General features: G+C 32.8%; 2 protein-coding genes across 2 annotated transcripts in view; both read left to right on the top strand.

Moving 5' to 3' along the window:
• Nucleotides 1-21,119: 21,119 nt before the first annotated feature.
• On the top strand, nucleotides 21,120-37,300 carry LOC143052934 (uncharacterized). The gene is made up of 4 exons (XM_076226100.1): nucleotides 21,120-21,366; nucleotides 22,258-22,487; nucleotides 31,064-31,358; nucleotides 33,874-37,300. The coding sequence occupies exons 1-4, from the start codon at nucleotides 21,153-21,155 to the stop codon at nucleotides 36,279-36,281; spliced, it is 3,147 nt and encodes a 1,048-aa protein (XP_076082215.1). The 5' UTR covers nucleotides 21,120-21,152; the 3' UTR covers nucleotides 36,282-37,300.
• Nucleotides 37,301-60,660: 23,360 nt separating this feature from the next.
• The window catches only part of LOC143052931 (uncharacterized), an 11,890-nt gene continuing 461 nt past the window's right edge, over nucleotides 60,661-72,089 (top strand). The window contains exons 1-7 of the mRNA XM_076226098.1: nucleotides 60,661-60,739; nucleotides 63,043-63,112; nucleotides 63,770-64,078; nucleotides 65,331-65,391; nucleotides 67,182-67,279; nucleotides 69,017-69,094; nucleotides 71,058-72,089. The exon at nucleotides 71,058-72,089 is cut by the window's right edge and continues 461 nt beyond it. Coding sequence (XP_076082213.1) covers nucleotides 63,061-63,112; nucleotides 63,770-64,078; nucleotides 65,331-65,391; nucleotides 67,182-67,279; nucleotides 69,017-69,094; nucleotides 71,058-71,827 — 1,368 coding nt within the window. The 5' untranslated portion in view covers nucleotides 60,661-60,739; nucleotides 63,043-63,060 and the 3' untranslated portion in view covers nucleotides 71,828-72,089. The remainder of the gene's footprint in view (nucleotides 60,740-63,042; nucleotides 63,113-63,769; nucleotides 64,079-65,330; nucleotides 65,392-67,181; nucleotides 67,280-69,016; nucleotides 69,095-71,057) is intronic.

Genomic DNA, 72,089 nt, shown 5'->3' with positions numbered 1-72,089 from the left:
TTTAAGATAATAATTAGGGTGGGGACAAGTTAGTATGTGATCACGTGAACTCTTTTGTTTCATTATCATGCATTCAACCTTGGCAATCTTTAGTATATATTTAAATGTTGCATCAACGTTTCGATAATAACACCACTATATTACAGAAAGAAAACAAATACTATACAACATATACTAATAATCAATATCTGTGTCAAGTTAATCAGACGTGGATCAACATCTCAATTATCTGGTATGTAAATTTGTTATTTCCATTACTATTTGATAAACGCAGACGTTGTTTTGTTCCAGCTTTGCTTTAATTTGATGAACTAAGCCATGTTCAACTTATTGTAATTATCTGTTCTAGTGGACATTTATCAACGCCAACATCTTGTTGTAGTTAACGTTTTTTTTTTTGTTTTTAGTTGATTCATGTTTAATGTCGAATACTTTTATGGGTTTTCTCACTGTTGAAAAAACAATATATAATGATCGGCATAAATAATTCTTAGTTGATCAAGACGGAAACTCAAATTCAATACCATTTCTTTTGAATCATGTAATTATTTAATTCCATGATCGGCGTATTTAATTCTTACTGACCAACATATCATATCATATCCAACTTCAAGTGATGTACATACCTTTTAATAACAATTTTGTATTGATGTGTTATGATTCATACTGATTTATTGCCGCACATGACGGCACTGATGTCACACACATAATTATTTAAAACAGCGAATTTAGAATGCATAAGGGTATTATTCTTGCTGATTTCAAAAGAAAAACGAAAACGCAAATCACCAAACTCACTATTTTAAATGTCATAGGTACATCTAGGATATTACAACACAACACGACAATCTATCTGTTTGCCATTATGCTCCTCATGATTAAGTACAGAAATGAGTGTAGCCAAACTTGACCTCAATGCTGTCCGACGTTTCTAAGTTGTGGATTTAATTTGAAATTGTTTTGCTACTGAAACAATTCATTTAAATTCTAAACTTTCTTTAACGTTTCAAATTTCGTTTTGCTCATACGTTCAAGCATAGGAGACATTAACATATGTTAACATTGCTTACTTTTTAAAAATTTAAACATTTATTTTGCAAAACATATTATCCGTGATGTATTGCACGCTTTTGCATACTCCTGGTTCCTTTGATCAAATTATCAGTTTTGACGTACATAGGTCTCAATTTCAATTTCTACTTCATTTTGAAAAAAAAATGCTTTTCAAATTACAAAAGATTCATTTAAGATTAACAAAATTCAGCACAATATTGATGACTAATTAAGAATATGTTAAAGTACAAACATGAAGGTACTTTAACGTTTTAATGGTATTGTAAGATATATGTAAAGAAAATGAAAACGGAGGATTTTATCAAAAATAAGTGCGTCAATAATTTCCTGTAATGCAAACACATCATGATCATGTTACATGTATACGATTTTGAAGTAATGTCAAGGCACGATAAGTCATATCAGCATGGTGATATTTATGTTTATATAAAAAATTTACAAGCGAAAGATCGATGGCAGAGATGAAATTAAATGTCACATCTGAATTTTATCTTTGTCTGATGAACATTGTTTTGTTAAAAGTTCCCTATTTCGTATTTATCATAAGTGCAAGCATATGAGGCTGGATATGTGAAATGACATATGTATGTATTGCTTACTTTCTATAGATTAACAAACTTATTTGACTAAGCGTATTTTCCTCCACCGGCGCATAAGAAATGCAAATTTGGATTTCGTGCTTTTCCTTTTGTATTGCAACATTAAGTGTTAGTAGAAAAAGTGCCTATACAACCGTTTTTGTAAGCGACAAATCATAGATACAATTCAATGTCAAATTTTAATTTTATTTCTGTCTGATGGACACTGTTTGTAATAAGTAAAGATAAATATCAACCCTAAGTTATGCCTAAGACATACCACCATTATCTGTTTTTTTATTGTTATCAACGAGATGATCAAATTTATATTGAACTTTGGGTCACTCTTTTGATACTTTTTGAAATCACACGGTGCAAAATGGTGCCAAAACGTCTGAAACACATCGAAGAATATAATCCATCAATTGTTTCTTTATTAGTAAAGAATCTATATATGTTGGTATGCTTCCCCTTTAATTTTATAATGTACAATGACGCACAATGACCGTAAAAGATCAAATACAGATACAATTCGGAATTGATTTGAGGTATTATTGTTTTAAATCAATAACGTCTCAAATTAAATAACCAGTGTTGTCGTACACCAATTCGTCTGTAAACCTCTTATTCTAAAGACACCTTTTAGTCATTTTATTTTTTTAGAAATTATAAAAAGATAATATAAGAGAATAATGCCATACATTTACAATCATTTGAAAGTACACAAATGAAATTACTTTATATCTTTAATATATCTACGCAGTATAGGTACAGTTATCAAGTTGTAAACTATAATAGTTTTGAAGGGTTGTAGTCAATAATTTTTAAGGATACAAAAGCTAAGTCCCATATTTATAAACTACATACTTTATTGATACTTTCTAGAAAAGGGGTTAAATATTTGTCCAGTTTTGCTTTTTTGTATGTGTCTTAATGTCGTTAATATAACTTGAGAGTGGCAATGCTAATAACTCGAAATTAATCGAGACCCGCAAATAATTTATAAATCTATTTTCAAATTTAAATGTCGTTTGGGATAATAATTATGGTGTAATCATGTGTGCTCTTTTGTATATTAGCCAGACCATGCTAAAAGGTACAACAAATCCTTTTGATAAAAACTTTACAGGACACATTATCAAAGTTTGTTATTGTATTTTTGAAAAACCATTTCATCCACAAAAAATACATTAGTGTAAAAATATATAATATTGTCAATTCTATCCCGAATTTGTCAACTAAAACAGAAAAAAAGACGTAGAAATATCGGAATTTTTGGTATTTGAGTAAGTGTAAAATCATTTGTTTCTCGGACTTATGCTATACCGACCAGAAATTTACGACACTACAGAGACAAAAGCCAATAATTTCCGTCAGTTCAACAGGTTTAAAGAAAGTAAGACAACATTAAAACGTGAGGGAAAATACAAAAACTATGACATCTTGTGTTTTAAAAATTGAAATCTAAGTTAAGTTAAGTCATTAAATATTAAGTTATTAAATATTATATAAATCAACCTTAGTTGCACGGGTTCGAATCGTTGCCCGGTTAGATTGCATTGATATCAGCATTGTAAGCGAGAGCCTTATCCCCACTGCTACAGGGGTTAAAATAATCAATAGGCAAATCAAGCCATTCAACTGTACTTTGAAAATGATTAAAATATATAAAATAATACATTATAAATCTTGATACAACTAAGGAGGGGAGGGTCTCAACACTTGCAGGTGCGTGTAGCTCACAGCTTAATGATATGAGGAAAAGTAAATGTTTTGTATAAATCACAAGTCTACTACCAATGATTATGCACACTTTTTAGAATTTCGTATTTTTTTGGTACCTTTTCGCATGGACTGGCTCATATAATATAATATATTTTTTAATGTTGCGTCCACGTTTCGATAATTACATCATTATCACAGAAAACAATAGTATACTACATATACTGATAATCGATAATCAACATCTTTGTCAAGTTAAGTAGACATGGATCAACTCTTATTAACGTCACGATCGTGTTTTGCTTGTCCCATGTAGTTCACTTAATGTCGTTGGACCATCTATATTTAGCCATTGCGTTGTCAGTTTATTTCGATTAATAAGTTTGACTGTCCCTTTGGTATTTTTCGTCCGTCTTCTTTGTCATATTGAGTGTTCGTTAAAGTTACGTTTTAAGTTGGGCGGTAGTTTTCTGTTTTGAAATGTTTCACATTTCATGTCAAAGACTTTAAATTTATAGCTGTTTATCATTGTTGGAGCCAATATATTATGATCGGCAAAATTAGTTCTTAGCTAATCAAGATGAACGGTAAATTTCAAGACCAAATATTTTGGATCATTTTATGTATTTTTATGCATACCCAATTTGAAGTGTTTTATATATCTTTATTTTTATTGACGCATTGAGATCACACACATATGATTTGACAATTGTCGTTATGTTCTGATTCAAAAAAAAAAAAACGAAAATATTACCACCAAACCCACTTTTATGAAATGTTCTAAGTACATTTAGAATATAACAACACAACAGGAAAAACTACATGTGCTATTCGGTTAGGTTGCCCAGTATGCTCCTGCGTACTATATAGCAAAAGACATTTTACAGCTTTAATACGAAAATAATTGAAGTCTAATCTGACCTCAATGATGTCCAACGTTTCTATGCAATGTGTGTGTTACATGTAAAGAACGGTCGCTGTAAGTCATGGATATAGTTTGAAATTGCTTTACTACTAAAATAATTCATTAACAGATTCTTAAATTTTGACGTTGCTTACACGTTCCAAAAGTTGTACTCGTGAATGCAAGTATAAAGGATATATGTAGGAAACCATATAAGTTAACATTGCTTACTATTTTATAAACTAACACAGATGCACTCATAGTATAAAAGTACTATAATGATATGGCACATCATGTCGGTCTAATACAACAAATGATTTATATTCATATCAGACATACAGTCCATGTTCTCGTACAACTGACTGATAACAAAATTCATACCAAGCGTCTGACATCTTTTTTATAAAAGTTAAAACAAACAAAGAAAATAATTGCCAAAACATATAACAGATGACTTTACTGAACGGATTATTTGTAATTGTTTCTTTTAGACTAAGAATGGAAAGCATCGGATTATGTTAAAAGTCATTATTTTGTAAAAGAATCCTACAACATGCTATGATGATATAAGATAAGATACAAAATTAATTACGGATTTGAAATACCGCACTGATATTTACGATAAATGCTATCTAAACTCAAATTACCAGTTTTGACGTACACAGGTCACAATTTAAACCTCTAATTTATTTTGACACATACTATGGTTTTCAAATTACTGTAGATACAGGTAAGATTATCAAAATTCAGTACAATACCACTGACTAGTTAAGAATATGTTAACGTACAAACATGAAGGTACTTTATAGCTTTAATGGTATTTTAAGATGTAAGAAAAGAGCATGAAATCGAACTATTTTATTAATAACAAGATTTAATCAAAGTGCGTCAACAGAGTAATAATCTCCTGTTATGCACACAATTTATGATCATGTTACATGTATACGATTGTGGAGTAATTTCAAGGCACGAGAAATCATATACACATGGTCTATATAGAATTGTTGCGATAAAAAATCGATGACATAGATGAAATTCAGTGTCACATCAAACTTTAATCTCTGACTGATGAACAATATCATTTTTTTTTTTATATTTAAAAAAGATCCCAATTTTGTATTTATCTTAAATGCCATGATCATGATGATGTGGGGCTTTTTATGTAAAACAACATACTTTTACATGTTTTACTTTCTATAGATTTACGCACACGAATTTATTTAACTCAACGTATTAGCCGTCATTTACAAAATCATGCATAAAACGCCCTTCCAAAAAATATTTTCTCGACCGACGCATAATAACTGCAAATTTGTATTTCGTGGTTCCCTGTTTGTGATGCAACATTCAGTGTTAATATAAACAATGTGATATGAATGTCGATACAGCGATTTTGTTAGCGACAAATCAATGACAAAGATGTCACATTTTAATTTTATCTGTGTCTGATGGACACAGTTTGTAAAAGGTAGAGGTATATATATGTATTTTAAGTTGTACCTCAGAGCGAGAAAGACATCATACAGAAGCATTATGAGAAGATTGTTAAATAGTATGATCTACGATAACTGCTGTTTGAAGCCTCAGAAAATAAACATGTGGTCAGGAACATACCTACATTTAATGTTGCGTGTATTCATTATTAGCAACGATTCAATTAAATTCATTGATAAAGATTGATACCACACGGAGCAAAATGGTGCCAAAGCGACTGATACACATCGAAGAATATAATACCATCAATTGTGTCTTTATAAGTAAAGACTATATCGACGCTGGTATGTTTAATTTTATAATAAACAATAACAAACAATGACCGTAACACGTCAAGTACGAATACAATTAGGTATACTAGTTTTCAATCAAATACGTCTCCTATTAATTAACCAGTGTTGTCGTTTTGTCGTTTTGTTTCCGATTGTATAACCAGCAGAGTAGACATCAAATGTATTCATTATTTGTCAATTGACCGTTAGAGAAAACATAACTATATCTGTTCAGATAGTTGGTTAAGAATTGGCTAAAGCTGTCTCTAGAAAGATTAGTACCATGTCTACTGATGGTTATGGACGGGATCTATCATTTATTCTTACATACTTTTGATTTTTTAACCCTGTATGCATACATTGCCTATGTAAATTTTAAAATTGTTTGTATGCACATTGAACGACAAATTTATGTGACGTATATAAATTTTCTGACGTCAGACACTCAAATCAATCCATGTGTTCGTAGATAGTAGATGCTTTTGTGTCCTGTTAAATTGTTCCTTTTAAAAGTTTTGGATTCTCATAAATTTTATGGATAACTTTTGGACTAGTTCGAATCTCGGTCTATTTCTGTAAATTATTCTTACACACTTTTGATTTTTTAACCCTGTATGCGTACATTGCCTATGTAAATTTTAAAATTGTTTGTATGCACATTGAACGACAAATTTATGTGACGTATATATTTTTTCTGACGTCAGACACTCAAATCAATCCATGTGTTCGTAGAAAGTAGATGTTTTTGTGTCCTGTTAAATTGTTCCTTTTAAAAGTTTTGGATTCTCATAAATTTTATGGATAACTTTTGGACTAGTTTGAATCTCGGTCTATTGCTGTAAATTATTCTTACATACTTTTGATTTTTTAAGCCTGAATGCGTACATTGCCTATGTAAATTTTTAAATTGTTTATATGCATATTGAACGACAAATTTATGTGACGTATATAATTTTTCTGACGTCAGACCCTCAAATCAATCCATGTGTTCGTAGATAGTAGATGTTTTTGTGTCCTGTTAAATTGTTCCTTTTAAAATTGTTATACGATGATGACTGATGTACCCATATTTTGACTATTTTATTAATTGTGACTGTTTATTTAACGCATCATGTAAATGTAGCGGAATTTGATGAGACTGTTATTAAAGTGAGAGGGTTAGCGCTAAAGAACCAGGTTTAATCCACCATTTTCTACATTTGAAAATGCCTGTACCAAGTCAGGAATATGACAGTTCTTGCCCATTCGTTTTTGATGGGTTTTGTTTTTTGATTTTGCCATGTGACTATGGACTTTCCAAATTGATTTTCCTCTGAGTTCAGTATTTTTGTGATTTTACTTTTTACTTATTAAGAGATATACATGTCTATATTATGAATATTATGACTATCTGGTATGCTATTATAGACGTGTTTGATAAATGAGAGTGATACATGTATTAAGTAAAATGTAAACTCACAAAAATACTGAACCGAGGAAAATTCATTCGGAAAGTCCCTTAACAAAAGTAATAATAATGTCTTATCGACATTAAAGTATAAGTGCGTTTCAAATGTCGATTTCACTACAATCAATCAAAAATAAAAATAAAAACGCTAAAAAATCTAAATAAATACAACAAAGTGTAAAAGTCTATTATGTATAGTTTGTTGATACTTGCTAGAAAATGGGTTAAATAATTATCTAGCTTTGCTTTTTTCTGTTTCTAAATGTTGCTCTTATAACTCGAGAGTGGCAATGATATTTACTCGAAATTAATCGAGACCCGTGAATAATTAATATTTCATATGTCTTTCAGATATAATAAAATTAACGGTACCAATTTTCGTGCACCAGATGCGCATTTCGACAATACATGTCTCTTCAGTGATGCTCGTGGCCAAAATTTTGAAATCCAAAGTTTATGTAAAAGATGAAGAGCTATAATCCAAAAGGTCCGAAAAGTATAGCCAAATCCGTGAAAGGAATCAGAGCTTTGCATGAGGGAGATACATTCCTTAATTTATAAAAATTTCTAATATTTTGTAACAGCAAATTTTAGTCGTTTAAGACGATAGCGTGGAGACTAACTATTATGTGACCAAGTGTGCTCTGTTTTTTCATTACCATGCATGTAATTTTGACAATCTTTATTATATTATATATTGAGTCGACATTTTCATAAGTACACCATTATCACACGAATCATAAGCACCTGGCTATGTTAAATGCCACATTTTTTACAAAATCAATCATGCATTTAACATAAGACATTTATATTAAAAAATAAATGTTATCTAAAATAAAAAAAAATACCAGTTTTGACGTACACAGGTCATAATTTAAACCTCTTATTCATTTGACCAATAAAATGCTTTTCAAATAACAAAAGTTTCATTTAAGATTAACAAAATTCAGTACAATATTGATGACTAATTCAGAATATGTTAAAATACAAACATAAAGGAACGTTAAAGTGTTAATGGTATTTTAAGATGTATGTAAAGAGAATGAAAACGAATGAGTTTTTAATAACAAGATTTATTCCAAGTGCGTCAACTGAAATGAAAACAACATATGAATATGTCACTTGTATAAGATTGTTAAGGCACGATGCTTGCAAAATTTCTATATAGACAAACATATCACCATCTTGATATAACTTCACATGCCTTAACAATCTTATCTTTTTATAGATGAAAATCAATGTCACATTTACATTTTATTTGTATCTGATGAACATTATTTGTAAAAGATATAAAAGGATTGTAGAATTTTTTTTTAATTGTTTACCTTGCTCAAAAGTTCCTGATTTCGAATTGATCATAAGTTCAAGCATGTGGGGCTTCATGTTCGAAAAACATACGGTTGCATTGCTTACTTTTTTCTAAATTTACACACGAATTGATTTTACTCGGTCATGTACAAAATAATGCATGAAACGCTTTCTCAACAAATAGTTCCTCGACCGGCGCATACTAATTGCAAATGTTCGTGCCGTTTGAGATGCGACATTAAGTGTACGTATAAATCGTGGGATATACATGTCTATACAGCGACAGATGCAATTCAATGTCACATTTAAATTATATCTTTGTCTGATGGACAATGTTTGTAAAATACATAGTTATGTATATACCTCAGAGCGGGAAAGATAACATACAGAAGTATTATAAGAGCGATGGCTGAATAGTATGATGCGCGGAAACATTTACGATTACAGCTGCATGTATCTCCAGAAAACAAATATTTGGTCAAAGACATATGTCTACATTACATTATCTGTTTCGTGTATTCTTTGTTAGCATCTAGATAATTAAATTATGTTGAACTTTGGGTCACTTGTTTATACTAATTAAAATCACACGGAGAAAATAGGGTGCCAAAACAACAGATATACATTCTTTCTTTATTAGTACATATTATATCTACCCTTATATGTTTCAAATTTGATTCTATAATGAACAATAACACACAATGACTGTAAAAGATCAAATGCAGATACAATTCGGAATTGATGTAAGGTGTTATTGTTCTCAATCAATAACATCTCAAATCAAATAACCAGTGTTGTCGTTACAAATCTGTATTTCAAACTTCTATTCATAATACTTTTAAAATGAAACATTGTTCATTTTTTTTCAAAAATAATTATAAAAATAAATAATATCGGAAAATAATTCCGTAAATGTACAATCGATTCAGGAACACATTTGTAGTTACTGTATATCTTTAATATAATTAACATGTCTACAGTTACAGTTTTCTAGTTTTATACGATAATAGTTTTGAAGACGTTATCGAATGAACTACAAGCAGTAGGAGACTATAAACTGTCGTTTCTGATCGCATCACCATCAGAGTAGACATCAATTTTATTAATTATTTATCAATCGACTGTTAGAGAACAGATACTATTTGATCAAAAAGTTGGTTAAGAATTGGCTGAAACAATCTCCCCTAGCTTTTGGTGGGGTTCGTGTTGTTTATTCTTTAGTTTTCTATGTTGTGTCATGTGTACTATTGTTTTTCTGTTTGTCTTTTTCATTTTTAACCATGGCGTTGTCCCTTTGGAATCTTTCGTCCCTCTTTTAATATAAGATACCATGACTAATGATGATAATGAACGTGATCGACCATCTCTGCTGAGTTTACTAATTAAGACAGATACATGTCCGGTATAAACAGTATGCTATTATAGGTTTGTTTAATAAATGAGAGAGATGCATTACTATTAAGTAATGTCTGATTAATATTCAATAATAAGTGCGTTTCCAAATGTCTATTTCCCTACAATTAATTAAAAAGAGATAAAACCACTAGAAATTAAGAGGAAATACAACAAATGGTGAACGTCTATACTGTTCAAGGATACACGAGCTAAGTTCCATATGTTTAAACTTCATGTTTATAGTTTATTGATACTTTTATAGAAAAAGATCGTTTACATGGCTAGATTTCCCTTTTTCTGTTTCTAAATGTCGATCACATAACTTGTGAGTGGCAATGATATAAACTGAAAATTAATCGAGAACCGTAAATAATTGATAAATCATAGGTCTTATGTCTTTCAAATTTAAATGTCGTTAAGATAATAATTAGGGTGGGAACAAAACATCATTTGATCACGTGTCCTCTTTTGTTTTATTTAAATGCAAATAGCCTTGACAAGCTTCAGTATATAATATACCAAATTCTGTATTACAATCCCTTTTTTATATTTTCTTGATGTTTCTGAGGACACCATTATCACAGGACAATACTTACACAACAGATACTAAAATCAACATTTGTATAATTCGGTGAGTACTTTTCCATTCCTTTACAATTTGATGAACACTGATTCATTTTACGATTTGTTACATCTATCACCGACGGATAATAAACAAAATTATACAAAATATGCAGATTTCATTAACACTTGGTCATGATGAGATGTCGGAGTTTATGTTAGAAGTCCTTTATCAATATTTTTTCTTTGCCTACGTCAGAGAATGTAAGACGTATGACGGCCTATTTAAAAGGGGCAGTTACTTCATGCACAAGTGTTTACTGTTTGTATCAAAATAAGCTTTATTCATGTAAACATATTCAAATTGCTTGGTATAATTTTCAATACTCAGCAAATGCTTGGAAAATTACATTTGTTTGTTTTTTGTTTTTCTCATCTCTATTTATAAAGAATCATTACAAGGTATGCATGTCAAACCGACAGTTATAACATGACTTTGATCAAACTTTCTTCACGGATCAGTCATTAACATCAAGTGTGTGAGATAAAACCTGTTTTTTCAAATATATTTTGGTATTTATGTCTATGTAGAAATTTTGCAATCAAAAATCGATGCTGACATAGTTCAAAATCAATGCCACATCTAAAACTTAGCATTGTCTGATGAGCAATATTTGTTTTTTTTTGTATAATAATAAAAGTTTGTAGGAAAGAATTATAATATTTACCTCGCTCAAAAGTTCCAAATATCGAATATATCAACAATGCAATCATATGGGGCTTTATGCGTGAACCAACAAACGTTTACATTGTTGACTTTCTATAAAGATACACACACGAATTTATTTTACTCAACGCATTATCCGTCATATACACAATAATTCATAAAACGCCCTTTCAAAAAATATATTCTCGACCGGCGCATTACATGTATAACTGCAAATCTGGATTTCGTGATTTTCCGTTTGTGATGGGACATTAAGTGTTAGTAAAAAAAGTGTGATATGAATGTCTATACAGCGATATTGTAAGCGAAAAATCAATGACAAAGATGAAGTTCAATGACTCATTTTAATTTGATATTTCTCTGATGGACACTGTTTGTATAAAGTAGAAGTATAAAATATAGAAAACAACACGTTTTGTAATTTTTTGCATCCAACCCGCTTTTCGGGAATTACCTTCATCAGGAACTCTCAAACGCAAACATTTGAAATCCGAAGTTGTATCAGTACCGAATACCCTAAGTTATACCTCAGAGAGGGAAAGATAGCATACAGGAGAAGTTTAAGAAAGATGGCTGAAAAGTATGATGCGAAGAAATATGTACGATTGCTGCTGAATGTAGCTCAAGAAAATACGTATGTGTATAATGAGTATATTTTGAAATAAATTCATCACACACATTTAAACGTTACAAGTTGTTATTGTTGGTATCTGTTTTTGTAGGATCAATAGGGGTTGTTTCTTAATTCTATCAGTATTGAAGACTTGCTTATTTTGATGGGTCGCTTGTCAAAATTTCACACGTTAAGATAGTCCGTAAGATAAATTCGTCTCTCACCCCTTATGGAATTTACTGACCCCATATATACCGTATCAGGCCACTAACTCACTATGGGACATATAATACTGTTCTTGCAAAACTTGGGACGAATTGGTAGGTACGAATCGGAGTTATAACGAATCATCCAGATACCGAGCTAGGGACAAAATACAATAAATATGGGGTCAGTAATTTGCATATATTGTTCTTGAATCGCTACTCGCTCTTATCCCGTATGGAGTTTATTGAACCCATATATTTTGTATCTTCACTAAAGCACAGTGTTACTAATAATATTTAGATTTGTTTTTAAATATGAAACCGACACAACTTATCACTTTACCCTCAGAAGATTATTGTACAGTTTTTATTTAAATCCATGGGTTTACTGTTAACTTTTTTTAAACGTATTTGTGTTTAATTTTAGGAACAGATTCTTATAGATCGACATTTAAATTGTTAATGTTAAATGTTAAAATCTTTCCGCACGATGAAGGTAGACAGATACAATTCCCCACGTTTGTTCAAACACACAATGATCAATAAATATTTGAAAAAACCCAGCTGACGATTTACAATTAAATGTACACATGCGAAAAACAAATCCGATAAAGACAAACCATTTATACATCTTTTATTTAGTAACACGGACACATTTTAAAGTAATAAACAATACACACTTAGGATGCCATTGTCAAGCTTTCCTATTTGTTGCCTGACGATAAACATGTGATGCAGATTCCTTGAGATAAGTAGTTTCTCCTTTCTGTATAAAAGTTAAACTTGGATATATTTGATATATTTCCGCGATTGTTACTAAAAGATCCATATGTGTTACATGTACTTAGAGATCCATATTTGTTACATGAACTATGTTACATTTTTCCTTCACCCCGTTCTAAAAATTTGTTATATCGGATTAATGGTGGTTTACTCTATATACTTGTGGTCCGTGTAACACTTATCAATTCAAAGTTTTAAAAAGTTTTGAAATTTTAGATTTTTGGAATTTTGATCAAAGTTTTAAAATATCAAAATTTCAAATTGTGTTAAAGTTTTGAAATTTTGAAATTTTAACCAAATTGTTAAAATATCAAAATTTTAAATATCGTTTATAAATTTGATAGTTTAGAAATTTGACCAAACTTTTAAAATACTAAACCTAATGTGCAATTTTGATTATTTCACTTTTTGAAAGTTTGATTTTTTAAATGTTTGCTTAAAATATCAAAATTGAAAAGGGGCAATAAGAGGGATACCTGAAAAAGCGAAACGAAATAAAAGCGGAACGAAACGAAACAATATGAATTAAAAACATACTGATACTTAAAGTAATTAGTTTATGTATGAAATGAAACGGACAGTTGAAAGCGGTGAAAAATTGGATGACAAAATTAATATTTCTTAAAAGAAGATAATTCATTTAAAAACCAGACGTACGGCTCTGATATTGACCATTTTACCTGCTGGTTTTTCTAGCACCCATATTTTAGGAGAAACAGGAGTAACAGTAAAAACTGAACAACTCGCAGTAGGTCAAATAGTATGATTATGTTGAGCATGTATATACATTTTCTACTAAACTCTAAGCCATAAAAAGGCCCAAAACACGATGTATTATCTCTTTTGATTTCATTTTTTTTCTGTTTTGCTTTAAGACTTCTTACTTTCTGCAATCATGTTGGCTAAAGAATATATCATTTCATGTACAGAATGAAAGATCATCTTTAACGTTTTTATCTGTTCTTTGTAAGTTGTTTGCCCTAAATAGTCAGCTTTAAGCGTTCCGTAAGGAGGACGACCAAGAAAAGCGCTTCATGATACTGAATGCATGGTTTAAGGTTGTGCTAGTCCACAGTATGGGAGGTTTTTAATACAATCTTTTTTACGCTGAAATTAAGACGGTAATAGGATCCAATATCAGCAAATTGGAGCCAAGATACTGTTACAAGGTATCTACAAAAACTCATCATAGATGGATAGCGGAATATAAATTTTGCCGGTTTTTGCGCCAGACACGCGTTTCGTTTACAAAAGACTTATCATTGACACTCGAACCAAATTAAGTTAAAAAGGCAAATAAAGTCAAATAAAATTGAAAAGGCCAAATAAAGTAAACTTTTAAATCCAACGTATAGCTCTGGTTTTGTAAAAGTTGAAACCGTTCATATCATATAAAAAACGTATACCATAAACATTATTTTCACAAGCATTCATATTTATGTAATAATTACCGCTGTACTACATTAAGCACCCAACTTGCATTCATGTTTATGTAATAGTTGCCGCTGTACTACATTAAGCACCCATCTATCCAGTTGTAGGTGTCGGCATTTTGAAAGTTGAAAATTGTGTTCAAAAGTTTTTATCAGCGATAAATGGTAATCGTCTGGGGAACCAATATTTAGATAGTTCCTGTTTTTTACTTGATACTACCACTAGGGGTTTCGGTAATGGTACATTAAAATATTCTGATCCCTAATTTGATGATATAATATTCTGTGCCAGAAGAGGACAAAAGAAAAATTATCCATGCCTTTGAGTGTTAAATGTTTAACCAGAAAAGTTGATTAATGGCGATGAAAAACTTAATAAAATTGTTAGCGCTTCGACAAAACAACCTCACCCCACTTTTAAAGTTACATGGTTGCTACATTAAAGACAACGTTTGGACTGGTTATCATACACGTAGCTCCATTATAGGTTCTAAATCAACCACTGTTTTATTATAGTAAACAAAAGGAATAGATCTTTTTGTATTAAAGGATATTACTGTCCCGTATTTGCATTTTGTTATTTGGGTATTTATATTTGAAGTTATCGTACGACAATCGACTTTTAGCAAACTAAAAGTTCAATGTACACCCAGTCAGAATGGGGCGACAGTGCAGGCGCGTAGCTACCTATACGCCAACACGCACTTGCGTGCACATCGATTTGGCATGCAAAATAAAATTGCAAAATAAACTTTTATAAATTAAATGTTTAAAGAAAACACATATGTTGTCACTTTTTTAAATGATGAAATGTCATTAAATAACGGCATTTAAATAGAAGTTCTATTGGAGATCATGACAAAATCGGACAGTATTACTTGTATCTCATTACAAGACTTGAATTTGTTATACTCAGTCTAAGACATGTAATTTCGGAGCACATTTTACAGAGTACGGCTTATCTGTTTGGAATGAGATATACCAATCGGCATTAGATTTATCAGAACCCTTCGATATCGTTGAAAATATGATACGGCGATGTGTTGGACAGACTACCAGAGCCAATCACCCTGCAAACACGCCAAAACAGTATTGGAAAGTCTCGTTATAATTTGCGTTTATAGACCATATGGAGTCCCATATGATAATGGAACTGGAGAGTGTAGTCACGTCTGGTATTAATAGAAAATCGGTTCTTTGTGCCGTATCTGCTTCTTCGTGTTGTAGGAAATATAACAAACTAACAAATCTTAACATTGTCTGAGACATACGAAACTGACCTGGTATGTAGCTTTGACGAATTCAATTGGGAGGTCGCTCGATGGCGAATACGTACGTTGCATGGTTTATAACATCTCGCAAGTGCTACCGTGGAGATCTATCAGTGTACTAGTCTGTTGAAATCAAATGTACGATCAACAATGCACAACTTCTGGTTATCATCGCTAGCATTACTATATATTCATCGGCGTTTCAGTGTAAATATTGACAAAGTAATAGAGAAGTTCGTTTCTGTCTAGACCCGAAGAGCACTGAGATTTTTGACAATTTTGAGTAAATTCTGAATCAGAAAAATGTGTAGTTTATGTTTTCAATTAAACATGATTTACTCTATTCAGAAGCTTTATTAATAGTTTTCACTCGCTCCGCTCGGCGGTAGTTGCTTGCATATTGATCCTTTCTGGCTACGCCCCACGCCGCGTGCAAAGAGAAGCCACACTGTCAGCTGCATGATGGATTTTTTCCATTTTTGGCCGTACACCAATGTCACTCTCGAAAAACCAGTACAATATTAAACGCAGAATTTGAAGTAAAGAATTCACATACGGAACGCTGAAACTGAAATTTGAAATTCAAGCAAAATAAGAACGAAACAATTAAAGAGGTGTTTGACCAAAGTGAAGTTAAAACATATTTAAATCCATCTATAAGGGCAACTTTGTCCTCGGAAGTTGAATCTTACGTTTCTTCGTAATTTGCATGTAAACAACCTATTTTAAATTATCGATTTTTTGTTGTTGCCAGTGACAAATATTTCATGAATGTTCTGGAACAAATTAGCAATAAATGCAACAGGGAGAGAGTGTGCATAATGAGGACATATAAAACCTTTCAATTAGTTTAATTGAGGTCTGGATCTGGCGTATGACAGTAACTGCTAGCCTTATGTATAGTAGTCCTTTGTTATTTTATTATCATTGTCATGCATGTTAATTAGTTTCTTAGTTTGTTTCCTATTCTGACATAGGACTTGTATTTCCTATTGAAGTGCGTTTTACTGTTCTTAGTACTGTGTGTTTTTCATTCTTTATTGGATAGAGGTATAGGGGAGGGTTGTGATCTCACGAAACATGTTAAACCCCGCCGCATTTGTGCGCCTGTCCCAATCCAGGAGCCTCTGTCCTTCTAAGTCTTGTATGATTTTGATTTTAGTTCATTGTTATGTTTCGGAGTTTAGTATTACGTCTATAATCGCTGAACCAGTACACTTTTTTGTCTAGGGGCCAGCTGAAATACGCCTAGCACAACTTTTATTGCGACGTTATATTTAAGTATTCCTTCCGTATCATTTCTTGGAACTGAAATACATCATAAAAGGCAATTCATTATCATCATGCAATCGATAAACAAGAAAGAAAAACGTTTTAAGTTGTATGCCAGCCCAGCGAGGCGCTTTTTCTGGATCTACCTTCATCAGGAACGTAAAAAAGGCGAATAATACTATATGGTTTACTGCGAGTTGGTCATTTTTCACTGATACTTCTAAATGTTGGGCACTGGGAACACAAAATAGCTTTGAATTATTTATCTCAAACGCTAACCTTATATAAGAGATTTAAATCAACGTAGTTGATTCCGGTTTAAATAGGTTTAATTATATTTTTTTTGATAGATACACAACCTTAAAATTTCAGGATACTGTTATCCCATGTGATGTCTAATATGTTTCATAGAAAAACCCGACTTCTTCTTTTCATTATTTATTTTGTTATTAAGAATGATTTGATATATTTCATGCTATTTATAACTAGGAATAGTTCTTATCAGAGCCGTGTTTACATCAGTGATTACAGGTACCCCTCTTGTCGCCCCTTTATATTTTTGATATTTTAAGCAAACATTTAAAAAATTAAACTTTCAAAAAGTGAAATAATCAAAATTGCACATTAGGTTTAGTATTTTAAAAGTTTGATCAAGTTTCTAAAATATCAAATTTATAAACGATATTTAGAATTTTGATATTTTAATAATTTGGTTAAAATTTCAAAATTTCAAAACTTTAACACAATTTGAAATTTTGATATTTTAAAACTTTGATCAAAATTCCAAAAATCTAAAATTTCAAAACTTTTTAAAACTTTGAATTGATAAGTGTTACACGGACCACTTGTCCGTTATTTCAGATTTTTAATTGTAACTCGACATATCAATCCTAATATTCGGTTGTCTTTGGATTGCAAGTCATTATCCGGAATACTCATTATTTATTTTCAAAATAGGACCAGATACTCCACCCATATTTCAAAGATATATGAGAAAACATGATGTAAACAACTTTTATGAAAATTTCTTAGGTTTTGCACTGTTGATTATTCATCCCTGCTACATGTATATTGTGAATTGTTAAACATATTGATATTCCTATTACTAATTAGAAGCATCTCATAATGTGGTTGTCGTGTGTTGCTGTATATCATATTTGAATTTAGTCTTAAATTTTATACATAAAGCAGGTTCATATTTATCTCATTTGATTTGCTTTAATTTGTCAAAACATAGACTTGTTTAGTGTAATATGAAGCAAAATGCGAATTCTGCATATTATTGAAGGCTACACGGTGGCACAAAGTTGCTAACATTTACGTTATTTGGTCTTCGGTGGAACGTTGTATTTTTGTTTGTATCACATCAAGTATCGTAGTCGCTTACGAAATTAAATGAGTCCAGAACTTTTCTAAAGGATAACAGTATTTCTATACTTTGCAATGCAATTTTATAAGCATTTTTCATTTAGAAATTTAAAATGTTACGTTACCTTTGAACATGCTCAATAAGAAATATGCTGACAGAACCCAACAACAATATTCTTTAATAGTCTGATGTTGACTTTTATGAATCTAACAAAGAGTTTCAGACGTTGGCATATTATTATTACACCTGCTGTACTATGATAAAGTGTATTTGTAAATTCCCTCAAAAAGTTCAAATCCCAGAGTTGACTTCGGATTCTACAGTGAAAAACATTTCAATATTCAATCTGAAAAGAAACGTGTTTCGCTTGAACTGAGTTTCATACCATTATTACAAAGAATCGGTGACTTTCCAATAAAATGCATCATGACATTAATGTAAGGACCGAGGAAAACTATTCGTCGTGACATTTCATTTTCAACCCATTCTAACGAACAACCGTGTATAAAAGTCACTATTAAAGTCACAATGTTTGACATATTACTAGTCATACTCCGTTAAGTGTGATACGACAACACTCTATTTTTCTGTTATATACAGACATGCTACAACCATAAAATAATACATTTTATTTAATTTGCATTATGTTACTTTTCAAAATCAGTGCTTGACATGACCATGTAACGTTCCATTTGTAGTGGCCAAGTTCTCCTCTACTTGCCTTGCTTATCACCAAGTGTTGTTCATCGACTTATTTTAGAGGTTCAATGTTCGTAGTCTTTAGTTTCTTGTGTACTATTTTTTGTCTGTCTGTTTCTTTTTCTCTTTTAAGCGTGGCGTTGGCAGCTTATTTTTGAACTACGAGTTGGCTGTCCCTCTAGAATCTTTCTTTTTTTGCAGTAAACAATAGTTAATTGGTACAATAATTGGTGCAGAAACTACTTACTAATGTTGTTTCGTAGTGCTCATGTTTTTGTTTTGTATTTATGTTCATAATCCTGCTCGTGTAAATTACAAAAAAAAACTGGTACTTTTTCCTTCAACAGTGCTCCTGCTAGTTAAACTGTCTGTATATGTTTGGCGGTAAAAACAAAGAAAGGGCGTCTTCAGAAGAAAATTCTACATGATGCACTAGGCATGTATATTTGGCGATTCATTATTTCGGTTAGTAACATCGCTTTGGTCATCTTCGTCACTCATGGTGTACGTAAATTTTTAGAACAAGTTTTGTGTGTAAAATCTCGATGAAATAAAAAGGGCGCGTAAAACAGTATGTAATGTCCGAAAACCGAATTACTCAGTATTGCAGAATGGAAAAAGTAAGGAATTTTAAAACGAAAAGAAATACAAGTTAAAATTGAGAATGGAAATTGGGAATGTATCAGAGAGACAACAACCCGACCATAGAAAAAACAACAACAGAAGGTCACCAACAGGTCTTCAATGTACTGTGGATTCAATAATATTCGTTGCATACCAATTTTCATGGGTTTCGTGGGTACTGGTGAACCACGAATTCAAATATCCAACGAATAGCATATTTTGAATATGCTTTGTATACAGTGTTTCATAAAACCACGAAGTCAAACATCCACGAACATGCAAGTTTTCAGCAACCCACGAAAATTGATATCCACGAAAATGAATGAATCCACAGTAACCAGAAACTCCCGCACCCGGAGGCGTCCTTCAGCTGGCCCCTAAACAAACATATACTAGTTCAGTGATAATGAACGCCATACTAATTTCCAAATTGTACACAAAAAACTAAAATTAGAATAATACAAGACTCACAAAGACCAGAGGCTTCTGACTTGAATTGGAACAGGCGCAAAAAATTAATGCGGCGGGTTTAAACATGTTTATGAGATCTTAACCCTCCTCCTTTACCTCTAGCCAATGAAGAAAAGTAACGCATAACAATACGTACATTTAAAATTCAATTCAAGAGAAGTCCGAGTCTGATGTCAGAAGATGTAACCAAAGAAAATAAACAAAATGACAATTAAACATAAAAAAAACCCAGACTACTAGCAGTAAACTGGCATGCCAGCTCCAGACTTCAATTAAACTGACTGAAAGATTATGATGTCATCATATGAATATCAGGCACACTCCTTCCCGTTAGGGGTTTAGTATCATACCACCATAACATATATGAGAAGAACATAACCTGTGTCATGCCAACAGCTGTTATTTGAAAGTTTTTTGGGGCTTTAACTGCGGGACAACACCATATTCGTCATGAAGAAATTTTTAACTTCTTTTCCATTGGTAATAATGAAGCACCTACTTATACCTATGAATAAAAACAGTAAATTCCAACAAACTGTTTTAGTCTATTATCTAAATAAACTCTTCATAGATACCAGCATTACATTTTGTAATCCCGCTTAACGCGCGTTTTTAAACACATTTCCCACTCATCGGTTTCACCAGTCTGTGGTTTCTATTTATGAAACAATGTCAATAAAGCCTTGTTTGACTTTTTAATATACATTCTCCAATTACCCATATGTGTTAAGTATTCTGGTCGTCAAATCATAGACACGGATAAAACAATCTCTAGTTTATGAAAGGTTTTAACTTAAATAATTAAAATCTAGATATATCTTTTTTTTGTAAAGGGACATCTTTATTTTTTCAGGTATACATAGCCCATTCAGTAATAATTGTCATGATGATATAGGTTTCTCTTTGCCATACGACAACTTTCTGAAGCCATGGCACCCCTTTCTGAAGAAGAAGAAAATTATGTCCGCCTAGCATTGTTATTGAAAGGAGTGACACCTAGAGCAGTCCGTACCTTTTTTGACAGAGAATTTCCACCTACGTATCTACCATCAACGCTGAATACAAACTATAACACTCTTTGGGACTTGAAATTAAAAAGAATCATTAATCAGGCTCAATGGAATCTTTTGATTCCAAAAAATGGTACGTCTTTATGTTACGGTAGACATTTAAATTTAGATTTCATAAACATGAGATTCAAAATTTGTCTTGTTCTTTTTAGGGTTAACAAAAATACATTTCTGAATAATCATGTTAAAGATTGACTTCAGCAATTCGTTCATTACAAATTCCTTTTTACAAACGGTATGTGATGATTAATCATGATCACTCCCCTATTGCCTAGATATCAAAGGAAACAGTTTGTTTATATGTTGCAATCATATGAATTGGACATACTACCGTCAGGTGTTTAACTTACAGTAACTTTTCAATTCGTGTGTGTGTCCGTTCTCATGTCTTTCCTTGAAGGACTTTTTAGCGCATGTTCATGATACTTAGGAAAAATTTGAAAATCAGTGCCAATCGAATATTGGTAACACACATTATGCCTATTGGAAATATTGTTTTCATGTCATAGTTTGTACAATCATTTTGTCTATTTTGACAAATTGTTGGTTTATTGGCAAAAAGATTAAAATCAATTTTCTGGTCCTCTTATAATGCCTTTCTTCTGGAACTGTATCAATTTGTATCATGACACGTAAAAAAGGAACACATAGCATTTGTATTTGTATTTTTTACCGGGAAATGACGCATGTAAAAGCCCCAAACCTTTGATTTGACATGCAGATGACATACATTGCACGTTTAAAATAGCCGGGAAAATTGTTTGTCATCATGATTACAGCCCTTACCTTAAATGAATATAGCTTTTAATATACAATTTTATAAGTTAGCTTTTAATACACACTTTTTTGTATCTTTTAAAATAACATATTATCTGTCGATATTTATACTACATATTGTAATATTCATAACAAAATTTACACTGACTTGACGACTATAAGTAATATATTTCTCTTGATGTCACAGGAATTCCGGATTCCAAAACATTCGATGTAACGTTGATGATCTGTTTAATCAGAAACTTGACATCTATCAGTCATCCGATCAATGGATTTGACTGTCTACCACTGCCAGGGGAGATAACTCCAGGATCTGATCTAGCCAGGATTAAATATTATAGGAATAAACTAGCACATCATGATAGTAATACAATAGACTCTGCTTATTTCAATACAGCATGGGGAGATATATCAGATGTAAGTCTAAACGCTATACTTATCAAAACTGACAAGGTAAAATTGATCTTTTTAGAATAAAGAGACGCGAGACAATAAATTTAAGAGTTATTAGCCTTACATGTCCATTTCATGAGAACTCTACGTCTTTGTAGCTTATACTTCAAAACCTAAAAACGTTAAAACAATATTGACTCAAACATAATCAGCAGATCAAGATCTAGTTATGTTTATCACTTATCCAAACTGAAAAAGTAAAAATGATTGTTCTACTTTAAATTTTCAGAGACGTGAGATAATCAATTTTCGAGTTATCAGCTGTTTCAGTTCAATTTCGAGAAAAGAATACTTCTTTGTAATTTATACTTCTAAAACTAAAAACGATAAAACAATAATGACGTACTCAAACACGATCATTATATGAAGTTATATCTATGTTTATAAGTTACTGTACTAACGGTATATTTCACATACAGCATATATTTCGGTATAGTCGAGTTAATTTCCGTTTTGGGTTACTCAGTATTGTGTTAATCAAAATAATTAAACGCAACAGTAGTATATCGCTGTTCAAAATAAAGGCAACAGTAGTACACTGCTGTTCGAAATAAAGGCAAAAGTAGTATACCGCTGTTCAAAATAAAGGCAACAGTAGTATACCGTTGTTCAAAATAAAGGCAACAGTAGTATACCGCTGTTCAAAATAAAGGCAACAGTGGTATACCGCAGTTCAACTGAACAACAGATGCACTTAAGTGCAACAAAACAAACACCATTGATTGGGACGTTGTCAAAGCATTTAGATGTTTGTAGTTATTTTTGATTTACATGTTAGTAACGTACTATTATATTATTTACTTATGCGTTTGTTTATTTTGTAAATCTGTCACGTAGTGTTGACACTTTAGAGACATTTTTTAACATTGCCATATCAACTTAAGCTGTGGCTAGCCATACAATCAAGGTTCAACCCACCATTGTTTTCTTAAAATGTCCTGAACCAAGTTCGGTATTTTGGCGTTTGTTTTTGTTGCGCGTAATATTTTCTGTTATGTTCTTTCTCGCTCGTCCGAACATAAATTATTTCTCATTCTATGTAAAGAAACAACAAAGACTAATATGGCAGGAGGTACACACCAAACAGTTTTAATATAACATTGATTCAAAATACATGTATACCGTGCAATCGAATATCAAAGTCCATACATCATGCGTCATTATATTATCTATATAATAATCTCAACTGTGCTCATACTAATATCTACAGAAACAAAATACAAAGAATTAGGATTTATACAAAGCATAATATTACAATCGAAATGTAGTAAAGTTGTCGAACCAGTTTGGTGTGTGAAATCTGGATGAAATGAAAAGGGCGCGTAAAACAGTATATAAAGTCCGAAAACCGAATTACTCAGTATTCCGCTACAGAAATAGGAAGAAATCTCAAAACGAAAAGAAATATAATTATGTTCTACCTCGCTATGCTCGTCCGAACATAAATTATTTCTCATTCTATATAAAGAAGCAACAAAGACTAATATGGCAGGAGGTACACACCAAACAGTTCGACAAAACAAAGGAAATATGTGTAGATTTGTATAAATAAAATACAAAAATAGCAATTTATAAATTCAAATTATTGGTAACAGATAACCTGTTATATAAATTTTCATTTATGTAACTGTCTTTCGAAAGATCTGACTTCCTCGACCGTGTGGTTTTAATAATCTTTCTGGTATTCTATTATGAGCTGCCTGAGTCACGCCTTCACTTCTCAAACTATGAAGGCCAAATTTACTTTTATCAAAACCTGCTTGACGCAAAGCATCTAAAAGTAGCTCTCTTGCTCTAGTGTATGATATAGGTTTGTTAATTTTGCATAACGCATAACTATTTTTACTTTTTAAGAATGAAATTGCTCTAAATACATATTCGCTGGAAATCACAGAAATATTTGTTAATTTTAGATATCTCTCTAACGTTGTCACTGGACACAAGTCCGTGTTGGTTCTAGCGATACAAATAGTGTTACCCTGTCTATACACATCAGTTTTACTACTTTCTATAACATGTATAATCATAATTTCGAGATGAGATTTCTGAAAAGTTAAATTTGATGCTTTAATATTTGCAAGCTCGCTGAAACGCATAAAACCGGCGTATCCCAACAGCATCAAACAACATATTCTTAAATTCTTAATGTTATTGAAATCTTCATAATTATCGAAAACTTTTTGTAAAATTTCAGCTGTAATTGGTTCTTTTTTATTAACGGGCTTTGATAAAATTCTGGTTCCTCCTTCTAAAATCAACTGCAAAAATGTTTCAGAAAACACTGAATTGTACAAGTTAAGCTCAAGCTCCCATTTAATTGCGTAATAAGCATTTTGTAAAACTGAAGAAGATACTTCCAGCTGAATTAAATATGATAAATAAAGTGCTATGTTAGCAACTGACGATGGTAACGCACACAAGTCATAATTTGTACACCAAATGTTAATTTTTTTAAAAGCGTAATCATAAACTTTTATAGTGTTTTTACTTTTGCTGGACATAACAATACGGGGTAGTTTATCAGAGAGGTTGTGTAAACAGGGATTTTCAAAATAATTCAGATCCTTCCAGTGAGAAAAGTTAAACCGAACCTGAAAGGAAAAGAAAGCAATTAAAAAAATGACTTATATGGCGTCAATTATCGTATCTTGTAAGGGTCTCCGTCACGGAGTTGTCAAATCTCATCACAGTAGATATAGTCCCATCATGGGAAAATAAACGAAATCCCATCACGTGAACGTAAATAAAATCCCATCACAGGAATAATATATTCAGTTAGAAACACCCATAACAGGTTAAGAATATCAATACCCGGCCATCACGGGTTATTACAAAGATTGAAATAAACTCCCATCACAGGAAAATTAATACTAATATGTAATTGCCGTCAGCTTCTGAAATCTAACCTCAAGACGAGAATGTTAAATGATAATTTCTCAGCGACGAAAATACTGTCAATATCAGAACCTTTTTGAAAAAACTTCTTGGGTTTTGCGTACTCGATTACATCTTTCACGAAGTATTTAAATCTTTGATCATTAAATGACCACAATAAAGGCCAAAAAGGTGACGATGTCCATTTCGGTATGACTAAAGTGCCTTGACCTTTACAGGTAAACAGGTGTGAAATTGATCTACTAATTAATTTTACAGGTGGTACAATCCAACAGTTAAATTCTGACCAATCTTGTGCGAAAGCGTCTACTCCACTGGTCCCGGGGCACCAATAAGGAGAATAGAAATTTGCCAACTTTCGGTTATTGCTGTCTGCAAATAGGTCGCACGTGTATGGGCCCCATGCTTTATTAAAATAATTAAAATATAAATCGGATACAAACCAATCATCAAAGTCAAAAATATTACTGTAAATATCAGCAATTTGGTTTTGATTTCTAGGTATCCATTCTACTTCTAGAGAAATGCTCAATTTTAAACAAAAATTCAAAATGTCAATTGCAATATCTTGTAATTTAGAGTTCATGCTGCCTGGCTTTATAATTCTTACTACGTTCTGATTATCAGTGTAAACTTTAACTAAACGATTGCTGAAACATTGAACCAAAGAAGATAAAGTAATAAAGACGGCCTTTCATTCTCTATAAGTCGAACTTTTAGATGCTTCTATATTAGACCACATCTTGTGTACTACTTGATGAACTGTCTCTACTATAAAACCACCACATGCATAACTGCTAGCGTCTGTATACACTATTCTGTCGGGTAGATAGGTTTGTTGGAATAGATTTTTTCTAGGTAAAGTATGACAATTATTCAACCAAAAATTGATTTCCTGCTGTGCTTTTAATGTTAAAAATATTCTTTCTTCCCAAAAACGAGAAGTAGCAACCAACTTCATCATATTTCTACTCATGATCCTACAAATAGTACCTAAACTAGGCATGAAAGAAATAATTTTCCCTGTAATTCTGGCTAACTGTCTTGCTAACAGCGAATGACAGGAAAGTTTATCTATGTCTTTTTTTAAAACGAAAAATGTTATCTATAGGAAGATCCAAAGATGAATTATGCAAATCCCATTCGAAACCCAGCCAAGTTAATTTTTGAGTAAGCTTCCAAACGCTTTTTTCTTGGTTAACGAAAAAACCTGCGGATTTAAGATCTAACTGCAAGATATTAGATAAAACTTCACAAGATTGTGACTCTACTCCCCAACCATCATCAAGGTATAATATAACTCTAAGACCCTGCGAACGCCAATGCTTGACGACAGGACTTAAAACTTTTGAAAACACATGTGCTGCTGTAGATAATCCAAAAGGGAGAGCTGAAAATTTAAAGTATTTAGTTGTGTTCTGAAATTTCCAGGAAAATCCTAAATATGTCTGATGGTCTTTATGAACACTCATGATACCCGCTAGTTGAATCGAATTTAATCATGTATCCGTCTTTAATTGTGTATTGTAAAACCTCCGCTACACCCTTAAACTTAAATTTCCTTTTTTCTATAAATTGATTGACGTGCCTTAAATCTAAGATCAACCTTTCTTTACCTGAGGCGTTAACTGATACGGTTAGTGGATTGATCACAAAAGGAATGTGATCTTTGCATTCAATAGCTGCCCCCGTTTCTAAAAGCTTATTAATAGCACGCTCCACGAATACTGAATGTTTAAAAGCGGAAGTATTATTGCTCAATATAACTGATGAAGGATTTTCATAGAAAGGTATTAAATAACCGCTAGAAATTACGTTGAGAACAAAATTGTTTGCTTTTACATGTAAGATATCTTTCCAAAATGAATTTTTTTCGTTAAGACTACCAACATAAAATGAGGTTTTTTCTTTACGTGAATTTTCATACTAGTACTCATAATCTTGCTCGTGTAAATTATATAACTGGTACTTAACTGTTTCACTGATGCTGCTTCTCTGGGGGATATCTGCCTGCTTTCCTGGGACATTGATAGGCCCAATGACCTTCCTCGTTGCAGTAGAAACAGCGGGTTGCTCCTTTCTTTCCACCAAAGTACTCGCTTGATGTGTGGATGCATTTTCCACCAGCCGTACTCCTGCTCCTAGGTGAGTCTTCTGAATATGTTGAGCAAGGGCGACGAAAAAGATCAGACGTAGCCTTTTTGTCGACTGGGTTCTTGTAATAAGGGTTGGGTCGGTCGGCTTTTGTGTACTTGTCCCTCCTCTTCATTTTCGCTCTGTATTCTGCCTGCTTTAGCCTAGTTGCCTCTTCTGTACTTTCGGTTAACGGGTCGTCCATGAACTCTTCAACTACGTCCCAACCATATCTGTCGGCTATGCGGAGTAGCTTGATCATATCTTTTAAAGCTGCTTCTGCTTGCTCCAAGGCTTTAGCTGCTGCACCGACAGAACCACGCTCTAGAAAATCTGTCGCTCTGCTAAGTTCATTTATACGAGCAGTATTGAACTCGTGCTGCCTTCCATTGCCCTCGAATTTAAACTTGGGAGCGATTGATGGTAAACGAGAACTCTTTTCAAGGGGACTATTGCCCATTTTTAAGTCAATTTGTGCGAAATGTTCTTTCTTGTGTCTAACTAAAGCGGTATCTAATTGACGGGAAAACAAAGAAAGGGCGTCTTCAGGAGAAAATCCTACATAATTACCTGGGTCTGTTTGATTTGACAGTTCATTATCTCGGTTGGTAACATCGCGTGGGTCTTCCTCGTCACTCATGTTGAACTAAAGTTGTCGAACCAGTTTGGTGTGTGAAATCTCGATGAAATGAAAAGGGCGCGTAAAACAGTATGTAAAGTCCGAAAACTGAATTACTCAGTATTCCGCTACAGAAATAGGAAGAAATCTCAAAACGAAAAGAAATATAATTGTTCCGTTGATTTTCTCTTATAGTTGGTGTGTTTCCCCCGGTGTTTGTGTGTAACCCAGTTTTGTTTAATCTATATCGATTTATTTATTTTGAACAGCGATAAAGTACTGCTGTTTTTCTTTAACATTAACATAATTATTTGAAATTCCAACTTTTATCTTGGAAATTCCAACTCTTATCTAGGAAAGATCAATTTTAATCCTATAAATATCAACATCAATCTTGTTAATATCAAATTTAATGTTGGAAAGGAGTAGGTCCGGTAATGGCCGATATTGGCCTCAATTTTCAAGTTCATCTGACAAAGTATTTTAGACACTTTTTAAACACTTAAGTGTCTATTTCAATTGATTCAATAGTTCTTGTGAAAGATCTTAACTGATTAAGTCATTAAAAACGCTCCGATTCAAGCTTAGATATGAAATAACAGTCTGTCAAATTTGCCAAAAATCGTCACTTTTCAGATGGTTTTTGTCAAAAAATAAAGTGGCCGCATCCTTGTTCATCCTCAACCTTTATATATATTATGTTTTATCATCAAATACAACTTACATTTCAATATTATGAATGAACACGAATGCGGCCACTTTCATTTTAGACAGAAACCGTCTAACATTTAAATAAAATGCTATAATTGTGAAGATTTCAGTAATTTAGCATGACTTTATGATGCTAGTACCCAATATATGTTTATTGTTTTGTCAAAAACAGCCCATATTTATGTAGCAGAATCATTCTACTTTCCAATAAATAGCTTAACGATTACATTATCACAATTTTGTAAAACTGCTATATTTTGGGGCAAAAAAAGGGTTTTACTGAATCTACTCCTTTCAACTTAGCTTTTGGAATTGGTAACTTTATTCTTGAAATTATCAACTTTTAAATTGGAATTATCAGCATTAAACACTAATTTCAAAATGTAAAACAAGGCCTGACAATATCCTGAAATGACGATTCGGTTGACCTTACCCTAATCATCAAGTTTTATGCTAAACGTAACATTAAAAATTCGTTGTTTGACGTTTGACGTAACAGCTGAACAGATGGCAATTCCGCAGAATATATAATCCGGAAGGAATAGCGGATAAATGTCTAGAACGGATGACATTGTTTTATTGATCATGTTGATCAGATTGATTACTAGTATTTAGTATTGTTAAATAATATGGAAGTACTTTTAGAAATACATGTTATTCTATTTTAATGTTTTGACAACGGCAACATGACACTTAATGTAAAATAAACCAACGTTCTCTATGAACTAAATTAATAAACTATAAGATAGCACAATACAAAGATTTTTTTACTTCCAATCACTAACCTTTAAAATGCTGTAACTTTCTTATAAATGCATAACAAATAATACAAAAGGTATATATAGATAGATAAAATAATTATCTATTAAATGAATGCAATATTTTTGTTATGCACTCATTATGTAATCAATTATTATTTAATTAGTGGCAAAATCTCGGTCAGTTTACTTGAATGAATTTAGCTCTATTATCTCTTTAACTATACAGAAAATTTTAACGAAATCTTAATCAACACATCATGGGCTTCAAAAGGGTGTCTCAAATTGTCCCTATGGTATTCCATTCTCTCATAAATCTCTAATTAGTGTAAACATCCTAACCACACCAAAGAAGATAATGTTTAATTAGGTGTACAATTTGTTCTATACATCCTATCTTAAATCTGAGACACTCTTTTGTAGGTAATGGCCATAGAAACAACATATAATTAAATCAACCCTCTAGGAATACCTATGCAGAAGCTAATTTCATTTGATAGTGGAAATTTGGTGGAAAATATTTTAGACACAGTTAACATTATAATTGGTTACATAATTGTTGAATAATACTAGCATATTAAATTGAAAGAGTAATCTGTTAGCTATCCATAACTACCACTTTTATAAATTTTCAAGCATTATTAAGAAAGTTACAGCATTTTAAAACTTGGGAGTTGGAGTTATAAAATCTTTGTATTGTGCTACCATAAAACAAATAATGTATACACATGATGGTTCGTAATTCAATATAAGTATTAGAAAAAGAACATACATCATGAAGAGGTATAATATTCATTGATTGGCATATTGAAGAGGTATAAGATAAGATAAGATAAGAATTTTATTGATCTAATCAAGAACCCATAAAGGGCATCATTTTACAACACAATATGATTGGTATAATATTCATTGATTGGCATATTGCATTACAGCACCATAAACAAAGGTTCAAACAGGTGAACACTTTGTGGTGTAACTCAGTTCCCTTACTTCACATTTTGCCTTATCTTGTAAACACAATGTTATTACTCTTTGGAATGTGGTGAAACTGTCATACAAGTAAGAGGTTTAGCTAGCCTATAACAACATGTTAAATCTACCATTTTGTACATTCGCAAATGTCTGAATCAAGTCAAGAATGTGACAGTTGTTATCCATTCGTTTGATGTGTTTGGGTTTTGATTTATGCATTTGATTAGTGACTTTCTGTTTTAAATTTTCATCTGAGTTCAGTACTATGGTGATTCAGTTTTTACACAAAGCAGATGACTATCAATTTTGATTTACAAGAAAGATTTAATAAGATGCATTATAATTGGTGATCGTGATAAACGTTCGTAGGCATGATAGAAAAACAAATGTTTATTAATAAATAATTCAGGATATTATACATTGGTTTATTCCATACGTGATTTCATTTCCAGGCTGTAGGTCGATTGGGAGGTCAAAAAATGTACCAAGAGTGTCAAATATTAAAGATGAAAATCTTAGACCAGTCTAATCAGGAAATTATATTGGAAATCAAACAATCACTTGAAGAGATGAAAGAACTGAGACAAACAATAGACAATTTGGGAACCGAACACGCAAAAGTGACAGAAAATCTTAGAGAATTACAATCTTCCCACAGTACATTAAAAACTTCCCACAATACTTTACAGGCTGAACACATAGAAGTCAGAAACAGTTTAAAAGACCCAATACCACCAAACATCAAAGGTAAATTATACTTATTGATACAGTAAAAAATCTTATTCCTTCATTTCTCAAATGTTTTCAATAGTGTCAAGAGTCAAAGGTGAAAATCTTTGAAATAAAACAATCACTTGAAGAGATGGAAGAACTGAAACTACCAAATACAATTTGAGGAAGAAACAGTCAAAAGTGACAGAAAAGCTCAGAAAGTTAAAATCTTTGCATGGTACATTAAAGACTTTCCACAGTATCTTAAAGACTTCCAACAGTAAATTAAAGACTTCCTTCAGGTTTTTACGGGAAGAACAAGTAATAATCAGAAAGAAATTAAAAAACCCAATACCACCAAACATCAGAGGTATATAATGATAATTGATAGAGTTGAAATAGAACATTTTTCATTTTCCAAGTTCTCATAAAGTTTTAAATGCTTTATTCTATATTGATCTGTTGAACACATTTTTCAAATCTATCTTCCTTTTCTAACAACATAATAATATTTATTCATCTAATCTTGCTTGTTACAAATTTCACAAGAGTCCAAGCTTCTCTTGATTTACCCTGTTACACTTCACTGATTATACAGGAAAATGAACAGCTCATCTAACTTATTAACTTATAAAAAATAATATACATCTATCTTATGACTTAAACAGTCCGTGCCGAAGTGGGTAATGTAGAAATAAGACTGCTTAAAATGATTTTTTTTCTTTAAACACGTTTATTGTAATTGAACTTTTTCCAGCATCTGCTTCCCTATTTGTTGAAAATGATTATAAAATAATTAAGACTAATCACACCAGGGAGTCAAATGCATTCCTTCGAATAAAAGAAAGTTACATATCATCGATGAAAACTATGGAAACGTATTAGGATCCTTTTTATCATTTTGTTTTTCAAATTGTCGACTTTAATCTTGGAATTATCAACCTTAATCTTTGAATTTCCTACTTTAATTTTGGAATTTCTAACTTTAATCTTAGAATTTTAAAATGTAATCTTGGAATTATCAACATTGGAATTGGAATTATCAGCATTAAACTTTCCGACCCTTAAATATATATACATTGTAGCTAAAATAGAGTACATTTTGCGTTTGACGAAATTACCATTTGTAATATAATAATGTCCTGTACTAAGTCAATAAAATGACAGTTGTTATCTTAAGGTTCGTTTCTGTGTTTGTTACATATTGTCGTTTGTTTTTTGTTCACTCTAGTGTTTCTTTTTCTTCGTTGCTTTCATTTTATAACTGATGGTTTTTTACTCGATATTAGTTTGTAACCTAAATTTATTTTTGTTTCAATCGATTTATAAATTTATGTAAAATAAAGAAATGCTTGATGGTTAACTAGGGAAATATATGACTGTTTTTCCAATGACATATTTTCAAGGGATATTTTCGATATACAATATATATAAAAGTCTACATTGAAAACAACGTTCAAACCTGTGATGACGTTAGCTAAAAACAGCCATTTGTATAAGTGTGCATGTTACAAATTTCGTTGTAGATAAACTCATCATAGATACCAGGACTAAATTTTATATATACGCCAGACGCGCGTTTCGTCTACAAAAGACTCATCAGTGACGCTAGAATCCAAATAAGTTTAAAAAAAAAAGCCAAAAAAAGTACGAAATTGAAGAGCATTGAGATCCAAAATTTAGAGGGGTCTAAATACAGCACAAGCAACATTTTCCAAAACCAAAAGAGTAAAAAAATATATTTTAACAAAACTCATTTGACTAACAGGTCGAACAACTGATGTTCTAAAACCCTGCTGACTGCCATGGACGATTGCCAAATAAATTGATCACAAGATCTAAGATAAATATATATATATCATAATAATAATCAGATAAAAATGTCGGTATTCACCTCAGAAGCTTACACAATCTTTAAATAGCCTTATTCAGAAGGGATATAGTTACGATACTGTTGTCTGATCATTATAGATTGCATAGTTTGGCTTACATATTGATTCACTTACAGAGTCTTTCCATCGGAGCTAAACAAATGTATACTAAAACCAGTTATTGTCCTTACATTGGTTATGTTTTTCCGATTCTTGTTATGATTGTATGATACTAAATCCCTAACGAGAGCTTCTGTTGTATAATTTGGAGTTTAGTATGGCATGCATTATCACTGAACTAGTATATAAATTTGTTTCGGGGCCAGCGGACGAGCGACTGCGTGTGCATGGATTGAAGATCTATCTGCTGTTGTCTGTTCTATGGTCGGGTTGTTGTCTTTCTGACACATTCCTCATATCCATTCTGAATTTAAGATGTAATATGGTCGCCCTAATACAATAATCCACCAAAGAACAATTACATAAACAATTGCAGGGCACCATTAACCTTCGGTAATGAGTAAAACAGATGATGTAAAAAAAAAAGGTAGAATATATCCTCAGATGACACAATGTGACACAGTTTATCTACTATTTTCTGTCTCTTATGAATAAAAATTTATATCTCATATACATAGTGAAATTATTAAATTTTAATTAGTTACAAATTAATTTTACAGATCAATTTCTAAAACAAATAGCAGACTGGAAAAAGAAGGATACTATGTTTGTGTCTACGAGAGCCAGTGATTATGTCATGGAATGTTTACAGGACAACAGTTGTGTAACTTTAACTGCCCCATCAGGAGCAGGGAAATCTTTTATTGCAAGACACACAGCGCTAACTCTACAGAAAGCAGGATACAAAATAGTTCCCGTGATACAACCGGATGATATTAGAAATTATTATCAACCCGGTGAACTGACAGTCTTCATTGTAGATGACATTTGTGGAAATTTCACTGCCAACCAACAACAGATTGATACCTGGAAACAACTGTTACCTGTAGTTGACACAATTATTGCAGATACATGTTGTAAGATTATTGCATCATGTAGGTTACAAGTATATAAGGATGATAAGTTTAATACATTATTACCTTTTAAATTTTGTGAATGTAACTTGATATCAGATAAACTATGCCTTACATCTAAAGAAAAAAATAGTATAGCAAGTAAATATATTGGTTCAGGATTAGCCGATCTTGATGAGGTATCAGAAAATAGTGATTTTTTTCCTCTTTTGTGCTCTTTATATAATGATGAAAAACATGGAGATGTGAACACTTTTATCGAAAATCCATATATTTTCTATGAAAATGAAATAGACAGTTTAAGTAGGCAAGGTGATGAGGGGAAATCTAAAAAATGCAGTCTAGCTTTATTAGTTATTTTCAATAATCAGCTGAGAGAGAAATGGTTCAAGGGTAGAATTACAAACGATCAAACAAATATCATAAAAGACACATGTGAGGCTTGTGGTATCAACAGCATTCCAAAGGCAAATCTAAAGACAGAACTTGACACTCTAGTTGGTACATTTGTCTCTAAACAGGATGGTATTTACAGAACAATACATGATAAATTGTTTGACATCCTTGCCTATTACTTTGGTAAAAAAATCATAGAATGTTTAATAGAACATGGTGATAGTGAGTTAGTACATCAACGTTTTATTTGGCAGACACCACCAGATGACGAGAACAGTGACATAGACTTCATTATTGAAATATCAGATGATCATTTAGAATTATATTTAGAAAGGTTTATCAAGGACTGGTTAGCAGGAAAGGTTGCAGTTGTGTTCAGTAACAATAATATGAAAATATCATCATTCAGACAACAGTTAATACAGTACTTACAGCAACTTGATAAATTACAGCAGGTTAAATTAGCTAATACAAAGGATACAGTGGAACCAAAGGAGAGCTGTGCTTCTGGTACTACTCCACTGGTATATATTTGTTATGATGGTTATACTGACATGGTCCAGTGGATGTTACATAATTATGTGGATGTGGATCAATGTAGAGATACTGGGGCAAGTGGACTGTTCATGGCAAGTCAGGAAGGGCATACCGATATAGTAACGTTACTGTTAGAGAGGAATCATGATGTAAATTTATGTACCAATGATAACTGTAGTCCTCTGTTACAGGCAAGTCAAAACGGACATACTGATATAGTAAAGTTACTGTTAGAGAGAAATCCTGATATTAATTTATGTGACAAGGATGGTAAGAGTCCTCTGTTAAGGGCAAGTACATATGGACATACTGATATAGTAAATTTATTGTTAGAGAGAAATCCTGATGTTAATCTATATAACAAGAATGGCTTTAGTCCTCTGATAAAGGCAAGTCTGAATGGACATACTGACATAGTAAGATTACTACTAGAGAGGAATTCTTATCCATGTGACAATACACCACTGGGTTCTTCATGTGTCAATAACAACATCAGTATCAGTAACAGTCCGAGTCTTGTCCAGTCATTAATGAAACATAAACCAGACGTTAATGCCCAGACATATGATGGAGGTAATGCTTTATATTTCAGTGCATTTCATGGAAACCTAAAGATAACAAAGTTACTGTTGGAGAACGATGCTGACTGTGATATATGTACGTATAGTAAACAGTTTCAAACCGATTTAATTAAAGACAATCCGATTGGAACATTAAAGCAATTACAACAGGGCTGTTTTGAATACCTTATAAAAAATGCATTGTCATATGTAGCAAATTATGTCCGTAAACAGTCAGTAGATTATGTTTTTGATATGGAGGCTGATTGTTCTCCATTACACATTGCCTGTTTTATGGGAAGAATAGATATAGTGGGTTGCCTTCTTGACAACAATGCTAACATCAACTTGACCAAAAAAGATGGAATAACACCCTTGTTTTATGCGTGTGAAGTAGGACATGATCATATTGTTCAGTTATTGTTACATAAAGGAGCAGACTCACACATATCTAGACTAGATGGAAAACTCCCTTTAGGCATTGCAATAGATAATGAACATACATCTATAGTATCCATCTTGACAGAACACAAGAAAAGAGCAGATCAACTTCCTGTTTGAATTGTTTTCTTTGACAGTGGAAAAGTTGGTTTTCTAATAATCTCGTTGTTTGATGTTTTGTTTGTTATTTACCGCGATTCGTTCACATACGTATGTTTCTGTTTAACATCTCATGATATACATTTTATTAGGTCTGTCTCTGTTTGAAATCTACTGTTATTCATAATGTAACTTATGTCTCTGTTTGATATATACTGCTATTCATTTAATTATATTGGTTTCTGTTAAATATCTACTACAATTCATCACATTCCTCCTGTCATGTATCTACTTATCTGTTTGATATATACTGCTATTCATTCCCATTACTTGTGTCTCTTTTTGATATCTGCTGCAATTCATCCCATTACTTATGTTTGTGTTCAATATCTATTGCTATTCATTCAAACACATTACTGGTACTTCTGTTTATTTCTAATGCAAGCAGATGTACAAGACACATACCCAATAACTTCACCTAACATTACTTTGTTCTGTATTTTCACATAAAAACCGAAGAGACATAGTTGTTGCGTAGAACCATCAGTGTGCTGATACTAAGGAGTACAACTGTACCACTCCACGTACTTTTTTGCTGGAAATGTATGGTTTTGTTTTGTGAACGTTTGTTAAATGTAAATATTCTATGAAATGTTTTGTGAACAATGAACATTTATCATAAGTACACCATTAAGTAATGAACATCACTTCTACCCTAACTATAAAATTATGTCATTGTTTTTTCAATTAACGATAGTTTTCCATTATATTTGTAGTCTGATCAGTTGTAGTCTTTTTATTAGTTTTATTTTGTTTCTACAGTTTTTAATTCATTCTGAGTGTAGTGCTGTATCTTTCATTGTTTACCTTTTTGACTTATGATTTCCATGCCGTATTTTCCATATTTAGGAGGGTTTCCGTACATTGAACTCTAATTCTCGTGCTGTATGTTTTCATTATTTTACATTTTTTGTTTTATTATGATGTGCATGCTGTATCTTGTTTATTTTACATTTTTGATTATCATGTTGATGCTTTATCTTTTATATTTCACAGTTTTCGTTTAATTCTTATTTTTAAGCTTTCATATTGTATTGAGAGTATAATGTTTTTTTACATAACTGCAGGTTGTTATTATGATTTTATACTGTATCTCCAATATTTCACATGTGATGTGTATTCTGTATTATAGTTGTTGTTCTTTTTCTATATCATTTCAATTATCTCATATTGTGCAGTGTTCGTCTCAATATGATTTGAATGCATATGTTGTGCTTTTTACATTTTTAACAGTTTTAGTGTTATGTTGATATTCATGTTACATCGTCAATATTGAGGTTTTTGTCTTAATGTAATTTGCATGCTGTATTTTCCATAGTTTATTTTACTTTTATATAGATAATTATATATAGAAAGATGTGGTGTGAGTGCCAATGCATCTTCCATGTTTTACATTTTTATCTTATCATAATTGTTATGTAGTATCTTCCATATTGTTTGAATATTTTTTTGTATTCTGATTATTGTTGTTTTTCCTTTCATATTTGCATATGTGCTTTGTTTAAATGCCTATAGTTTTTCCTTATTGACATGTTTGTTTGTTTTTAAAGTGATTTATATCAAAACACAAAGTTGACTGCTGTACCCCAATTTTTGACTTTTTGTCATGTCTACTACTGTTCCCCACATGCTATTGTTAATACTGTGAACCTATTTTGTGACTGTCATACAAATAAGAGGACTGTTTGTGTATTTTTCATTCTTAAAATTCCATATATGTACTGAATATATTTAGAAAAAAATGACACTGTACACTATATTTTTTTTGTGATTGGAATGCTATTTCATTTGTTGTGGTGCTGTATTTTTGTTTTTCTGATTTGTAGATTTTTGTATCATAATACGCCTGTAAATTATGATTCTACAATTTATTGTACATTAAATTCAAACAATTAGATAGAAGTAACTCAATGTTAAGCAGCAACCAAACACAAGTGTGACTACAACATAGATATATCTTAGTTTAAAGAAGAAATAAAAAATGGTGTATACCTATAAATTGATGTATTCATTTAGAAATGAAAAGAAAATGTGGTATGATTGCCAATGAGGTAAGTTCCCACAATAGACCTAAATGACACAGTTATTAACAACTTAAGGTCACCATACGGCGTTCAACAATGAGCAAAGCCTATTCTGCATAGTCAGCAATAAAAGTAATGACAATGTTAAACAATTTAATCGAGAAAACCAACGATCTTATTTATGAAAAACAAAAATAACAAAAAACAAACGACAACCAATAAATTACAGGCTCCTGACTTCAGACAGGCACACACATACATAATGTGGCGGGGTTAAACATGCCAGAGGGGTCCCCCTTTACCTGGTAATGTGGTATACAATTTTTATTTATTTTATTCATACCCAAGCTATTGTTTTATAAAACCCGATAATAACTTCAGGCAGGTGTACTTTCAAGTATTACTCAATTTCTTTGTGATAATAACATTGAAAAATAAAATACCATTAAATCTTCTGTAAAGTTATTTTTCTACATATGTACAAATGATGTATACCATTTCCGTGAAGCCTTATTCCTTTGCATTACTACAATTTCATCTGCATTTGGTTTACATGTGTTCTAATGTAAATTTATTATTATTCGTTGGATACCAATTTACGTGGATTTTGTAGGGAAAGATGAACACTGATGAACCACGAAATTAAATGTTCAACTAATGACAAATTTTCCAAAGATTTGTAAAGACTTTGGCAAATCCACGAAATTGAATGTCCACGAACATCCAAGTTTTCCTTCATCCACGAAAATGAATAAATCAACAGGAATTAGTATATAGAATTGTCATATGCTCAAAATTGATGTAAACTTTAACATGTTTAAAGGTAAAAATTTAATTAGTTGTACATTTTTCAAACAATCAATTATAAACATTGTGATCAATAAAAATTCAATGGCGTCTGAAAGTTTAATATTATAAAGAGATATGTAATTATCAATTGAATACTGTATACTGATTGTTACTATTTTGCAAAGGTATAAATGAAATGGTGTATGAATTGTACTTCAGATTAGTTTTGTGTTAACAATTTTTAGCAGCAATATAATCAGAATAAAATTATTTAGTGTCTGTTTTTGTTAACTTCTTTTAATGTATTAATGTTTTTATAACTATAAAAAAGACGATGCCATTTGATTGCAAAATAAAGACAACAGTTTGTATACAGCTGTTCTTAAGTACCAAATTAATTGAGATAAAACAAATCCGGGTTACAAACTAAAACAAAGAGGCAAACCACGAAACAACATTTTCCTGAGTTGGAACAGGATATTTTAAGAACAAAATGGTTGGTTTTAGGTGGTTTTGCGGCTTGCTAAACCTTGCTAAAATGACAAATAACCTACATAATCCTAATGGCATACAGGTACAGTCGTTGAGAAAGAAGATACCGTTATCTTATCAATTTCAGATCTTTCATAAATATCCATCCCTCGCTAAGCAATAATTATAACATTTGGAGTTAATTTGTTCAACCTGATTCTTCTCGATTTCTGAATTTTCCCATGAAAAACAATGTACATGTGTGTATGTTTAAACTATCAGTAAATGTAACCTTCAACAATGAGCAAAAACACATGCATTGAATAACTTGTTAAAGGTTCCGGTATCATAGAAGAAAACAAACAAAACAAAAATTTATGAAAAGAATGGTTTCGTTAAGTGTAATCCATGTGTTGGTTAAGAAATAATTCATGGAGGCCATACATTTGTTTGAAATTACACATGGTCTTGGCCTTGATAATCGAAATTTATTCTGAGCGTTAGCATTTCTTTATCAATCAGAGGGGTTATATTATTCTGTATCAATAGAGACATGCTCCTGGAAAGATTAGATAAGATTGTGTGCTGATTCTGTATCAATAAAAATATGCTCCTGTATAAAGGGTTTCTAACCAGATTAAAACAGTCTTTAAAATCTGTTTGATACGACAGTTCTCAGTACTCTGGTCACAGTTTTCGTAGAGGTGTAATACCACCAAATCAAAGTACGTCGCATGCGGTTGCATACGAAAGAAAATATATATATGCATTTTGATCATATTGTATTATGTGGTAATCCTAAATTAATTGTAGGGGTGATTAAGGTTAAAACATTAAATACTAGTATAAACTGTTAAAAGTTCGGGGCATATACACGTTGACAATAATCACCACAATGGCCACCATTAATGAGCAAATCTCATACCCTATAGTCAGCTATAAACCCCGATATGACAATGTAAAATAATTTAAACGATAAAAATTACGGACTTAGTTGTATACAAAAATAAACGTAAAGAACGAATCTGTAACGCATACACAAACGACAACCACTGAATTATATGTTCAGTATTGAAGATTAAATTGATCAGGCTATTTAGATAGTTAATATTGTTTGATACTGTTCTTGCAAAAATGAGACAAATTGGTTGGTACGAATCGGAGTTAGAACGAATCATCCAGATACCGTGCTAGTGACTAAATTCGATAAATATGAGGTAAGTAAATTGCATATAGTGTTCGAGCGTCGCTACTAGCTCTCATCCCATATGGAGTTTATTGAACCCATATACTGTGGGTTCATTATTATTCGTTGGATTCCAATTTTCGTGGATTTCGTGGGTAAAGCAGAACGACGAAATTGAATGTTCAACGAAAACAAACATTCATATAGGTTTATATATACACACTCGGCAAAACCACGAAATTAAATATCCACGAACATGAAAGATTTTCTTAATCCAAAATCGAAAATTGGTACCCACGAAAATAAATGAATCCACAGTATATTGTATCGTTCACTAAAGCACAGTGTTACTATTAACGTTTTGTTTTCTATTTGTGGGAGATATTATGGACATAATTGTGCAAATTGTGATACAAGCATGAAATTTGGTATAAAGGTTGACTAAATGATAATTAAAAAATATCAGGTGCTGGCCATCAAAAATTTTCATTTTTTCAAAATGGCCATCGATCATTTTGCAAATGGCGTCATATCCAATTGGTTACATTTCGTAAATCCTTGAAAGCTGCGTTTGAGTACAATCCAATGTAAGTTTTGATAAAAAGTAAAAAGGAGTTCCTAACCTACGTAAAAACATCACATAAATGACAAAAAAGTGACTTCCGGTTCCAAAATGGCGGCAAATATTTTTAAAATGTATTTGTGTTTTAATTTCAATCAACTTAACAAGTGATATCACATTCTATGTTAAGTTTACATTCCTAGTTTTGTTAGATAGACAGGTATCTTATAATAAACTGACAGTAGCCAATACAAAAAATCCGTACAAGGAAGGACAGAACGGTAGCATTTACAGTTGTCTACACCGATCGATTTTTTGCCTTCGCATTTCATAAGTTCCTGACAGGAGGATGCAACTACAGCCGAAGAAGTCCCCAACTGTAATCGATTTTTTTTCTTTCAACCCCAGTGTTCATGACTTGGAACAATAACCTGTCGAATACATAAATCAGGCTGAGCACAAACTTGTCCTTCTTGATATGAATCTCGTGAATGTGCTCCGAGAAAAAAAACTCTTGTAGGCGAAACTACATCACAATGCCGCTGCTTCCTGGGTAAGAATTTACATCTCGCCTTGTTAACAGCAAATGTTGATGTTGTTCTGTCATACATAATGAAAACAGATGCTTCTATGATGTCCATTCATGTGTCTTCATACTTCAGCGAAGAAAAAAATGTCCCTTACATCTGGAAATACTTCAAAAGTCATCCAATTCAACTGACCTATCCCCTTTCCCAAGAAAATCCGATAAAGTATCACATTCACTGCATGCATGAACGAAAGGCAGAGTAGCTACAGCAGGACCAAACGCATTTGATATGTCACGTACAGGAACCAAACCGAACATGGACAAACATTCGTGTAATATCTACTTCTCCATGATTACAAGGGGTAGGTAAATAGTAATTACCAAAAGTGGATGATCTGCCGTTACTATTGATGTTTCTCCCATATTAACCACATTTAACGCCTTATCCATTTAATACCTGACCATTGCAACTGAATGGGCTTGTTTTTAAACAGTGGCTTCATAGATGTTACACTTACTTGAACATTTCAACAAGAGCCTCGATTTAAAGAGTAATGAGATGAACTACGATGTATACCAGTGTGCCTTGGAAGTGCATTAAAATCGCTCTTTATGTCTATAAATAGGTGCGCATGCGCAAAAATGTTAAATCATGTGTATCATAACCTTGAAAATAATATAAAACAAACTCATAGGATCATGGAAATTCCAAAAACACTTATCTTAGAGTAAAGAGTTCAAATGGTTTTTTATGAATTTGATACATTTCTGCGCATGCGCAAACCCTGGATATGTCAAATATTCATTTCGCGTAAATTTTTCACCTGTAAGGAAGGTAGCTAAGAAACTTGATAGCTGTTTTTCATTAAAAGAAGGTAAAAGAAAAGTTTTCCAGAAAAAAAATTAGTATTTTCAAACTGTAAAAACAGCCATTTTAGAAAAAGGCCGTGGCCATCTTGAAAATTGTTTTTTTTTAATGGCCAGCAGTTGTTTCTTAAAAAATATATAATGATGATGTTTGGTGGTAATTTTCATGCTTGTATCATCATTTGCACAGTTTTCTCGATTTTGCCTGCTAATATCTCCCAATATATTTAACAAATATGATACCAACACAACTTATCTCCTTACCCTCAAATGATTATTCTGCAGTTTTTATTTAAACCCATGGGTTTTCTTTTATATCTTTTTTATGTGTTAAATGTGTAATTTTGTCCGCATAAGTGGTGAAGGTAGACATACAGAAGTTGTGGATAACGGGAGATGAGGTTACTTTGCTTTATTTTTTGTTGTTTTTAGTTAATAGTGAAACAAAACAAATGGCTACCCGTCGCTCTGCAATTCAGCTTATATACCTATAATTGTTAATGTTTGTGTCATTTTGGTCTTTTGTGGATAGTTTTCTTATTGGCAATTATACCACATGTTCTTTTTTTATAATTACCCTCAGCAGCCATTTCTGCAAATCTTGAATGCACCCTTGAAAATTAATCAAAAGTAGTATCATCTTTGGTTGATTGTTGAATTTGTTTAGAGGGTATATTCAAATTTTTTGTTGTATTTTGTTATATACAATGATTCAGATAGTGTCATTGTTGGTCATTTTGTCATTTGTGTAAAAATAACAATTGTAGATAATGAAATAAGGGTAACCGTTGATATATGTTTACAAAAAAGTAATCAACCAAATATGACACCGTGTAGATCAAGTGCAATACTTAATTATCAAAAGGATCATTTCAGAACATGTCAGTATTTTTGATTACTTAATTTGTTTCAGTGACCATTTCAGTGTCATCAGAAGTTGATCAAATAATTTTTTAATAGGATCTTGGCAGATAGTGTCCTTTAAGTTTTTTTTTTTTTAAATTGTTAAAAAATAGTGACATCTTTAGTTATTGTATATTCGCACACTAGTTTTTGAATAGGATTGGGAACCTTGAAGATTGCTTTCATCGTTAGTTTGATCTAACGATGGATTATCCTTATAGGTTAAATGGGCACAGTAATAAGAATGAATGAAAACTAAACAGGACTTTTAACATGGTCTTAAACATTTTGAGCAATGGTGATATGTTGATAATGACTTTTAGAAAAGTAACGACGGGTGCCACATGTGGAGTATAATAACCTTAACCTTCCGGAGTTCCTGATATCACCCGAAATGTTTTGATGGGACTCTTTTTGCTAACATTGTAGTCTTTAGTTTACTTTGGTGTTTTTTTGAATAATATTGTTTGTCTTTTTTTTCAGCATGACGTTGTAAGTTCATTTTCGACTTATGAGTTTGCATGTCCCTTGATATATTATGGCTTTCTGTTAAAGTTTTTGATGTCTTGAAGTCAACTTTTTAAGTAATAAAAAGCTTGCATTTCATATCACTATTTCTTTGGTCAAATTTTTCTGCTGGCACGAACACAACGAAAGGTTTCAAATGGTACAGTTGTAATATTGTTTTCCCAGGTGTCATTGCAAGTAGGTTGACAATTAAAAAAATATCAGTTTCACTCCAATCGATAGATGTGTTCAAATTAGCGAAACCATTCTTCTATCCTCATTACTATTAATGAGATTTACAAAAATCTTACTGTGTTTATTTTTTGAAACACATAGTAAATGCCGGAAGTTTTCACCATATTTATTTCAAAAGTAGCACAAGCACAATAACATAGAAGATGCGGTATAATTGTTAAGAAGGAAACATATGAAAAACAAATAAACAACTAAAGGTCGCTGTATAACCTTCAACATTGAACAATACCATATCGAAAAGAAAATGAACGAAAAACAAATATGTAATTCAGCAACAAACGTGTTAACCACGGGGCTAAACCTGTAAGTGGGATCCCGATCCTTCTGTAAACTGAGATAAAGTTGTAACAGTACAACATCATAGCGAACTTTAAAAAAAACATTTGAAAAGGATTATCTCATTGCATGGATGCAAATTGAAATACGTTTGACAAAAACAGAGTGGGCGTGGTCATGTGCATCGCAGACGGGTTGGGAAAAATTAAGCGTCAGACGGGAGGTTAAAAAATTATCTATGTTTTATAAGATTATAAATAACCAAGCGCCAGATTATTTACACGATTTGGTTCCGGATATCAGATATTTGTAATTATAATTTGCGTAACAGTCAAAATATTACTATTCCCGTAAATCGTTTATCAGCTTATCAACAGTCTCATTTTCCGTCATCTATTGCACTTGCTTTATTACACCTTCATATCTTCCACAATAGGTTAATCTATATTTGTTTTCATGCTTTATTACACCTTCATATCTTCCACAGTAGGTTAATCTATATTTGTTTTCATGCTTTATTACACCTTCAGGTCTTCCACAGTAGGTTAATCTATATTTGTTTTCATGCTTTATTACACCGACAGGTCTTCCACAGTAGGTTAATCTATATTTGTTTTCATGCTTTATTACACCTTCATATCTTCCACAATAGGTTAATCTATATTTGTTTTCATGCTTTATTACACCTTCGTATCTTCCACAATAGGTTAATCTATATTTGTTTTCATGCTTTATTACACCTTCATATCTTCCACAGTAGGTTAATCTGTATATGTTTTCATGTTTTATTACACCTTTATATCTTCCACAGTAGGTTAATCTATATTTGTTTTCATGCTTTATTACACCTTCATATCTTCCACAATAGGTTAATCTATATTTGTTTTCATGCTTTATTACACCTTCATATCTTCAACAATAGGTTAATCTATATTTGTTTTCATGCTTTATAACACCTTAATATCTTCCACAGTAGGTTAATCTATATTTGTTTTTATGCTTTATTACACCTTCATATCTTCCACAGTAGGTTAATCTATATTTGTTTTCATGCTTTATTACACCTTCGTATCTTCCACAATAGGTTAATCTATATTTGTTTTCATGCTTTATTACACCTTCAGGTCTTCCACACTAGGTTAATCTATATTTGTTTTCATGCTTTATTACACTTTCAGGTCTTCCACAGTAGATTAATCTATATTTGTTTTCATGCTTTATTACACCGACAGGTCTTCCACAGTAGGTTAATCTATATTTTGTTTTCATGCTTTATTACACCTTCAGGTCTTCCACAGTAGGTTAATCTATATTTGTTTTCATGCTTTATTAAACCTTCAGGTCTTCCACAGTAGGTTAATCTATATTTGTCTTCATGCTTTATTACACCTTCGGGTCTTCCACAGAAGGTTAATCTATATTTGTTGTCATGCTTAAATACACCTTCATGTCTTCTACAGTAGGTTAATCTATATTTGTTTTCATGCTTAATTACACCTTTAGGTCTTCCACAACAGGTTAATCTATATTTGTTTTATGCTTCATTAACCTTTAGGTCTTCAACCGTATGTTAATCTATATTTGTTTTCATGCTTTTTATACACCTAAAGGTCTTCCTCAGTAGGTTAATCCATATTTGTTATCATGTTTTATAACACCTTCAGGTCTTCCACAGTAGGTAAATCTATATTTGTGTTCATGCTTTATTAAACCTTCAGGTCTTTCACAGTAGGTAAATATATATGAACAAAAATGAAAAAAATTACAATAATAAACAAATAACAACATCAGACTACCAGCAGTTAACTGACATGCCAGCCCCAGACTTCAATTTAACTGATTGAAAGATTATGATCATATGAATATCAGACACAATCCTTCCCGTTTAAGGGTTTAGTATAATACCATCATAACATATATGAGAAGAACTTGACCCGTGTCATTCCAACAACTGTTTTATTTCAATAAATGTGTTTAGTTCCGATGCATATACCCTATAAGTGTATTTGTATCTATTCAATTTCACGATATCTGAACAAGTAAAAAGTAAAATCGTAAAAATACAGAACTCCGAGAAAAATTCAAAACAGAAAAATAAAAAGCTCAAACACATCAAACGAATGGATAACAACTGTCATGTTCCATTTTTAGATGGAGATAATCCTTTGGCACTATCTTACGGTGTTTATATTTCACAACTTGTTCGCTATGCCCGTGTCTGTTGTGACGTTTTTGGATTTTAACGAACGCGACCTATGTATTACTGGTAAATAATTAGACCAGGAATATCGATACCATAAATTACTTAAAACCTTACTAAATTTTTCCAGAGATATAAAGATTTGATTTTGAAGTTTGGATAAAACTAAACCAATAATTTATTCTAAAAAATACCAAATAATGTAATTTCGACACAGCGAGAAAATCCTGCACCGGAGGTGGCCTCAACTTGTTTAAGTCTTAAATGCATGATTTTTTTTATTAGTTGTTAGTGGCTTTAAACTATAGTCGCCGTCACGTAAAATTGGCACCATGATTTTTGTCAAAATTTTCTTAAATATCGACCGCGTTTACTCGAGATCATGTTTTTCAATTAGCGGAATAAAAATATAATCCAAATATATACTACTGTCCTACCTTTTATTGTGTTTGCACTGTATAATCCTGACCTTCACATTTTTCAAGATTGTTTTCATTGTAAAACCGCCATCTTGCTTTCTATGAGGATCCCTTACTACATAACATTCGTTGATCTCCGGTAATATCATTGTCACTCATGATACGATTTCCCGCGCTTTTTGCTTAAAGATGACGCACAGCTCCGAGAGACACAAGAAAATTGAGAGCACGTGGACTCCACGGCAACACTTCCGGTAATAACAATGTCGGATTCCACCATACAAAATAATCTTGGATTTTGTGAAGGTCAGGATTATACTGTGCAATCACAATAAAAGGTAGGAAAGTAGTATATATTTGGATTGGATTTTTATTCCGCTAATTGAAAAACATGATCTCGAGTAAACGCGGTCGATATTTAAGAAAATTTTGACAAAAATCATGGTGCCAATTTTACGTGACGGCGACTAAAGCTGTCAGATAACTGCGAGTACTCTCAGATCTGTTCATTGTGTCTTTTTGTGTCGGGATGTATAAGTACCCGGCCACGTCCACTTATCTTTTTGTCCATCTGATGAGTTAAGCCTTTTTAACTGATTTTTATAGTTCGTTCTTATGTTGCACTGTTATGTCACTGTCCCAAGTCAGGAGCCTGTAATTCAGTGGTTGTCATCTGTTTATGTGTTACATATTTGTTTTTCGTTCATTTATTTACATGAATAAGGCCGTTAGTTTTTTTCGTTTGACTTGTTTAACATTGTCTTATCGAGGACTTTTATAGCTGACTATGCGGTATGGGCTTTGCTCATTGTTGAAGGCCGAACAGTGACCTATAGTTGTTAATGTCTGTATCATTTTGGTCTTTTGTGGATAGCTGTCTCATTGGCAATCATACCACATCTTCATTTTTATATGAAGAATTAAATAACTTAATTTTTCTTTTTTTCAAATTTTATGAGTGATTTTAACACTTTATAAATTTTCATATGCAATTATATATCAAACATTCCTTTTGATGTTATGTTATACAACGATGCTTTATAATTTATGTCGTCAATTTATTCCAGCAAATACATTTGAAAAGAAAAGACGTTTAATATTAGTACTATTAGTTAACTTCAATATGACCTACTTTGAAATATCTTTTAATATTGTGCCACAGAACTTTAACAACAAATTAACTCTTCATCAAATCTGTGTATCAGAACCAATATTTACTTATATTAGGAGCACGCAAATACAAAACCAGAGATGTTTTAACACTTGGGTACTAAAACTACACAAAATGAATAATCAAACCCATTTTTGAAAGTTTCAATAGAAACAAAATTAAAAAATTGAAAAGTCCTTACTACAGTCTTTCTTTTTTTTATTTATAATCTGATATCTTAACCACAAACATATTGAATTAAGATATCTTTTTATTGTTTGTTATGTTTCTTTGTATTACATGAGGGCTTCAGGGAAGTTTAGCTTTATAGCTAACTGTGTAACCTCTTAAAATAAATAAAAATACAATTATTATTATTATTATTATTATTATTATTATTATTATTATTATTATTATTATTATTATTATTATTATTATTATTATTCTTTCATGTTGATGATACAAATATAAAGACACTAAGTTTTAAAAGAGTGTCAACATTTACGCCACAAAGATGTTTCATTTTTGTGTTCGTTATTGCAAATAAAAAAATATTCTGTAATTCATAGTGATCCTATATATGAGTAAAACAAAAGTTATTGCACAATACGCAATTTTTTTCATTTCAAAACGTGAAGATTATAAAATCGCATTAAGAACAGTTATATTACTTTTATGCTGCATTATTTCTTATGTTAACATTTATCAAAGGTACCAGGCGTATAATTGTTACAGGGATTAACCCTGCTATGTAAAGGATCACTGTGATTCAAACAATATATTCTCTGAAACTGACATAAACAAGATACATGATTTCTTGATTGACAACAGATTTGTAATGTTCGGAGGACGTCTTTTTCAACAGACTGTCGGCATTCCAATGGGGACCAATTGTGCCCTTCTTCTTGCCAACTTGTTTGCTTATTATAATAAGGCTGACTTAATGCAGGAACTTCTTAAGAAGAAAGATAGGAAGTTAGCAATATCCTTAAACTCTACTTTCCGCTATATTGATGATGTTCTTCACTAAATAATTCAAAATTTGGTAACTTTGTGAACGCATTTATCCCATCGAACGAGAGATAAAAGATAAAACAGATACAGTTAAGTCGGCATCATATCTTGACATACATCTAGAAATTGACAATTCGGGTCGGATGAAAACAAAACTTAACGACACAAGAGAAGATTTCAACATCCAAATGTTAATTTCTATTTCTTAGTAGCAACATTCCAGCAACAACTGCATACGGGGTATATACCTCACAATTAATACAATAAGCCGTTCTTGCTTTTTCTATCATGATTTTCTTGCTAGATGGAAGCCAAGAGTTCCAAATGGTGCAGTTGAAGTCGTCCCTTCGTAAATTTTCGGACGCCATCACGAGTTGATTGACCGTTATGGAATAACCGTTTCATAAATGATATCAGATATTTTTCTCACGTCGTAACTACAATCCCCTGCCCTTTCATGAATGTGACCTACCGAATAAGAGTATTTATCACCTAAGCTACGCGACGGATGTCACATGAGGAGCATGATCTGCTCACCCTCCCGGAGTACCTGAGATCACCTTAGATGTACCATTCTTTTTCTGTTTGTCTGTTTGTCTTTTTCATTTTTAGCCATGGCGTTGTCAGTTTATTTTCGATTAATGAGTTTGACTCTACCTCTGGAATCTTTCGTCCCTCTTTTATATGCCAGACCCGTGTTTCAGAGTAAATTGTGACCTAAGGAATCAGCATTTAACATTTTGAAGAGAAAAAAAATGGAAATTTATGTTTTCATTTTCTCGGTTATAGTAGTATAACGTTTTAAAACTTGATTACCTCTCTTTTTACTCAGATATTGACTTGAATAACTAAAATTCAATCTCCATGCCTTATATACCAAATCATGTCCTGTATCAGGGCGCTTGATCAAAACAAAGGAGGAAAGGTAACAACCGGCCACCAAAAGCTTAATTATTTTTGAAGCCAAGATGGTCGAGTCGTCTAACGCATTAGATACAGTGTAGACGATTTGGTGTCACGATATTTCAGTTGCATGAGTTTCAAATCCCGGCGAGGGAAGAACAAAAAAAATGCGAAATCAAATTAACAGATCTTACATTATTGAGCTGATGTTAAGACGAGTTGTATAAATATGTGATCAGATGTAAAAAGACTTTAGACATGTATAATGTGACTACAGGTAACCAAAATCAACAACTGTGTAAGGTTATCCAAGGAAACCAAAGTAAACATATGGGTGAAGCGATCTGAAGAAAACTAGGTCAACATGTTTATAAGGTAAACACAAAGGTCAATATTGCTCTTAGATGACTAAAGTTCAGCATCTGAGTAGAATGACAAGAGTTAGCTAAAGTCAGTACCTATCATGTTTGTCTATGTTAGGTGACCAGAGGTAACAAAAGTCAGTACCTATCATGATTGTCTATGTTAGGTGACCAGAGGTATCAAAAGTCAGTACCTATCATGTGTGTCTATGTTAGGTGACCAGGGGTAACGAAAGTCAGTACCTATCATGATTGTCTATGTTAGGTGACCAGAGGTATCAAAAGTCAGTACCTATCATGTGTGTCTATGTTAGGTGACCAGGGGTAACGAAAGTCAGTACCTATCATGTTTGTCTATGTTAGGTGACCAGAGGTAACAAAAGTCAGTACCCATCATGATTGTCTATGTTAGGTGACCAGAGGTAACAAAAGTCAGTACCTATCATGATTGTCTATGTTAGGTGACCAGAGGTAACGAAAGTCAGTACCTATCATGATTGTCTATGTTAGGTGACTAGAGGTAACACAAGTCAGTACCCATCAGGTATGTCTATGTTAGGTGACCGGAGGTAACGAAAGTCAGTACCTATCATGTTTGTCTATGTTAGGTGACCAGAGGTAACGAAAGTCAGTACCTATCATGTGTGTCTATGTTAGGTGACCAGAGGTAACGAAAGTCAGTACCTATCATGTTTGTCTATGTTAGGTGACCAGAGGTAACGAAAGTCAGTACCTATCATGTTTGTCTATGTTAGGTGACCAGAGGTAACGAAAGTCAGTACCTATCATGTTTGTCTATGTTAGGTGACCAGAGGTAACTAAAGTCAGTACCAATCATGATTGTCTATGTTAGGAGACCAGAGGTAACAAAAGTCAGTACCTATCATGATTGTCTATGTTAGGTGACCAGAGGTAACGAAAGTCAGTACCAATCATGATTGTCTATGTTAGGTGACCAGAGATAACGAAAGACAGTATCTATCATGTTTGTCTATGTTAGGTGACCAGAGGTAACAAAAGTCAGTACCTATCATGTTTGTCTATGTTAGGTGACCAGAGATAACGAAAGACAGAACCTATCATGATTGTCTATGTTAGGTGACCAGAGGTAACAAAAGTCAGTACCTATCATGATTGTCTATGTTAGGTGACCAGAGGTAACAAAAGTCAGTACCTATCATGATTGTCTATGTTAGGTGACCAGGGGTAACGAAAGTCAGTACCAATCATGATTGTCTATGTTAGTTGACCAGAGGTAACGAAAGTCAGTACCTATCATGATTGTCTATGTTAGGTGACCAGAGGTAACGAAAGTCAGTACCTATCATGTTTGTCCATGTTAGGTGACCAGAGGTAACGAAAGTCAGTACCTATCATGATTGTCTATGTTAGGTGACCAGAGGTAACGAAAGTCAGTACCTATCATGTTTGTCCATGTTAGGTGACCAGAGGTAACGAAAGTCAGTACCTATCATGATTGTCTATGTTAGGTGACCAGAGGTAACGAAAGTCGGTACCTATCATGATTGTCTATGTTAGGTGACCAGAGGTATCAAAAGTCAGTACCTATCATGTGTGTCTATGTTAGGTGACCAGAGGTAACAAAAGTCAGTACCTATCATGTTTGTCTATGTTAGGTGACCAGAGGTAACAAAAGTCAGTACCTATCATTTTAGCCAAAATTAGGTGCCCATATGTAACTTAAGTCGAAATTTGTTTTAGGTGAATAAAGGTAACCAAAATCATATTCTCTTCATTTATCTTAATTATTTTTTACTGTTTTATATCGAGATATCAGTGTCCTCTGTTACCTGAATGAACTTATTTTACATCGACAGCTCTTTGCTTTTAATTCTTCAGAAAATGCAATTAAATTTGCAATAAAAAAAAACATATTAAATTTGTCCTAATTGAAGCCTGTACTAGTGTACACTTTAATTTGTCTTTTAAGTTTGATAGTTTATTATGTATAATAATGTCTACAACTAATCCGAAGCGTGTCAGTTTAAAACGTAGTATACAAAATTAAATCTTGTTCATGATTTTTATAAGTATAAATAAAAAGATGCGATATGGTACATCTATGATGAACATGCAATTTTTATATTATTCAAATTATGAAATCTCTATAGAACGGACAAGTTTTAACTCAACGAAAACGAAAACTTGTCTATCAATTGATGCAGAAAACTTCAATTTCCAATTAAAAAGATAAAACTTCTTTACCATTTGTGCACTTGCCAGCAAAAGAAGACAACGTTTATAACGCGTTAGTGAAATAACTTTTAATTGTGATTTTATTTGTAGAAACTTAAGTTCGTAGTTTCGGATAATTTTATAGAAATAGCAAGAATGGTGAGTTTAAAGTTTAAAACAAAAGCCCATGGGGAAAATGTGCAATTCGGTAACAGTTTAAGACAAAAGGACATTGGATAATGTGCAATGTGGTAAAAGGTTCAGACAAAATCCCATGGGATAATGTGGAATTCGATAAAAGTTTAAGACGAAAGCCCATGGGATAATGTGCAACTTGGTAAAAGTTTAAGACGAAAGCCCATGAGATAATGTTAAATTCATACGTTTAATACGAAAGCCCATGGGATAATGTTGAATTCGGTAAAAGTTTTAAACAAAAGCCCATAAGATAATGTAAAATTCGATAAAAGTTTAAGACGAAAGCCCATGGGATAATGCGGAATTCGGTAAAAGTTTAATACAAAAGCCCATGGGATAATGTACAATTCGGCAAAGGTTTAAGACAAACGCCTATGTGATAATGTGCAATTCGGTTATAGTTTCAGACAAATCCCCGTGAGCTAGTGTGCAATTCGGTAAAAATTATGACACAAGCCCATGGGATAATGAGCAATTCGATAAAAGTTTAAGGCGAAAGCCCATGGGATAATGTGCAACTCGGTAAAAGTTAAAGACGTAAGCCCATGAGATATTGTGCACTTTGGGAAAAGTTTAAGACAAAAGCCCATGGGATAGTTACGGGAGAATTGCTGTCTCATTCCCCGTCTAGTGGACTTGTAACATTCTTTTAAGAATCCAGTCCTAAGCAAGGAAGACGAAGAAGAAGAAGAAGGATAATGTGCAATTCGGTATACGTTTGAGACGAAAGCCCATGGGATAATGATGAATTCGGTAAAAGTTAAAAACAAAAGCCCATAAGATAATGTGAAATTCGGAATAAGTTTAAGACGAAAGCCCATGGGATAATGTGGAATTCGGTAAAAGTTTAAAACAAAAGCCCATTGGATAATGTACAATTCGGCAAAAGTTTAAGACAAAAGCCTATGGGAGAATGTATTATGGTGGTATATGAGAAGACATTAGCCCATGGGATAATGTTCAATTCAGTATAAATCTAAGACATTTATGGGTTTTGAATTTAAGATAATTACCAACGGGACTATGTACTATAAAAGTTTGATTTTAAGTTAACAGACTCTTGATATTGTACTATGGCGGTTCGAATTTAAGATAACAGTGACTGGACAATGTACTGTGGTCGTTCTAATTAAGAACAACAGCCCCTTAATGTTCTATCAATTACAGATGGTTCGACTGGGTGTCGGGTGTGGCTGTTTAGTAGTACACTGTCTGACTTGGTTTCGGATGTGACTGCTGCTTAGTAATACACTGTCTGACTGAGTTTTGGGGTGTGGCTGCTAAGTAATACACTGTCTGACTGAGTTTTGGGGTATGGCTGCTTAGTAATACACTGTCTGACTGAGTGTCGGGTTGTGACTGCTGCTTAGTAATACACTGTCTGACTGAGTTTTGGGGTATGGCTGCTTAGTAATACACTGTCTGCCTGAGTGTTGGGTTGTGACTGCTGCTTAGTAATACACTGTCTGACTGAGTTTTGGGGTATGGCTGCTTAGTAATACACTGTCTGCCTGAGTGTCGGGTTGTGACTGCTGCTTAGTAATACACTGTCTGACTGAGTTTTGGGGTATGGCTGCTTAGTAATACGCTGTCTGCCTGAGTGTCGGGTTGTGACTGCTGCTTAGTAATACACTGTCTGACTGAGTTTTGGGAATGGCTGCTTAGTAATACACTGTCTGACTGATTTTCGGGTGTGGCTGCTTAGTAATACACTGTATGACTGGGTTTTGGGTTGTGGCTGCTTAGTAATACACTAGCTATCTGACTGGGTTTTGGGGTGTGGCTGTTTAGTAATACAGTGTCTGACTGGGTTTGGGGTGTGGCTGCTTAGTAATACACTGTTCAACTGGGTGTCGGGGTGTGGCTGCTTAGTAATACACTGTTTGACTGAGTGTCGGGTTGTGACTGCTGCTTAGTAATACACTGTCTGACTGAGTTTTGGGGTATGGCTGCTTAGTAATACACTGTCTGCCTGAGTGTCGGGTTGTGACTGCTGCTTAGTAATACACTGTCTGACTGAGTTTTGGGGTATGGCTGCTTAGTAATACACTGTCTGACTGATTTTCGGGTGTGGCTGCTTAGTAATACACTGTTTGCTGGGTTTCGGGGTGTGACTGCGTAGTAATACACTAGCTGTCTGACTTGATTTCGGGTTGTGACTGCTCTCATATAGTAATACACTGTCTGAGTTTGTTTAGGGAGTTGCTGCTTGGTAATACACTGTCTGACTGATTTTTGGGGTATGGCTGCTCAGTAATACACTGTATGACTGAGTTTCGGGTGTGGCTGCTCAGTAATACACTGTCTGACTGAGTTTTGGGGTATGGCTGCTTAGTAATACACTGTCTGCCTGAGTGTCGGGTTGTGACTGCTGCTTAGTAATACACTGTCTGACTGAGTGTCGGGTTGTGACTGCTGCTTAGTAATACACTGTCTGACTGAGTTTTGGGGTATGGCTGCTTAGTAATACACTGTCTGCCTGAGTGTCGGGTTGTGACTGCTGCTTGGTAATACACAGTCTGACTGAGTTTTGGGGTATGGCTGCTTAGTAATACACTGTCTGCCTGAGTGTCGGGTTGTGACTGCTGCTTAGTAATACACTGTCTGACTGAGTTTTGGGGTATGGCTGCTTAGTAATACACTGTCTGCCTGAGTGTCGGGTTGTGACTGTTGCTTAGTAATACACTGTCTGACTGAGTTTTGGAGTATGGCTGCTTAGTAATACACTGTCTGCCTGAGTGTCGGGTTGTGACTGCTGCTTAGTAATACACTGTCTGACTGAGTTTTGGGGTATGGCTGCTTAGTAATACACTGTCTGCCTGAGTGTCGGGTTGTGACTGCTGCTTAGTAATACACTGTCTGACTGAGTTTTGGGGTATGGCTGCTTAGTAATACACTGTCTGCCTGAGTGTCGGGTTGTGACTGCTGCTTGGTAATACACAGTCTGACTGAGTTTTGGGGTATGGCTGCTTAGTAATACACTGTCTGCCTGAGTGTCGGGTTGTGACTGCTGCTTAGTAATACACTGTCTGACTGAGTTTTGGGGTATGGCTGCTTAGTAATACACTGTCTGCCTGAGTGTCGGGTTGTGACTGCTGCTTAGTAATACACTGTCTGACTGAGTTTTGGGGTATGGCTGCTTAGTAATACACTGTCTGCCTGAGTGTCGGGTTGTGACTGCTGCTTAGTAATACACTGTCTGCCTGAGTGTCGGGTTGTGACTGCTGCTTAGTAATACACTGTCTGACTGAGTTTTGGGGTATGACTGCTTAGTAATACACTGTCTGACTGATTTTCGGGTGTGGCTGCTTCGTAATACACTGTATGACTGGGTTTTGGGTTGTGGCTGCTTAGTAATACACTAGCTATCTGACTGGGTTTTGGGGTGTGGCTGTTTAGTAATACAGTGTCTGACTGGGTTTGAGGTGTGGCTGCTTAGTAATACACTGTTCGACTGGGTGTCGGGGTGTGGCTGCTTAGTAATACACTGTTTGACTGAGTGTCGGGTTGTGACTGCTGCTTAGTAATACACTGTCTGACTGAGTTTTGGGGTATGGCTGCTTAGTAATACACTGTCTGCCTGAGTGTCGGGTTGTGACTGCTGCTTAGTAATACACTGTCGGACTGAGTTTTGTGGTATGGCTGCTTAGTAATACACTGTCTGACTGATTTTCGGGTGTGGCTGCTTAGTAATTCACTGTATGACTGGGTTTTGGGTTGTGGCTGCTTAGTAATACACTAGCTATCTGACTGGGTTTGGGGTGTGGCTGCTTAGTAATACAGTGTCTGACTGGGTTTGGGGTGTGGCTGCTTAGTAATACAGTGTCTGACTGGGTTTCGAGTGTTGCTGCTTAGTAATACACTGTTTGCTGGGTTTCGGGGTGCTGATGCTAAGTAATACACCGTTTGACTTGGTTTCGGGGTGCTGCTTAGTAATACACTATTTGATTAGGTTTAAGGGTGTGACTGCGTAGTAATACACTAGCTGTCTGACTTGATTTCGAGTTGTGACTGCTCTCATGTAGTAATACACTGTCTGAGTTGGTTAGGGTGTTGCTGCTTGGTAATACGCTGTTTGACTGTGTTTCGGGGTGCAGCTGCTTAGTAATACATTGCTTGACTTGGTTTCGGGATGCTACTGCTTAGTAATACACTGTTTGACTGTGTTTCGGGGTGCAGCTGCTTAGTAATACACTGTTTGACTGTGTTTCGGGGTGCAGCTGCTTAGTAATACATTTTTCGATTTTGTTTCGGGGTACTTCTGCTTAGTTATACACTGTATGACTGGGTTTCGGGTGTGACTGCTCAGTAATACACTGTATGACTGAGTTTCGGGATGCTGCTTCTTAGCAATACACTGTTTGACTTGGTTTCGGGGTGCTACTGCTTAGTAATACACTGTTTGACTGGGTTTCGGGATGCTACTGCTTAGCAATACACTGTTTGACTGGGTTTCAGGGTGCTACTGCTTTGTAATCCACTGTTTGACTGGGTTTCGGCGTGCTAATGCTTAGTAATACACTGTTTAACTGGGGTTCGGGATGCTGCTGCTTAGCAATACACTGTTTGACTTGGTTTCGGGGTGCTACTGCTTAGTAATACACTGTTTGACTGGGTTTTGGGGTATTGCTGCTTAGTAATACACTGTTTGACTGGGTTTCGGGGTGTTGCTGCTTAGTAATACACTGTTTAACTGGGTTTCGGGGTGCTACTGCTTAGTAATACACTGTTTGACTGGGTTCCGGGATGCTGCTGCTTAGTAATACACTGTTTGACTGAGTTTCGGGTGTGGCTGCTTAGTAATACACTGTCTGACTGGGTTTCGGGGTGCTACTGCTTAGTAATACACTGTTTGACTGGGTTTCGGGGTGCTACTGCTTAGTAAAAAGTAACAAATAACAAAACGCATCGAAACGAATAGACTACTACTAAACAGCCACACCCGACACTGTAATTGATAATACACTGAACCAAATATCATTGACTCATAGTTGGTGATAAGTGTGCGTAAGAAGACATATAAGCCTTTTACTGGTATCTTTAATTAGTATTAGAGGTTTCTAGCATGTTCTTAACTAGAGGTTGTTGATTCATTTGACTTGTCTCAAGCATGGACAAGGGCCCTGACATAGGACTTTCGATTTTAGAGAAGACACCTTCAACAGAGTTGGTGCGGTTGATGGTTCATGCGAAGTTTTTGATTTTGCCTGGCTTGTCGTTGCATACGCAAAGTAGTAGCTTTCATAAAAATCTGTGGTGGACGCAAGACAACAAATAGTGAAGCTTTTAATGAAAACTTCCACCACAGATTTTTATGAAAGCTACTACTTTGCGTATGCAACGACAAGCCAGGCAAAATCAAAAAGGGCAATATTGGGAAAGAGACTAAATGCCATTAAATACTATTTAATTTGAAGCTCATCTTAAATTTTATTTCTCGATTAATCCAAATCAGCAGACCCGTACAACTTTGTTTAACAGACCATTTTAACTCAGATCAACAGTCTAGTACAACTAAAAAACATTCCAGATCATTGGACCAATACTACATAACTTAACGAGACCATAATTAGGGCCATAACTTCTGTCATGGTACATAGACTGCTCATCAAATTGGACAAATACTTTTCAGATCAATGAACCCTTACTTCTCAGATCAATGGTCCCATACTACTCATATCAATGGACCTGTACTTCTCAGATCAATGAACCCATTCTACTCAGATCAATGTACCAATACTGATTATATCAAAGAATCCATACTACTACTTCTTCTTCTTTTTCTTCTTCTTCTTCTTCTTCTTCTTCTTCTTCTTCTTCTTCTTCTTCTTCTTCTTCTTCTTCTTCTTCTTCTTCTTAAAAAAAAAAACAAAAAAAACAAACTATAAACAAAATCTAGACATTAATTTGGATACATTGCTTATTAATTTCCGATTTGATATAATGCGTTTAGCTACTCTTGGTATCATGGTTTCCATAAAAATTGATTGAAAAAGTCATTATTGTTCGATGTGAGCCAAGTCTCCATTTTGAAGGCCGTACATTGACTTTTGATAGTTTACTTTTATAAATTGTTATTTGGATGAAGAGTTGTCTCATTGGCACTCAAGCCAATTCTTCCTATATCTATCGTTTAGTTGACAAAAAGATACTTTTCCATATCAAAACTAACTCTTTTTTCAAATTCACAGAGGACTGATCAATCTTTGATAAAAGAGATATTTCAAATACAAAAGTCATATGATTTCCCCTTTTATGGTTGAACTCCTGGTATACATTATACACACAACAAAAAATACAGAAACTAGAACAAAATACTCATGATATTTTTAATTTATAATCATTGATGGCTTATAAAAACATACACCTGTCATTTGAATGTTATGTATAAAGATTTGCTTGGGGATCAAAAAGAAGTGCCGGACTGTCAGGAATGCAACACAAAATTAGTACACTGAGGAATAAAATGATTTTTAAGTAAATGAATCGCTCCTTAACATGAACAAAAGTCAATCCTGTCAACAAAATATCTCTTTGCCAGAATAAATACTTTTTCAACCTCATTATTGATATACATATTGTGTGAGAATCAAATATATAAGGTCTCCCTATATGTGTCAGGAGTGCATGTTTTAAGGTTTACAATCTCATACTTGATAAATTCAAAGGCCATTATATTGTTCTATTTATTTTTTTAGAAGATACTGTTATAGATGCAATATTGCACTTATAAAGAAGATACTTTTTGAAACTTTGAATTTTTGAAAAAATAAAGGTTTTTCTGCCTCAGGAATATATTTTCATTTGCTGTATTTGGCAAAACTTTTAGGAATTTTTGGTCCTCAATGCTTTTCAACTTCGTACCTTATTTGGCCTTTTAAACATTGTTTGATTCGAGTGTCACTGATGAGTCTTTTGTAGACGAAACGCGCGTCTGGCTTACATATACACTTTTTATCCTATCTATGATGAGTTTATTCTTTAAAGTCAGGAATGCAACAGTTTTAAAATGTTTTTGTCTTTGACTTAAGATAACCTCATATCCTTGTTGTAATACATTCTTAAAGTTGAATTTCAAAGCAGGATCTTGTTCCGAGAATAAGGGTTAGTTGTCTTTATATAATAATTTATACAAGTCCTGTGAGGTTATTGCCAGGGAATTCAACAAAAATATGGTATAATATACGAAGCAATCTCCAAAAGTATTATAAAATATCGATATCCTAAAAAAAGAAAGGTTCTAACCTTTTGTTGTGTCTAAAATTTGTCAGAATACACATGTGTTCACCGATAATCACAATACCCGTTGTAATGACCGCATCCCCTTGTTTCTAATATTAACGGGACTACCTGAACTAAAATGCGTTATATCCTTCTCTTTTACTAATAAAGCATTTTAATATTACTTATACATGATATATGTTAAAAAACATAACGTATCTACCTGCTGTCATTTTTTATGATCATGCACTTGAAGACCTCTTATTTGATTCAATTACACTTGCACACATTAAATACCCGTATGTTTAAATGCCTCGACTTGACATCAGTCAGTCAAATATAAATAGATTTTGTTTTCAATGAAGAAGACGTTTTCAACTGTTGAAGGTAAGGATTTTGTCTTAAGTCCAGTAGCCTTTATTTTTCCATTTTGAAAGATCTAGATCCAGATTCGCCATTGGTCGTACTTTGTGTTCTTCTTATCTTTTTTCTTTATATATAGAAATAAACGAACGAGTACGATATGAGACTACTGTCACTGCTAATTTGCCATATAGTCACGTCCTTAGTTATTTTATATTCTTTAAATCAATTTAAAGCATTCAAAATAAAATGGGGGGAACTTGTACGTTTACTGTTTTGTAACATCAGAGTTTTTCTTTATATACAATCTAATTTTAGAATTGGCAGTCGTCGTTGTTTACATGTTTTATATACGAGTGCGTGGCTAAAAATAACTTTAAAAGGTAAAACATTTAAATCCAATTTTAAATGTCCATCTAACAAAGAAGTCAACCTTTGAATGATCGAGTCACGTGTCTTATGTAAATGTGACATATAAGCAGTGCTTGTGTTTGTTTAAGTGTAACTACTGAAACTAAGCCTAGTTTCGCTTTGTTTCCATTAAACTCTACAATATTCAAGTAACATACTTGCTAATGAGATAAACCTGAACAATTCGAAGGACTGTCGTTTAAATAAATACAACCTGGCTCATACTGTAAATATAGAGTAAGCCAGTGATCTAAAAGATACACACTCCGACTGATACATGCAGTAAGACATGAACTGTAATTATACTTTGACCTATTTAACATTTGTTTGGCTTTTTAACATGTTTTTATTCGAGCGTCACTGATGAGTCTTTTGTACATGCAACGCGCGTCTGGCGTAAATAGAAAAATCAATCCTGAAATCTATAATGAGTTTCTATTGATCTAAAATATTCACTTTCAAATAGTTACCTGCAGTAAGACTTTAAGTCTCAAATATAACATGACTGTATGCACAGCCTGGATTTGCGACAGTCAAATTACAAATTAGCTGTGGTAACAGTTCAATTGCATTACTGTTTTCCACAAACACGTTTAACAACCTTTGTATTCTTTGTTTTCGAAGCTGTATTCACAATCGAAGTAATGCTATCATTGTCAGTTGTGATACAATGATATTTTAAAAAACGGGTATAACAAAAAACAATAAGAGGTATACCATTCGTATGGCATATAATGTCGATTATTAATGGAAGTATTCATTATTCATCAGACTATCAAAATACATATAAAGATATCGGACAAAACAATAAGTAATTTTTAACATATGAATGATGCATGATGAAATGATTTCCTGACACTACAGGTAATACAATACAGAAAATACAAACTGATAATCAAACTTCTGAAAATCTATGATCTATGTTCAAGCAAAATTAGTTATTTGATAATACAAGCCTTTCATGAGGACAATGCATTCAAACCACATCTTTATTTCAATTAGAGGATAATCAAGAATATATTGCCGGATGGCCTTGACTTTATTGCAAAATGCTGCTAGCAAGATTCGATTGCTTTATGGTCTTGAATTGATTGCTGGACGGTAATGATTAAATAACAGGATATTAAAATGTCTTTAGTAAGCTATGATGTGGCTTGTGTACTCTTTTGTCTGTTTCATTTGTAGCCATGCCGTTGTCAGTTAATTTTCGATCTACGAGTTTGCCTGTTCCTTTGGTATCTTTCGCCTCCCTTTTAATGAGTAAATCAAAGAATAGCCATGATTTGATAGAGGACGGTTGTGATTTGCTTGCAGGTCAATATTCTATTGAAAAATTGTCATGATTGTATTACAGGATGTGCATTTCTTGATTGATTAATGATCCTGATACGATTGCAGGATGATCATAATTTGGTTGAAAGCTGATCATGTTTTGATTGCAGATTGGTTATCTTACAAGACAATTCCCTAATTGGTGCCTGATTGAATTCATACATTTTGCTTCTGACAGTATCTGAACTCATCCGTCAATTGTTTTTTTTTTAAATTAATCTGAAAATGGTCAATTATAACAGCCATCCAAATACAAAAAATTTTGCCACCAAGTTTGATATAAAATAGATAGAAAAATTGAATGATTTTCAGTTGCTAAACCATGTTTGGCCTATCGTCACTTTCAAGACTTAAATATTAACGTCTATTAAGTTTGATCTTGTCCGTATTTTTAAGTCTTTAAAGACAATTTTAACAGACAGTTTTGATATAACAATTTGTTTTAATGTTATTTATTTTGAGCAAAATTTATTGGAACATTTTTAAATATATGAAATACTTATGCCAGTTTGAAAGTAAGCCCTTAAGTTTAATAATATAGTACAGATCATTCTGTTCACTATCAATAAACACATTTTTTGTAGTGCAGACAATTTTGGGATATGAAGTGTTTGCTGCCATTGCTGATTCTGATTAACTGTCTTATTACACAAGGTAAGTAAAAGTTTATTACATATTCAGGTATTTAGGACTTTAATTTACATAATTTTTTATCACGTTTTGGCCCAAAATGCTACAATTCATCACATATATACAAGTGTATGATATGGATAGAGGAATAAAAAAAAGGCTTTTGTTCATTTATTATTATTTGTGGTAAGGTATGATCTGCATATTAGAAAAGGGTCAATACTTTACGTTGCTAACAAACTGTGTTTGATCAGCCCTGTTTCTAAGATAATCAATTGCAAGTGATAAATAAAATGCTTGTCATACAGACATTGATGTATGCTATTCTGTAATATATTCAAATATACACAATGGTTTATAGATAGATATGTTTATTTTAAAGTACAACTTGGTACATATAAATGAAATGCAATATATTACATTTGTTAACATAAGCAGTCAATTAACATGTATATGTATACCAACCAGCCTTTAGAGGCTTATGATGCACTGTCATATACATATGAAACACATTTTGTCAATAGCAAACATTTACAGAAAAAAATAGTCAGTATTATAACATAGTACTTGTTCCCATATTATTTTTCCTGGTTTAATATAGTGCGTATCTATATTAATGTGTAATGCAAAGAACGCGTAAACCATGTAAAATTACACGGGGAATCAATTACATTTTTTAAGGTGTATTGGAATGGACTGTTGTTGAAAAGATCACAGAATATGGACAAAATGTGACATTATTTTGCAATGTTTTAAACTGCTGTCCCAAATATTCTGGTTGGGATAGATGGACTACTGTACAACAGACACTGTTTATAGATGTCAAAACAAAAATATCCAATAAAAAGTATGATGGAAAGGTTATAAAGGATGGATACACCTTAGTTATAAAAAATCTGACTAAAAATGATCTAAATGTGTCGTATTCCTGTGTGTATGGTGCAACTATAGGGGAAAGAAAGATTCTTCTGGAAGAGGACGTTTTCACCTGTAAGTACACACACTCAATATATATTGTATTGACAATTATGAGAACAAATAAGTATGTACGAAAAAGAAATAGAGATAAACATCACTAAAGCAAATAATTATTTATCTTTCAAATTCAAATAAGACAGCAACCGAATGACATTTAAAAAAAACACTCAAAGTTAGTTGAAAAAAATGTGGAATTTATGTCATTGAGACATCCCAACGACGTCTAAAACAAGACACCCAAAGTTTATTTGAACATACATTGTACTTGGAGTGTATGCCAATGAGACAGCAACCTAATTACATCTTAAAACAAGACAATTAAAGTTAATTGAAACAATTCTGGATTAAAATCGAAGAGAAAGCAACCCAATGAACATGATTAATAAATGAAATGCTATTTGGAATCAATAGTTCTTTGTGTACGATGAAGTTCTTTGTGAAAAAAGAGGCTGCATTGAAGCATGAAAAGGTTTCTACTAAAACTGTAAAAAAACATGTTATAAATTCCAAGCTTCCGAAGCCCTTTTCTGAAATTAGCTTCCCCACGAATGTTCTGAAAAGAATATCAGAATGACAAGGATGCATAATAACCTTAACAATGATCAACATTGGAAAATGAATTCTAAGTTTCATACATTTTCCAAATTTATAAACGGACTATTTCAGACAGGTTTATTATGAATCATTCTGGTATCGGGAAACTGACTACTGATCTGATGATACCTTCGGGAACTGATTGTCGACCAAAAGAGGTATCGACCCAGTGCTGTAAACATTAAAACAAAACGTTATACATTTCATGTGTCCGAGGCACTTTTATCGAGTTACCTCCATTAGGAACGATAAAAACCGACGTATTTGAAACCTTAACATTGAAATCATCTCTATTTTGTTGCAATTGTCAGAACAAACATTGCTGCTTTGATGCTTCATAAAATTGACAAGTTTCAAAATCTTTTCTGTAAGTTAATGTTATAAAAATGAAAATAACAATTTATGTATGTCCTTGATCTATAGCGCTTTTCTGGACGAACTTTCATCACTGTAGGGCTCAAACCTTGTAAGAGGATGTGGAAATGTGTAGGAGAATGAGGATCTTGAAAAGATAGATACTTTGGAGCGGTTATCTTAAAATGATTATTATTTAAGGTTGATTTGATGATAAATATATTAAAATTTGTGAAGCATAATTCCAGGTGAAGTACTATGTAGAATCCGATATTTACTGACTCATGTAAGCATGTTATACATTATTTAATTTCAGCGATAAGTACTACACAATCCAATGTCCCAACTGGTACCAGTAAATTATCTGAAATTGAAATGTAAGTAGGATGATGGTTATAATAATTGATGGTTGCCTAAGATCCAAGGGCATATTCAGGACAATAACATTTTTATGTAATATGAATATTTACCCAGCTTTGAACTATATCGACAACCTGAACCGGGGTTTTAACGTTCTAGCTCTCCAAATAACATTTCGCAGGAAGACATGACACATTACCCCGACACAATATTCTGATTTCGAGTCAATCATTATTTATTTGCTCTTACCCCTTGATCCCGCTTGCTTGGCGGAGAAGCAACACATACACTTTTCAACCCCACGTCCTCCCGCACTCGAAGCGAACACGATACCACCGAGGGAGTTTGAAAGTAATGAGTTTTACTCTATTTTTATTACAGTTGATCTTTTTAACGTGATAAACATAGTATTACTTACAGTGTTCTTTAATTGAGTGGTGCGTAGACAGGATATTGTTGTTAAATTTATGTATACTGGAAAAAATGAACAGACAAAAATCTTCCGTTTGCATCATTAGTTAGTGAAGAATCATTTTAGACTAAACCATTCCTATTTAGTGGCATTTGTTTTGTAACCAGATCGGATTATTAGATACTAGTAGTTTGAATATTATATAACAATACTCAGGACATTAAAAACGAAGTGATATGCATCATCACACTTAACACCACGACGACAGGACATTGAATCGGACCATATTTTTTTCAAGTACCTAAATATCTAAGTTCAGTCAACATGATGTTGAGTTTACGATTTAAAAGGGTATTTTATATCATTCCCATTTAATTAGAGTTAAACAGTTGTCCTTAGAATAATTAGCAGAAATGCATTGCAAAGATAAGGTGGTATACAATTTTGTGGTCAGTAATATAAAAAAGAAAGTATCAATCTCATCATAAATAAGTCCACTACTTATGTTATCAATATATTTAAAAATACAAAAAAACAATGTATTAGACGGCATCTGCTATTCATTGAAATATTGAGACGAACCACACTGATTCTACCAGAAAATATAAACTGAAAATGAAACTATCAATCTGCTGGACTTTTGGATCGACAATATTGTTGTTGAGTTTGGAGGATTGATATTTCTACAGACGGTTGTCATTCAAAAGGTTAATTTGGAAATCCTACTGGCCGATTTGTTTTTGTACTTGTATGTAGCAGAATTCATGCAGAACCTTCTTAAAGACAAAAAGAAAAATTACCTAGTTATAATTTTAAAGTTATGGGTCTATACAATCATACTTAATGACATTTTTTTCTCATATCGCTCACCAACTGCTATTGTCTTCGATCAATTTACTTAAAGGGTACACTGTTTTTTACGATTGATGAACACTAAACATGTGTTGTTTGGTTTAATTTTTGATTTGTAGATATTTGATAAATTTTATATTGAAGGCATGTGTTCTAATAGTGCAAACTTACTACATGCACCATATAGATTAGAGTATGCTTAGATAAATATGTTCATAATGTTTATCTATTATTGGGACGAATCATATGACACTCCACTTAAGAGTTACAAAGCTTCACCTGTCACATTGAAATGTATTTCAGATTTGTGTTGTACATTCATTTGAGTACTTTTGGCATCATAATACAGCTTTTATTCTGAAAGGGGCCATTTAACTTAATTCTCATCAATTTCCATTCACGAAACAATTTCTTTAAGAATAAGAAAATGTATAACTCACTCATTGTGCACTTGCTTTTTAAAACAAAACGAGATAATCACTACAGGTGTTTTTAAACTTTAAATTATATAGTATTTACGATCTCTTTTTTTTATTATTTCAGAGCTGCTTTAATAACTGGAGCTATTGTATTATTGTCAGTGTCAGTGGTAGTTGCCATTTATTTTTGGAAACGACGAATCAAAAGAAACACAAGTGAAGGTATCCCATCTGTATCATGTATATGTGACACAATATTGGTTTAAATATATCATATTGGGCAGATTAATGAAATTGGTTTATTCCTAATGTCTACCTGTAAAATATTTTTACCAAGACCAATAAAAATTCATGCAATTTCATTCTTCAATCTGTGCGATCTGTTGCTAAATAAAAATAAAAAAATGAAATTTTAAAGTACATTCCTTCATACTTTTTTTTATCTTATACTAAAATGCATATACAAAAGTTGAGACCATTATACCATATATTTTGTCAGTGAATATATTGTTTCTTGTTTATTATTTATAACTATTTATATGAAGTTAATGTCCTTTGGTTTTTTAGGCTTTGTTAACTCCTTGGTTTTGATTGTTATTGTCTTAGGGTAGATGTATGATAACTGCTGTTTATTACTAATATTCTTGCATTGGTCATCTAGTCGGTATTGTATTGCTCATATACTTATAATCAGTATCATATTACGCACGTAAATATAATATAAATAAATGGCCCGTGTTAACTATAATCAGCATTGGATGGCTCATGAAAATATAATCAGTAATAGATTTCGTATTTATGTAGGACTTTAAAGTGCGATGGTCTACGCTAAAGTACGATTGTTTATAACGCCAAAGTATGATTGTGTATCACGTTAAAGTACGATTGTGTATCACGTTAAAGTGCGATGGTTGTTTGTTTGCTTAAGTACGATTAAATATCACGCTGAAGTGAAATGGATCAAAAGGGTAATTAATGTTAAAGGGCTGAAAACTTTAAGCAACACGGATGTTAATAAATAATCTTTTTGCAGCCGTTCACACAGTCTATCACTAACGTGAACATCCCCCCTAAAAGTCGTCATTGTTAATTACAAATTCGAAATTCGTTTATTGTGTGACATTTATTTGTTTAAAAAATTATTAATTTAAATGAGAGGGAAATGCAATGATTACCGAGCTTTCTCCTTTTTCATGTTTTTCGCAGTGAGTACAAATAACATGTACAAACTAATGTTTTAGCGGACATTATATGATTTACGCATGAAAAAATGTACCTTTATTTCACCGACTTTACTTTTCAATAAAATCGATTTAAACAGGGACAACAAAGTAAACTGCAACATAAACAATGATTTTAATGTAGCCGTTAGCTTCTAATAGAAACAAGATAAAGGATTATGCACTTTAAGTTGTTTATCAAATATTCTACAATTTTCTTACAGCATGTTCATTTTTGTGTTTGTATAAACGACTGTTCACGTCATAATCCATAGTACGTTTATTACGTCTTTACTTTCGCGACAATCGCACTTTAGCGTATAGAGGCATCGCACTTTAGCGCAGACCATCGCACTTTAGCTTGACCATCGTACTTTAGCGTCCCCATCGTACTTTAGAGTCCTACATATATAATATAACCAGTATCTGATATCTGATAAAGAATACAAACAGTATCAGATGTATGATGTTAAATACAATCAATTTGTATACAAGTAGTATATAATGTAAAATATAGTTCGAATCAGATGTCTGATGTAAAATATGATCCATATCAGGTATACAATGTACAAAACAGTCGGTACCAGATATCATATGTAGACTATAACCAGTATTAAATATCTGCTATTAATTATACATGTCTAATATAATTAAAATGGAAAACATCATGCTATTGATTGGCAAACATCAAATGTAATTGCATGACATCATATGAAAAAAAATATTGTTTTTATTTCAGAAAGAGAGGAGAACTTAGAGCTAACAGAGAAATTAGTAAAAACATACAAAAACCATCACGTTCCAAAGAATATAAGAGGTAAACTGCAATGTTTATAAAGAACGAATTAAACGGATAGCAATAGTCACCAACAATACTAGATGGTACATCGATTCATTCAATCTCAAATACTCTGACTCTTCTTTAAATGGGCACTAGCTACGAGATGTATAAGCATCTAAAGTATGATTTGTTTTTGTTCAATCAATAACAAAAGTGAAATAGTGAAATAATAACTCTCTTTTAGCAGCCAAGATGGTTTAATTTTGTAAAATTAAGCTAAATAATATTGATAAAGAATGGCACTTGCAAGTGAATATGTCGATCTCATTAAATTCGTATTCATGTGAACTTCAATTTAACCCCGTAACTATAGATTGACAACGCATGAATTGTACGTGTACTGTTTATTTAAAGGAAAGGAATGTCAACATTGAAAGTGAAACAAAGGTTACCTATTTGATGACTGATTCGACCCACTAAAAATATTTCTTTTATATGTAAAAACGATGAGAAACATATATTTTAAATCTATAAAATAAATTTAAACAGACCTATAAAAATCCAACTGCACGTTTTGGCTTAATCTATTTATATCTAATCATTAGTATATTTATGTTTTCATCGCTTATATGGTCAACTGAAGTCAACTCGATATTTAATAAGAGGAAGTCTAGACTTAAATACACGAAACGAAACTACATATTATTGACCCTATGCTCTGTAAACTGTTTATTTCACACTTTTGATAGTTTGGAAAAATGTTTTGAATTTGACAGCTAGTGCCCCTTTAAAAGGCAATCAAACAAAAAATATCTGCAACAAATGACACAGTTGGGAAACACAACTTGTATTAGGGAAACAAGTTTAACATGAACACACACCAGACATTACATCATTCCTCTGAAACACACTTTTAAAAAAATAGTTTTACAGTGCAGCTATAAACTCGATGACTTCGAACATACACAAGCGAAAAAACAGCACACACTATTGACAATCAGTCCTTTCACAATAAGAAAAATGCTACCTAGGGTGCAATAATTCTAAAAGGTTTCACGAAAGCTAATTGTAGTTTTCAAGTTTATATGATATAAATCTAATAAACCCTGATGGCTCATGTTCAATATAATAAGTATCAGATGGCTCTAGTGAAAAATCATTAGCAGTTGCATACGTCTCATGTTCAATATAATCAAATTATGCTGGCTTATGTACAGTATAATCGGTATAGCGCATGTACTGTACAAACAATTATCAGATGCCACAAGAAAAATACAATCTGAGTGCTCAATACATTAATTCAGATGGCTTAAATAAAGTATAATCAATATAAGTTGGTTCATGCACAAATTATTCAATTTAAGATGGCTGAGGTGTAATACAATCAGTACTAGATTGCTAATTTAGAATATCATAAGTATCTTATCTGAAGTTGTTTACATTATTGACATAGCTTCTAATTGTAACATACGAATAGAATGCCTATGTTCTATATTTTGAATTGAAAATTTTTTTCACTTTCTAAACCAAAGTGCGCTCGTAGACATTTACCGGAATTTGCAGTCTTATGATACATTCACACACTGCAGTTTGTGAACAAGATGCACTTGATAGTGACTCAACGTGTCACAGGCGCATTTAGACTACAGCCAACTATCAACCAATCAATCAATCAAAACTTGCATGGTTGAAACTTTTGGACGACCACGTCAAGAACTTTGCGAATGATACTTGACATTTTGTATGACGGTGCATTACTAACCACTATGTCGTGTATTTTCATGACCCTTACATGACTAATGCATGCCACCATCCCGCTTTCAACAATAATTAAAACCAGTAGTGTATAAAAAGGCATAACAGGTCATATAAAGACAAAAAAAACCTTGTAAAATTACCTATTTAGAGTCCGTTTCAAAACGATATTACATATTTCATATACAAATGATAAATAGCCAAGTGTTGAATTTGAATTTGCGCCACATATATACTTTTCCAGATCAGTTACAAGAACGAATAGCAGACTGGAAAAAGAAAGATAAGATGTTTGTGTCTACAAGAGCCAGTCAATACGTCATCAAATGTTTACAAAACAACAGTTGTTTGACTGTAACTGGCCCGTCAGGAGTTGGGAAAACTTTTATCAGTAGACATGTAGCACTTCTTTTCCAGAAAAAAGGGTTTAAAATAATTCCAGTGTACTCTCCAATTGACATCAGAGATTACTATCAACCAGGTAAACAGACAGTTTTCATAGTAGATGATATTTGTGGAAATTTTACTGCCAACCAACAACAGATTGAGAACTGGAAACAACTGTTACCTGTGATAAACACAATTATTGCAGACAAGTGTTGTAAGATAATTGTATCATGTAGGTTACAAGTCTACAAGGATGATAAGTTTAATATATTATCACCTTTTAAATCATGTGAATGTAATTTAGTATCAGATGATTTATGTCTGACATCCAACGAGAAAAAAAATATAGCAAAAATTTATACTGCTACAAGCATGCAATATATTGATGTTGTTTCTTTTAACACGGATTTTTTTCCACTCTTATGTTCTTTATATCATAAAAACAGAAATGTGGACATAAAAGAATTTTTCAAAAGTCCTTTTGGTTTCTATAGAAGTGAACTAGACACATTAAGTGAGCATGGGGACGAAGGGAACTATAAAATATGTGGTCTTGCTTTATGTGTTCTCTTTAATAATCAGCTAAATGAGAAATGGTTCGAGGGTAAAGTGACAGATGCACAATGACAAATCATAGAAGACACATGTGATGCGTGTAATATCAACAGAAGTACATCAAAGGCAAAACTAAAGAAAGCACTTGATACTTTAGATGGCACATTTATCTGTAAACAGAATGGTATTTATAGAACTCTACATGATAAATTGTTTGATTTTCTCGTTCATTACTTTGGTCAGAAAATGATAGGGTGTTTAATAGATCATGGTGATAGTGATTTAGTACGTCAACGTTTTATTTGGCAGAAATCACCAGATGACAAGAAATGTA

This window comes from Mytilus galloprovincialis, chromosome 11 (assembly GCF_965363235.1).
Source record: "Mytilus galloprovincialis chromosome 11, xbMytGall1.hap1.1, whole genome shotgun sequence".
NCBI lineage: Eukaryota > Metazoa > Mollusca > Bivalvia > Mytilida > Mytilidae > Mytilus > Mytilus galloprovincialis.
The sequence above is the reverse complement of the archived record's forward strand: the minus strand, read 5'-3'. Positions and strand labels throughout refer to the sequence as shown.

Excerpts from the sequence above, each read along its gene's own strand:
- LOC143052934 (XM_076226100.1), top strand. The coding sequence starts at position 21,153 with ATGGCACCCCTTTCTGAAGAAGAAGAAAATTATGTCCGCCTAGCATTG. Across the intron at positions 21,367-22,257 it reads TCTTTTGATTCCAAAAAATG|GAATTCCGGATTCCAAAACA; the intron begins GTACGTCTTTAT and ends TTGATGTCACAG. Across the intron at positions 31,359-33,873 it reads AATACCACCAAACATCAAAG|ATCAATTTCTAAAACAAATA; the intron begins GTAAATTATACT and ends TTAATTTTACAG.